Source organism: Elaeis guineensis, chromosome 5 (genome assembly GCF_000442705.2).
Source record: "Elaeis guineensis isolate ETL-2024a chromosome 5, EG11, whole genome shotgun sequence".
Lineage (NCBI taxonomy): Eukaryota > Viridiplantae > Streptophyta > Magnoliopsida > Arecales > Arecaceae > Elaeis > Elaeis guineensis.
The window spans coordinates 121,153,747-121,224,562 of record NC_025997.2 but is presented as its reverse complement, the minus strand read 5'-3'; the positions used below and the strand labels follow the sequence as shown (position 1 = coordinate 121,224,562).

At 38.8% G+C, this 70,816-nt stretch overlaps 5 protein-coding genes across 21 annotated transcripts; 4 read left to right on the top strand and 1 right to left on the bottom strand.

Moving 5' to 3' along the window:
• The first annotated feature begins 16,325 nt into the window (after positions 1–16,325).
• On the top strand, positions 16,326–23,289 carry LOC105046104 (F-box protein SKIP24). Of its 9 annotated transcripts, none has more exons than XR_012141622.1 (7): positions 16,326–16,711; positions 17,024–17,197; positions 17,279–17,450; positions 17,537–17,687; positions 20,329–20,395; positions 20,732–21,239; positions 22,363–23,289. XR_012141622.1 is itself a non-coding variant. In XM_073258352.1 (6 exons), the coding sequence occupies exons 1-5, from the start codon at positions 16,329–16,331 to the stop codon at positions 20,376–20,378; spliced, it is 930 nt and encodes a 309-aa protein (XP_073114453.1). In that variant the 5' UTR covers positions 16,326–16,328; the 3' UTR covers positions 20,379–20,395; positions 20,732–23,289. The 9 variants fall into 9 exon arrangements, 6 of the variants coding, with proteins under 6 accessions (XP_073114453.1, XP_073114452.1, XP_029120550.2 ...); XR_012141621.1 differs by lacking the exon at positions 22,363–23,289 and adding an exon at positions 21,847–21,970; XR_012141620.1 differs by lacking the exons at positions 20,329–20,395; positions 20,732–21,239 and adding an exon at positions 21,847–22,026.
• A 12,802-nt stretch (positions 23,290–36,091) lies between these two features.
• Positions 36,092–40,851, top strand: LOC105046105 (uncharacterized). The gene is made up of 4 exons (XM_010924606.4): positions 36,092–36,790; positions 37,594–38,086; positions 39,968–40,248; positions 40,363–40,851. Exons 2-4 carry the CDS (start codon positions 37,616–37,618, stop codon positions 40,520–40,522), a joined length of 912 nt encoding a protein of 303 aa, XP_010922908.1. The 5' UTR covers positions 36,092–36,790; positions 37,594–37,615; the 3' UTR covers positions 40,523–40,851.
• Positions 40,852–42,268: 1,417 nt separating this feature from the next.
• On the top strand, positions 42,269–44,590 carry LOC105046106 (gibberellin-regulated protein 12). Its single transcript, XM_010924607.4, has 4 exons — positions 42,269–42,425; positions 42,556–42,600; positions 42,727–42,757; positions 44,223–44,590. Exons 1-4 carry the CDS (start codon positions 42,351–42,353, stop codon positions 44,402–44,404), a joined length of 333 nt encoding a protein of 110 aa, XP_010922909.3. The 5' UTR covers positions 42,269–42,350; the 3' UTR covers positions 44,405–44,590.
• A 110-nt stretch (positions 44,591–44,700) lies between these two features.
• LOC105046107 (pentatricopeptide repeat-containing protein At2g02980, chloroplastic) lies at positions 44,701–49,289 on the bottom strand. Of its 2 annotated transcripts, XR_832200.4 has the most exons (3): positions 48,082–49,289; positions 46,257–47,413; positions 44,701–45,204 (listed from the first exon to the last, which is right to left on the bottom strand). XR_832200.4 is itself a non-coding variant. In XM_010924609.4 (2 exons), the coding sequence occupies exons 1-2, from the start codon at positions 49,081–49,083 to the stop codon at positions 46,586–46,588; spliced, it is 1,830 nt and encodes a 609-aa protein (XP_010922911.1). In that variant the 5' UTR covers positions 49,084–49,289; the 3' UTR covers positions 45,260–46,585. The 2 variants fall into 2 exon arrangements, 1 of the variants encoding a protein (XP_010922911.1); XM_010924609.4 differs by lacking the exon at positions 44,701–45,204 and having other exon boundaries at positions 45,260–47,413.
• Positions 49,290–56,903: 7,614 nt separating this feature from the next.
• On the top strand, positions 56,904–69,113 carry LOC105046108 (type I inositol polyphosphate 5-phosphatase 10). Of its 8 annotated transcripts, none has more exons than XM_073258347.1 (14): positions 56,904–57,188; positions 63,584–63,715; positions 63,812–63,924; positions 64,122–64,206; positions 65,241–65,309; positions 65,420–65,507; positions 65,602–65,706; positions 66,023–66,626; positions 66,759–66,952; positions 67,054–67,162; positions 67,371–67,519; positions 67,931–68,121; positions 68,574–68,691; positions 68,796–69,113. In XM_073258347.1, the coding sequence occupies exons 3-13, from the start codon at positions 63,895–63,897 to the stop codon at positions 68,585–68,587; spliced, it is 1,638 nt and encodes a 545-aa protein (XP_073114448.1). In that variant the 5' UTR covers positions 56,904–57,188; positions 63,584–63,715; positions 63,812–63,894; the 3' UTR covers positions 68,588–68,691; positions 68,796–69,113. The 8 variants fall into 8 exon arrangements, with proteins under 8 accessions (XP_073114448.1, XP_073114447.1, XP_073114443.1 ...); XM_073258346.1 differs by having other exon boundaries at positions 56,906–57,188; positions 65,426–65,507; positions 67,931–68,146; XM_073258342.1 differs by having other exon boundaries at positions 56,906–57,188; positions 67,931–68,146.
• Positions 69,114–70,816: the final 1,703 nt, after the last annotated feature.

Here is a 70,816-nt window from a genome sequence, read left to right as displayed (position 1 = left end):
TATTCTTAATAAGAGTCTGTATTTTGGTATAGATATATATTTGAGAATTGTGATTGACCCGAAGAATCAGATTTGCTTACAGGCATTTTAGTAATGTAATCATATGCTCAGAAATGCCAAGTTAGGATAAATTGATAAATATAAGTTTTCGGTTAAGCATATTTAACCTTGGAAGATCTAGACTTTTCAAATTTCAAGGATGAATTTTGTTAGGAAGAAAGAATGTGAGAACTGGTCCGATTGGAATCGGTTCAATGTTCAAAAAGAAAAAAAAAAAAGAAGGACAGAGGGAAAACTAAATTTTTTTCATGAAACCATCATGTTGATCGAATCCCAATCCTAATTAAATTCAGATCAATCTGAGATGTATGGATTTGCCCATGATCCAATCTAATCTTGATCTAGATCAAGTATCTCTCTCCTTTTTAGGTTAGTTGAGTAAGATCAAATAGATTGAATCTTGATTTCTTTTCTTTGTACCTCTACTGATCGAGCCTAATTAGTCTAATTTTTTTTTGATTGATGAAATATATCTAATCGAGGATTTTGATCTTGATTAGAAAAAGCACAGATATGAAGATCAGGCCATGTATCGAAAATCATGATTTTTGGATTCAACTGACTATAAGTTTTATTTTATCTTTGCATTATTTTTATTGCATATTCATATATTTAAAAATTAGTTTTTGTATACAAAAAATTATTAAAATATTTAAAAATAAAAAAATTTGAAAGTATGCACTTATGCATGAAAAATAATTCAAAGTATTGGATTAAGCATGGTATGATCTCTGCATGATTATAAAATTTGAAAAAAGATGATTTTTCTGTTCTAATATTACATGAGCTTTAGATTATGCATGTTTATTCTTCTACATGTTTTGAATAAAATTATTTCTTATTTCTGAAAATGAGATGTGGAAAGCTTAGTTTAATATTATCATGAAAATTGATATGATAATGCATGAGAAATTGGTTACGATAAAATTATGAGAAAAAAAACTCTCTAGTTGATTATGATTTGGATCTAGCCAATAAGATTGATCGTTGGCTATACATTAAAAGCATATTTTTTTCGGACCCAGTCAGTGGGGGTTGATCACTAGCAGAGCTAATTCTTTCGGACCTAGCTAGTCAGAACTGATCGCTGGTACACACTGATGAGTGGCATATATATTTCAAAACTAGTCTCTTATCTTGTCACGGAGTTAATCGTGGCCATATGAAACAGAGCTAGTTCTTTTTGGGTTTAGCCAGTCGAAGCTGAATGCTGACACACAGTGATGCATTACGTATTTGTTATTTAGGGACTAGTCTCTCTCGAGCTTTATCACAAGACTGATCGTGGCTATAGTCACCAAAGACTGAAAGAAAATTTTTGGATATTTCTTTATTTGCATAGCATATTTTAAAAAAAAATTATCTTGTTACATAGTACCATTATATTGTTATATTTTTGAAAATTAGTTATGCTTGATCTTTCAAAGATATTGATAATTTACTGGGCCCATAAAGCTCATCTCCTCTTTTCTATTTTATTTCAGATCTAGAGGATTCTATGGGGTTTGGGATCGAGTAGTGAGGAGTATATAATCTTAGAGAATATTTGCTTAATTTATTTTTGAATAAATATTGATATGAGATATTAATGAATTGAAAAAAAAAATAGGTCTGGTATATTCTTTAGGATTTGCTTTAAGGAGTGTGCAGCTATCACGTGTCCGATCTAGATGCTGGATTCAAGGTGTAACATGAATAAATTTGAGATTAAAAATTGAGACCCATTTAAATTTGGAACAAGTTATTTGAACTCCAATTCTTTGTATAGCCTAACCATTACCTTAACTAATAAGGCACAATTCATCCCTAAGCTGATTGATAATATATTTATATCATTTAAATACTTATATATAAAATAAAAAAATAGATAAATTTAAAAGGCAAGATCTTTTTCCATGTATGTTGGGTATAAAATAATCCCAGCCGAAGTTCGTAAGAGGCCAACCCTCTCAGGACTCTTCCGGCTTCCGACCTTGTGCGGTATCTTTATGAACTCCTCCGACTGTCCGAGCTTCCACAGTACCATCTGGACTCCTCCAGTAGTCGACCTTCCACAGTGTCCTCCAGATTCCTTCAATGGATGAACTCTTATCGTACCCTCCGGACTTTTCCGATAATGAGCTCCTTCAGTCGTTTATCGGACTGCTCCAAATATTCTCTGGACTTCACTATCAGTCGATTTTCTACAGTGATCGACTACTCTCCGAATCTCTTCCAGACTTCCTCCTATCACGATCGACTTTACTCCGAGCTTCTTTCGGACTTTGTTAATGTCTGAGATTCTCCAGCAGTAGGACTTCTATGGTAACCAGACTTCATCCAAGTTCCTACAGTGGTCGACCGCCTTTCGAATTTCATCCGAGCTTCTACAGTAAGTGAATTTCGTCTGAACTTCTATTGCAAGCGAACTTTAGCCGAGCTTCTACAATAAGCGATCTCCATCCGGGCTTCCATGGCAATCGATCTCCATCCGAGCTTCTACAGTAAGCGGCCTCCTTCCAGACTCCTACAAGAATCGGACTCCGTCTGAACTTCTACAACAGAATTAGATTTCAGACGAACTTCTACAACGGACGGGCTCCAGCAGTCGGATTTCTACAGTGACCGACTGTCTCCGATGTCTTCTGTACCTCTCCAGCCATCAACCTTCAACAGCGCCAACCGAACTTCAACAGTGCCAACCAGACCCCTCCAACGGATAAATTTCCTCCGGATCCCTCCAGCGATCAACCTTCCACAGTGTCCTCTAGACTCCTCCAGCGGACGAACTTCCACAATGGCTTCCAGACTCTTCTATTGGTCAACCTTCTATAGCGCCTTCCAAATTTCACTATCGGTCGACCTTCTGCCAGATTCCTCATGCAATCGGACCTCTCTAGCGAATAGTCTTCAGACGAGCTTTTACATCAGACAAATTTCAGACGGACTTCTCTAGCAATCAGACTCCAACCGGATTACTCCAACAAAAAGTTTCCGTCCGGGCTTCTACAGTAGATGACTTCCGCCTGCAGCATTAACGCCTAAGGCACCCAACAACAGTTAACCCGTCAGCAACCTCGAAAACATCCGGGCTTCTCTTAGATTACTGAGACAGAGAGCTATTCCGCTCCACCAGATGTCCCAACCGAGCTTCAGCAGTCTGACTCAAACTCTCCGGCAAGTCGTGACAACGGACACCACTCCACTCTCTATAACAAACTCCACGTGGCCCCATCACTCTCCGACAAGTCGCGACAACGGACACTACTACTCTCCGTAACAAACTCCATGTGACCCCGAACGGCCCACTACCAGACAGTTACGGACGTCGCTGTCAATCGGTTATACTCTCCCATCTATAAAAGAGACCCCCCAGATATGTTCTCCTCTAAGCTCTAAGCACTATCTCTAAACTCTGCTAAAATCTGATTCGTGTGCTCCATTTCTATTGAAGTAGAATACTGACTTGAATGTTGGAGGGTCTTGTCGGAGCACCCCCAACTCTGGTTTAGACTTCCCTTGCAGGTTCCGACGACGGCCGTGATCCCCTCGACTCCAGTTTCATCCGAAAATACTGACTTGAGCGTCGGAGGGTCTTGTCGAAGCACCCCCAACTCCGGTTTAGACTTTCCTTGCAGGTCCCGGTGGCGGTCGTGATCCCCTCGACTCCAGCTTCTCTGGCATTGGCAAAATTCTGCACCAACAGAATTGGCACTAGAAGGAGGGCTTGTGTCTTCGCAGGATCCTTGTTCTTAAATGAGTACTCAACGGGACTGTCTCCGGTCATCTTCTTCGATATTTTTTTCTTCTTCTCCGGCCAGATCCCAACCTGATGCCTCTCCGAAAGACATCCACCAGGCGATTTACGACCTCTATGGCCAGATCTCAGCAAGATCTGCCAGCTTTGGCCTCGTCTCTGATTTTTCAGGCTCCTCCTCCTCCGACAATGGCAGTCGGCATGGAGCAGTTCGACCTGCTGGTTTAACAGGTCAGGGGCCTGATCGAAGTGGTGCAGGTCATGCAGCAGCAATAGCAGCAGTTGCAGGCATCTGTGCGGCTGAAAAGAGCATCGCCGAAGTTTCAGAAGCCAGCGATCGGGCGGCTCACTTGGGCCAGTCATCCTGTATCCCCCGAAAAGGAGAAGCAGAAGGCGGAGAGCCCTCTGTCTGATCATGATTCCACCCCCGAAGGGTCCCTACCTCCGTTCTGCTAGAAGACCCTCGAGATTCGTGATCGAGAAGATCTCCTGGATCAAAAGTTCCAAGAGATGAATCGACGGATCGAAGAGCTCCGCCATGCTCTCCCTACTTACGGTGAGGATATCTATACTGATCCTCTTTTTTCTCAAAGGATTATGCAGGAATCGATCCCGTCGAACTTCAAGCTCCCCCAATTTGAGAGCTACGATGGGATCTCAGATCCGGTTGATCACCTGGAGGTCTTCCGGACAATAATGCTGCTCCATGGTGCGCCAGACGCCATCCTGTGTCGAGCTTTCCCATCTACCTTGAAGGGAGCAACAAGAAATTGGTACTCAGCACTGAAGCTGAGTACTATCTTCTCCTTTGATCAAATGAGCCACCAGTTTGCGGTTCATTTCGTCAGCAGCCGACGTCTTCGGAGAGGTTTGGAATCCCTCATCAACATCAAGCAAAAGGAGGGAGAATCCATCCGAACTTATGTCAGTCATTTTAACGCCGTCGCATTGCAGGTCCGAAACTTAGACCAATCAGTCGTAATGGCCGCCCTGAAGAGCGGTCTTCAAAAGAATGATCTTTTATTTTTTCTGAAAAAAAAGTATCCCAGAGACTTCGCTGATTTGCTGGCTCGGACCGAAAGATATGTCCGGACAAAGGAAGCCTTCAAACTGAAGGACAAGGAGGTCGCGAAGGAGCGACAGGCGGGTGACTCCGACAAGTCCGCAACTGAAAAAGAGCCGAGTGAAGCTCGGCCACGTTCTCGAACTTCTCCTGGATACAAGCATGTCCGAACTCCCCCCCGAGCTCGTAGGCAGAGAAGCCCGGACCGCAGAGTTCGGCAGAGCTCTCCCCCAGGAAGATTTCACAGCTATGCCCCTCTCAATGTTCCAAAAACTCAAATGCTGATGGAGATCAGGGAGCAGTTGCCAAGGCCGAAAAAGATGCGCACACACTTTGGGAAGCACAACCCTAACAAGTTCTGCCTCTATCATCGTGACCACGGCCACAACACGGAGGAGTATATTCAGCTCCGAGATGAGATCGAGGAGCTCATCAGATGAGATCGGCTCAACAGATTCATCCGACACTGACGTGAAGGTGGGGAAGATCGACCGAGGGTCCTACCACAACCAGAGCCACCAAGGAAGGAAGAACAGCCTGAAGATCAGCCTCCAATCGAGATCATCAACACCATCTCTGGAGGACCCCGGCGGGGAGCAGCCAGTGGATCGGTCGGACCGCCCAAGCGGCAGAGAACTGAAGAATCTATAACCTTTACTGAAGAAGATACCCTGAAGATTCAATTCCCTCATAATGATATGGTCGTAGTTTCTTTAAATATTGCTGACTATGATGTATGCCGCATTCTTGTTGATAATGGAAGCTCGATCGATATTTTTTTTTATGATGCATTCTCAAAAATATCCATTTCGGATGATCGATTAGGGCCAACAAGCTCCCCATTGGTAGGGTTCACCAGCGATGCTATGCCAGTGGAAGGGGTAATAATTTTGACCGTAGTTGCAGGTCGGTACCCGAAACAATCTAGAGCGCAAGTAGATTTTTTAGTAATAAGGGCGTCATCTGCCTACAATGCAATACTCGGCCGACCTGGCCTCAACGTCCTCCGAGCTATGGTATCGACCTACCATTTGAAATTGAAATTTTCTACAAGCCAAGGGGTCGGAGAGGTCAGAGGAGATCAAGTCCTAGCAAGACACTGCTATAACATAGCCTTACAAAGAAATGATCAGTCTGATCCCTATCCGGTTGATGGATTAGACACCCACGATGATCTTGCTGAAGAACGGAGTGAGCTAATTTGAAGATCTTGTCTCAATTTCTTTAAACGATGGGAATGAAGAGCACGTGGTGAAGATCGACTCCAACCTGGGAGAAGAGGTACGGACATGGCTCATCAATTTTCTACAAAAGAATACAGATATTTTTGCTTGGGTTCCGACAGACATGTCGGAGATTGATGCGGAAGTCATGAAACACTGTCTGGCTGTTGATCCTAAACATCAGCCGATGAAGGAAAAAATTTGAGGTCATGCACCGAAAAGGCAGAAGGTAATAGCTGAGAAAGTTGATAAACTCTTGAAAATCGGGTTCATCAGAGAAGTCAACTATCCGAACTGGGTCTCCAATGTGGTTCTCGTCAAGAAGGCGAACGACAAGTGGAGGATGTGTATAGACTTCAAAAAGATGAACAAAGTCTGTCCGAAGGACAGTTACCCTCTGTCTAGAATTGATCAATTAGTGGATGCAACCTCGGGCCATGAGCTTTTCACTTTTATGGATGCATTCTCCGGCTACAATCAAATCAAGATGGCACCAGAGAACGAAGAAAAGACTGCTTTTATCACTGACCGTGGTCTTTACTGTTACAGGGTCATGCTTTTTGGCCTCAAAAATATAGGGACAACCTATCAACGGCTGATGAACAAGATCTTCAAAGAGCAGATCGACCGCAACATGGAGGTCTACGTGGACGACATGCTTGTAAAAAGTAAATTCTCAATGAACCACGTCACTGATCTTGACTAGACCTTCAGCGCCCTCCGAAAATACAAGATGAAGCTGAACCCAACCAAGTGTGCTTTTGGAGTAACCTCAGAGAAATTCTTGGGCTTTATGGTATCGAGGCGCGGGATCGAAGCAAATCTGAAAAAGATTCATGCCATTTAGGAAATGACCATCCCGAAGTCAATAAAGAAAGTTCAGCACCTTATTGGGAGAGTAGCGGCTCTGAATTGCTTCATCTCAAGGTCGGCCGAACGGTGCCTACCTTTCTTTCAGACTCTCAAGCAGCCGAAAAATTTCTATTGGACCACTGAATGTCAGAAAGCATTTGAAGAATTAAAGGACTATCTCGGCTCACCTCCGCTATTGGCAAAGCTCGAATCTGAAAAAGAGTTATTTCTGTACCTGGCGGTCTCTCCTGTGGCTCTCGCAGCAGTTCTGGTTAAGGAAGAAGCAAAAATTCAACGACCGATCTACTACATAAGTCGAGTATTGAGAGATGCCGAAATCAGGTACACTAAGTTAGAAAAACTAACTTACGCCCTATTGATTGCAGCCTGAAGGCTCCGACCTTACTTTCAAGGGCACACCATAACACTGCTCACCGACCAACTGATCAAGGTAGTTCTGCATCGAGCGGATGCTTCCGGAAGGATAGCAAAATGGGCGATCGAGCTCACAGAATTCGACATCAACTATCAACCTCGACCGACAATAAAAGCCCAGATATTAACAGACTTCATAGTGGAATGCACTATCCCGGAAGAAGCCGAACTTGATCAAGGTAAAGCTGACAACCCAGGGCTCCAGTCGAACTCCCCTGAGGAAAGAACAGATCTCCCTGATGGTTTTTGGGCCCTCTACGTGGACGGTTTCTCCAACATGTCAGGCACGGATGCGGGCCTGATCTTGGTCAATCCGAAAGGAATTATCGCAGAGTATGCGCTGCGCTTCAAATTCCCTGCGATAAATAACAGAGCAGAATATGAAGCTCTGATTGCAAGACTGAAGATCGCCAAAGAATTAGAAGTAGATCGGCTCCAAGTCTACAATGACTCTCAATTGGTGGTGGGACAAGTCAGCAAAAACTATGAAGCTCGGGATGATAGTATGGTTGAGTATCTCGAAAAGGTAAAAGAGATCATCCCTGCCTTTGGCAGCTTTGACATCAAGCAGATTCCAAGAGCAAAAAATATCTGGGCCGATCTTCTCTCCAAGTTGGCTACACTGGCTCCGACTGAACTATCCAAGGAAGTCCTCTTCGAAGTTATGAAATATCCAAGTACGGAAGAACCACAGCTTGTAATGGAGATTAGCCATGAACCCAGCTGGATTGACCCACTGGTTGCATACCTCAAAGACGGGGTTCTTCCTCATAATGCGAAAGAAGCTCGGAAGCTTAGAAACCAGATCTCCCGATATATCCTTTATGAGGGCAAGCTGTACAAGAGATCGTACTCTTTGCCCCTCCTGAAATGTCTCCGGCCTTCTGAAGCCGACTTTGTCTTGTGAAAGGTACATGAAGGAGTCTACGAGAGTCACCTGAGGGTCAGATCTTTATCTCACAAACTGCTCTGACAAGGTTATTACTGGCCTACAATGTACCACGACTCCATTGAATATGTCAAAAAGTATGATCGGTGTCAGAGATATGCGAATATCCAAAGATAGTCCGCCTCTGAACTTACACCCTTAAGTGCCCCGTGGCCGTTTGCACAATGGAGGATGGATATCCTTGGACCTTTTTCCATGGTGTCCGAGCAATGAAAGTTCCTCCTGATGGCAATTGACTACTTCATCAAGTGGGTCGAAGCCGAACCTTTGGCGAAAATCACAGAAGCTAAAGTGTAAGACTCGTCTAGAAGTCAATCGTTTGTAGGTTTGGCTTATCCATAACTCTCATTACTGATAATGGGTGACAATTTGCTGGAGAAAGATTTGCTGAATTTTGTGAGGACTTAAACATCTCCCATAACTTCAAGTCAGTAGCCCATCCGCAGGCAAACGGCGAAGCCGAGGTGACTAACAGGACTCTATTGTAAGGAATCAAGGCGAGACTTCAAAAAGCAAAGGAAACTTGGACATACGAGCTTTATCATGTGTTATGGGCATACCGAACTATCCAAAGATTGCCTACAGGGGAGACCCCCTTTGCCTTAGCCATCGGAATAGAAGCCATTATCCCAATTGAACTCAAGCTTCCGTCGGCATGAGTCGTGGCATTCAACGAACAGTGCAACTCTCAGGATCTCAAGGCCAATCTCGACTTATTAGAAAAAAAAATGGGAGACAGCTCAAGTTCGGATGGCGGCCTACAAGCAGAAAGCAGCTCACTACTACAACTCCCGGATCAAGAGCAAAGCCTTCAGAGCGGGGGACTTAGTACTTCGGCGAGCCACTGTTTCATAACCTCAGAACCAAGAAAAACTTGCCCCAAATTGGGAAGGCCTATATGAAGTCAGGGAGGTAGTCCGGCCCGAAACATACTATCTAAAAGAGCTTGAAGGAGCAGACCTTCCGCGACCATGGAATTCGAAAAATTTACGAATGTATTATCGATAACTTTACCTTAAATAAAAGTTTCATATTCGCATATCTTTTCTTTTGGCATGAGCTTATAATGACAGAGAATAGCTCCTTCAAACAATCGAAACTAAGCGTGTCAGGAACAAGAAGAGAATCTCGTCTTGATACAAACGAAGGTCCGGTTATTGAGAGACCGGATGGGAGGAGAGGCCCTCGCAACTGTCCTTATGCGCTCCCACAATCATGTTAGGAACAGGAGGAGAACCTCATCCTAACATAAGCAAAGTCGAAGACTCGATTATTTAGAGATCGGATGGAGAGAGAGGCCCTCGCAACGGCCCTTATGCGCCCCCATAGCCATATTAGGAATAGGAGGAGAACCTCATCCTAACATGAGCAAAGTCGAGGATCTGATTATTGAGAGACCGGATGGAGAGAGAGGCCCTCGCAACGGCCCTTATGCGCCCCCATAGCCATGTTAGGAACAGGAGGAGAACCTCATCCTAACATAGCAAAGTCGAAGACCCGGTTATTAAGAGACCGGATGGAGGGAGAGGCCCTCGCAATGGCTCTTATGTACCCTCACAGCCCTGTTAGAAATAGAAGAAAAATCTTGTCCTAACATGAGCTGAAATTGACTGTGTCAGAAACAGGAGGAGAATCTCGTCCTAACACAAACGAAGACCTGATCGTTTAAGATTGGATGAGGAGAAAAGCCTCCTTAACGGCTCCTCTACACCCCTACAACCCTGTTAAGAGTAGAGGAAAATCCTCACCTAAACATAAAAAAAAAGAGGAGAGAAAAAAAGAAAGTGACGAGCTACGCCAGAGATAAGGGAAAAATGAACTACATCTAAGACACAAGGGACCTCGTCTCAACGAGGAGGAAAACTGTTGTCAAAAATCTTCAGTCTCTAAGAGAAAATCCAATACTAGCAGGAGAAAATAGACTTCCTCAAAGTAACGAGAAGTTTGGACCCCAAGCTCGAACACCAAGAGAAATCATCAAATTCGAATGGCCTCGAAAAGATCTTCGGTCATGAACAAAAAGGGCGAATCAACACGGCGATGATCAGGAACCTTCAAACAACATCGACATCGAATAAGACAAAGGATAAGAGAAGCTCGGTAAACGACAACTCAGAGCAAGAATAGATAAGGTAATGAAAAAATTCTTTTTCATTTCATTAGTAAAGAGAGCATTACAAAAGCCTTTGAAGGCAAAAAAAAAAACAACAAGAAAAGAAAAGAATACATGGAACAAAAGATAAAAGAAGCTCTAAGGAAGCTCGGCTTCTTCTGACTTCGAACTCTCGGTTCCAGCCATTATCAGAGATTGCTTTAAGTTCTCAACTTTTTCTTCCAGTTTCTTCTTTCTTAACAGCATCTCCCGATACATTTGGTGGAACCACCGGCTTTCACCCTCCGATTTTCGAAGCCTCTTCCTCAGAACTTCGGACTCCGCTTCTGCATCCTTGACCGCCTGCTGCTCATAGGCCGGCTAAATTTTCAGCTGCTGCAGTTCGACCTTCTCCTTCCTAAGGGCTACGGATAGTTCTTCCATGATCCCCCTCAAAGATCGGAGCTCGTCGGAGCCTTGAACCGAAACGGTCTGGGCTCTTTCGGACAACTGCTTCTGAAGGCGAGCAATCTCGTCGGTCACCGTCTTAAGCCTCCTTCTGTAGTTGTCTATTTGTCCGCACCAGCCGACTCGATGAGTGTTGTAATTTATCTCGACATCCTGTAGCTGCTTCTGGAGGTCGGAGAATTTCTTCGACCAGTCCCAGCCGTGGTCGGCCTGAGTTGTAAGTCAGGACGAGCTCGAGCTCCCTTCTAATTGGCCGATCTTCTCCCATGCGGCCGCCAACTCGACCTCGAGGGAGCTAATCTTGGAGGCCTGAGTCTAAGATCGGTTGCTGGCATGTTTCTGGAGTTCCTCAAGCTCCTTTACGAAGTTGTTCTTCTTTCGGTTGTAGTTCATGAAGTCCTTTTTGTGGAGGTTCCGAAGGCGAGTAACCTCCACGATGGCTTCTGAATGGCTCTTTCTCAGCCTGTGAAGTTCGTCGTCCATCTTCTTTGATTTCTTCATCAGGTGACGAATTTCTCTTCTCAGATCCCGGATCATAGACTTCAAAAAAATTCTCTACGGTAGGGGAAGAGCTTCGGCAGGGCACTGTTATCGAAAAATAAGAGTGTCACAACACAAATCATTGCAAGAAAGAGGAATCCGATTTCATTGATTGAATAATTCTTAAGTACAAGAGGAAAAAAAATTGTAACAAAGGAAAATTACAAAATTAGAGGTCTCGGACCTTTGGAGCAGAAGTGGAGGAGCTCGGCGCCCCCGGAAGGTCGGTCACGGCAGCTGCGGTAGTTAAAGAGGTCCCGGCTAGAGGAAGACCGGCAGCAGCTTCGGAAGGTCCGGCTTCATCATCGGACGCTTCATCCAGGAAGCTGAGGTCGAGTTCGAAAAACTTTTCGACCATCTTCTCCTGACAAAGCTCGAAGCCTTTGATAAAGGCCGCCTGGTCGAACTTGATATTCAGATCCCTTATCTCGGAGGAGGTCTTGAACTCCACTGCTTGAGCCCTTGCCTCCGAGACTAGGGTCGGGATCTGCTCCTTCAGCTTGGAGACCTCGGCCTCTGCCTTCTTTCTTTCCTCCTCCAAAGCAGCCTTCAGATCCGCCGAAGTTTGTTCCTCCTTCTGAAGTGCCTCTTGGAGACTCGCGACTTCGGCGACCTTCTCCTTAAGATGGGCAGCCTCAGCCTCGCGACCTTCGTCCGCCTGGGCTGCTTCCTTCTTTGCATCTTTCATCGTCTTGATGTTGGCGATGAGCTAATGTCCAATCTGCAAGAGCGGCCAGGAAGTCAATATGAAAGCTAAAGAATGAACTAAGTGAAGAAGCGAAAGGAAGAAAAAAGTAAATCGACTTACCTCAAGAAAGGACCTCAGAGAGTCCCAAACCCGCTGTTCAGGATCGGCATGGACGATCCTGTGGATGATCTCGGGCAGAATGCACTTGTCGACCAATCTTTTTATTAAATCCCTGTTGTTGAAGAGATTCTCCCCCGGATCCTCTTCGGAGCCGTTGGACCTTTCGATGGCGGCCCTGCTGCTACTGATCTTGCGGACCACCGTCTTCTTCCTTCTCTTCCTTTCAGCCCCGGCACCTCCTCGGGACGAGACTCGGGAGCGGGAACCTCGATCGGAGGGCTTCTTGAAGAAGCTCGGGGGACTGCAGGCTCGACATCAGAAGGGGCATTAACGATAATGGCCGCCTGGGCAAGCATGGTCGAGCTTGTCTCCTCTACCCTCGCCTTCTTCGCCGACCCAGAAGTTGCGGCGCCTTTCCTCTTGTGGGCCTTGAGACCCTTGGCTAGTATCCGAGCTGCGTCTGCATCCATATCTGTAATGAAAGAAGATCGGCACAGCTTAGAAATAAAATAAGAAAAAGAGGAAGCAGCGAATGACTTGAGAAAAAAAAGTACCGACAGGGTTGAGAGGGCTCAGACCGATATTGAACAAAAGTTGCTCCTTCAGAAGGTCGGAGAGGAGAGGAGCTGGATAAGTCTTAAGTTTATTGGAGGCTTCAAGGTCATCCTTTCCCAGGCTAGAAGCCCGGCGGATGGAGTCCCTCAGGGAGCCCCAGGGGGGCAACCCCAGCATCAGGGTCGGGCATCGGACGTAGAAGTACCTCTCCTTCCAGTTATGGATAGAAGAGGAGGCACCTTTCAGCAACCCCTTTCTATCAAACTGGAGGGAGAAGTACCACCAATCCTTTGCCGAAGGGTGACGCTTAAAGGTATAAAAGTTTCTAAACAAGAGAAGAGTTGTCCGGACTTCAGCTAAATGACAGAGGGAAAGAAATTCTATCAGAAATCTAAAGAAGTTCGACGCTACAGAAACTAGAGAAATGTTTAAAAAGCGAAAAAGAGTAACAACAAAAGATGAAAGTAGAAGACGAAGTCCGGTGTGGAAGGCTTCCTGATATAAGCAAAAGTGGCCAGCGGGAGGGGCGCTAGCCCGGTCAGTTAGCTCGAGAAGCTCAAGCTCATACTCCAGAGGAATTCCGTACTGAATCCTAATCAGCGAGAGTTCATCTGAGGTCAAAGAGTTGAGAATGGTGTCTGGTACAAAGACCGGATGAGGTTCGATCATAAGTACGAGTTCATCTATAGTACTAGGATTTTGAGGTGCTGGAGCTGACGAACTTCTAGAACTGCTAGAGGAGGAAGTGTTGGAGGACATTTTGAATCAAATGAGAATTCCAAAAAATTTCGAAAAAAATAGAAAAAATAGGAAACAAAGTGCTCGCGGAGAAATCGAACGGGCCGAATGTAGAGGAGGAAAAATGGAAGAACAGCAAGAAAAAAAAGAGTTCCGAAACTAACCAAGGCTGGTCCGAGAGGTACAGGAGGGCAGCGAAGGCGATGGAGGTCGACCTGAAGGGCGCCTAAGATCAAGAGGGATGCTGGAGGAAGACGAAGCTCTTGGGGAAGAAAAGTGAATCGAAGAAAAATCTCGAGCAAGGTAAAACCCCTGAAGGAGGGAGACGAGTTTAAATAGACCTCAGGATCTGGCGCAATAATGATTGTAGATCTCCTTTGGCCGACCTACAACCACCGTGTATCCCACTCGTCGTGGCAGACGGCTGACGACTGACAAAATTATTATTATGCCGTACCTGGGGTGACGCTCCAGCGAAAATTTCGAAAAAATCTTTTCGAGTCACCTCGATTTGAAAAGACCCCAGCACTGGCGCGCCAAATGCCAAGATATCTGGAAACAATCGAGTACGAAAATCAAGGGAGACAACTTCGGCTGTGAAAATTTCTCTGTACTTCCTTCATTCGAAACCTGAACTCGGAAGTAGGGGGATTAGTGTTGGGTATAAAATAACCCCAGCTGAAGTTCGTAAGAGGCCAACCCTCCTAGGACTCTTCTGGCTTCCGACCTTGTGCGGCGTCTTTCTGAACTCCCTCGGCCGTCCGAGCTTCCACAGTACCATCCGGACTCCTCCAGCAGTCGACCTTCCACAGTGTCCTCCAGATTCCTTCAACGGACGAACTCCTATCATACCCTCCGGACTTCTTCGATAATGAGCTCCTTCAGTCGTCTATCGGACTGCTCCAAATGCTCTCTGGGCTTCACTATCAGTCGATTTTCTACAGTGATCGACTACTCTCCGAATCTCTTCTAAACTTTCTCTTGTCACGATCGATTTTACTCCGAGCTTCTTTCGGACTTCGTCAATATCTGGACTTCTCCAGCAGCATGACTTCTACAGTAACCAGACTCCATCCAAGTTCCTACAGTGATCGACCGCCTTCCGAATTTCATCCAAGCTTCTACAATAAGCGAATTTCGTCCGAACTTCCATTGCAAGCGAACTTCATCCGAGCTTCTATAATAAGCGATTTCCATCCGGGCTTCCACGGCAACCGGTCTCCATCCAAGCTTCTACAGTAAGCGGCCTCTTTCCGGACTCCTACAGGAACCAGACTCTGTCCGAACTTCTACAACAGAATTGGATTCCAGACGAACTTCTACAACGGACGGGCTCAAGCAGCCGGATTTCTACAGTGACCGACTATCTTCGGTGTCTTCCATACCTCTCCAGCCATCAACCTTCAACAGCGCCAATCGGACTTCAATAGTGCCAACCAGACCCCTCCAACGGACAAATTTCCTCCGGACCCCTCCAGCGGTCAACCTTCCACAGTGTCCTCCAGACTCCTCCAACGGACAAACTTCCACAACGCCTTTCGGACTCTTTTATTGGTCAACCTTCTATAGCGCCTTCCGAATTTTGCTATCGGTCGACCTTCTGCCAGATTCCTCATGCAACCGGACCTCTTCAGCGGATAGTCTTCAGACGAGCTTCTACATCAGACAAATTTCAGATAGACTTCTCTAGCAATCGGACTCCAATCGGATTACTCCAACAAAAAATTTCCGTCCGGGCTTCTACAGCAGATGACTTCCGCCTGCAGCATTAACGCTTAAGGCACCCAACAACAGTTAACCCGTCATTAATCTCGAAAACATTCGGACTTCTCTTAGATTGCTGAGATAGAGAGCTATTCTGCTCCATCAGACATTCCAACCGAGCTTCAGCCGTCCGGCCCGAACTCTCCGACAAGTCGCGACAACAGACACCACTCCACTCTCTGTAACAAACTCCACGTGGTCCCACCACTCTCCGGCAAGTCACGACAACGGACACCACTACTCTCTGTAACAAACTCCATGTGGCTCTGAACGGCCCACTATCAGGCAGTTACGGACGTCGCTGTCAATTGATTACGCTCTCCCGTCTATAAAAGAGACCCCCCATATACGTTCTCCTCTAAGCTCTAAGCACTATCTCTAAACTCTACTAAAATCCCATTCGAGTCTTTCATTTCTGTTGAAGCAGAATACTGATTTGAGCGTCGGATGGTCTTGTCGGAGCATCCCCAACTCCGGTTTAGATTTTTCTTGCAGATCCCAGTGGCGATCGTGATCCCCTCGACTCCAGCTTCATCCGAAAATACTGACTTGAGCGTCGGAGGGTCTTGCCGGAGCACCCCCAACTCCGGTTTAGATTTTCTTTGCAGGTTCCGACGGCGGTCGTGATCTTCTCGACTCTAGCTTCTCCGGCATCGACGGAATTCTGCACCAATAATGTAGATTGATCATTTTTTTTATTATTTTTTTTGGTGACTCATTTTTTTTTATTTATTATTTTTTTTATAAATTTATGAAGAAGAAGAGCACTTGAAGGAGATGAGAGGGATTTCTTAAGTTTCAGTCACAGGATTTTTCTCAAACATATGAGATTTTGTGTAGGTTGCAGTGGTGTGAGTTGGTCCCTTGAGGTTTTGAGAGCTTAATCGCGATAGGAGTATGATATTTTGTAGGATCGGAGATCTTTTATCAAAAATTTTTTTTATAGGATTGGGAATTTTAAATGGCATTGGTCTTGGATTTTTTATTAAAAGTCCGCATAGAAGTTTATAGTGGAATCTCTGTGAAGACAAGCTCACAAAATTTTATGAGGACACAAGCCATGAGGGAAATTCAAAGCTGCGACGTTCTCACCGCATATTCGTCACGATGTGTGGCAACTCGGTTGGAGTATTTTCTGGTTTTTAGGGTTTCTCCGGTTCCTCTTCTTCCTGTCGATCGGCAGTCGACTCCTGGGGCGAGAGTGATGTCGATCCTTCCGGACGAAATTTGGAGTAGAATTCTGGAGTTGGGGACGGAGACATCTCGATTGGGCTACCGGGATCTCTGCTGCCTCGCCATATCCTGCCGCCGCCTCCGCCGCCTGTCCCAAGACCACGCCCTCTGGTCTACCCTTTTAGCTATTGATTTTCCTCAAGAAGATCCTTCCTCTCTTTCACAGACGCCGTCCAAATCCCTCTACAAAACCAGGTACGATCCCTATCTCATGTTCCCCCATCCCGGTTCATTTCTTTTTTACTTTTTAGGTCCGAAGAAGATCCAATTTTGCGATTCAGTTTTGTGGTTTTCCATTCGAAAAAAGCTATGAGAAAGATTCGATCTTGATTTAATTTTGTGGAACTTTTTAAAGATCGAGATAAGATTTAATTTTGATACAATTTTCGTAGCTTTTTTCTAAAAAGATATGAAAAAAATCCAATTTTGATTAAATTTTGCGGGTTTTTATCCCCTTTTAGGAGCTGAAAAGTTTCAATACTGATTCAACTCTGTGACTTGAATTAGATTCGAGAGGGACAAGGCGCGGAGGCATGCTGTCTGGAGGCGGGCGGTGCTCAATGCGGGGAGCCAGGTGTTTGTCTGCAGGAAGAAACTAAAAGATTTGGAGTCTCTCTTGTTGCGAGAGAGCGAGAGGATGAAGGCAGCGGTGGAGGAATTGGCGAATGTGGAGAGAGTTAGGTGCTTAAAAATGGCATCTTTTTCGTTTCATCGTTCTCTGTTTTCTTTTCATTGTTTAAGAAGAGTAAATAATCAATTCAGTTCTTCCAGGAGGGCATCTGTGGCTTTGAATGTATGGCAACCGGAAGTTGTTCGTGGGAGCCAAAGACAGATAGTTGAGCAGTGTACCGTGCCCATTGAGTCTCGTCTTAGTGCTTTGAAGATGGAAGTTAGAGTTTGTAAGCAACAAATTGCGATTTTTGAGAAGGCCTATGTATGACTTTTGATTGCATGTTGGTTGTTTTGTGAGAAAGCTGGGACTGGCTTGACCTTGTTCTGTTGCCTTTTTCTCTGTGGCAGAATGAACAGAAGAAGAAGTTCAGTGAGTATAAGGAAGCACTGGCATCACTAAGGTATAACCCTTTACAAAATAATCAAAGTGGTGGAACCAGTAGCGGTGGTCATGGAAAGCGGAAGAAGTTGAAGAGAAGCAATGATTGCACATCTCATGGTACATCTTGAATACACTTTTCTAATAAAAACATGTCTCCTGATGGATATAGTCTATGATCTGGATGTATTGTTAGTTTCTTCTGATTATGAAGTTAGAAAAAAATTGATTATATATGTATATATTGATGTGACTTCACCAGTCTATGTGATGCATTATATTAGCCCATTTCTGCATATGCATCTCATAGTTACAATTTATATCAATCTTTCTGCTTACATATATGTCATATCATTTTCATTCTTCATATCCTTTTATTTTTTTTAGGTCTTTAGTGACTTTTGCATGCTGGACTACTTTTGAGTAACCAAGCACTTGTTATGCGCATAATGTTATGCCCATTCAGAGAGTTTTTATAGCCTATGATGATATATGATATGGGGATTTCATAAGCACCACCCCTATCTGTTTGAACTTATGGAATTAATTGAAATACCTAATATGACTAACACAACATTGTTGCAAAAATATTTACTGGCAATCTCTAATTTTGGAATGTGTTCTATATTGTGAAACATCTTGAGATGTTAGGGCTTTGATGATGAAATGGTAAAATGGTGATCAAACCAATATGTTGGTTAAATGTTTGTTGCGGGTAGTTTTCTTTGGTGGAGTACTTAGGTTTTGCATGATGGTCTCTATGTTTAGGAGAGTTGTAAAAGAATGTCTTAGGTCTTATGATATAGTTTTTTACACCTCACACACATGAAACAACTTACCAGTTGAACAATGACAGGAAGTGATGGTTGACCTTCTCAAAATTTTGTTTTAGACAAGGATTTGATGCACCTATAGTTTTTGCTTCTTGATGATAGCTGTATTCCACCTAGAATAGAAATTCTTTCTGCGGGAGGTCCTAGCAACAAAATGATAGTTCTCAATCATCTTAAATGAGCAACTTTGTGGCATTTTTAAATGGAGCTCATTTTGAGCAAGTAATTTTGTGGTTTTTATGTTTTTAGGCTTTAAGCCTAATGTTTCTTCCGATGCCATTCAAATGATGGTTTTACATGTTAATAATTGAGATTTAAGCTTTTCATTTCAACAATAGAATCATGATATTATAGGGAAGGGGAAGTGTCTATCAACCATATATCCTTGAAAGTAAGAAAGAATCATAAACCACTCCCATATATTTTTGAAAGAAGTTTTTGCCAATTTGAAAATATCTGGCATCGACAGTCTCATATACAATCTCCAACCATTGTCTTGGTTCCTCTCCTTTGAACTGATGGAAAAGTTGGAGGAGACACCGTTTTTCAAGGATTTTGCTTCAATAAATAATTAAATATGAGACCTTTGGTAAAGGCTGCTCCAGACTAATGAAATCACCGGGAAATGGTGAAGTTGAGGTTAAACATTTGCTACTATGAAGAGGCTATGGAATGGATAATCAGTCATGGTAGTCAAGATGTTGGTTTAGTAAGTTTATAGGATCTATTTCACTATCATTGCCAAAAGGCTGCTCCAAGCTGCATGAAATCCATAGCAAGTGGTGAAGTTGGGTTTGAACATTTACTAATGTCAATGGGTTTGAACGATGATTTGAAGTGATGAAAGTAAGTGGTTGGTTCAGTAAGTTTACAGAATCCATTTCACTAGCGATGCTACCAAGTTTGTTGCCATTGGAACTTGAAGGCTGGAGGAGGAGGTACTGAGGGCATTGGAAGTTAGCTATAAGTAGGGTTAAATGAACTGAGCAGCTTGAGCTCCTCCAGAAAAGCTGGAACTGATCTCAATTTGAAGCTAAACAAACCAAGCTTGAGCCAGCAAACTAGGCTCGAAATTCATTTCAAGCCAAGCTAACAACTGACCCTGCTTGATTAGGCTTAACTTGATAAGGCTTGATTATATTTAAACTATGCATAATGGATCTATTGGATTAAGGTTTTAATTGGTGCATTCTTTTTATTCTTCAGACCAATTAAATGTTAATTTAGGTCTGAAGCAAATCTTACACCAAGCTGGAAATCAAGAATTGAGCTGCCATTCAAGATTGAACTAGGGTTCATTTAATCATTAGTTGATTACTGCTCGATTTAGATGAAGTAGGCCAGTGTTCAGCTTGATTCAACATTAAGCTTCAATCAAGCTAATAATGACAAGATTGTAAGAACCCAGCGTTACTTTTGACAGTGAGAAGAATTAGATGGTGAGATGTTTGGCTGTGAGAAGAATTAGATGCTGAGATGTTTCAGGAAGGGCCATGTTTTTCACTAGATTATATTCTTTGCTCTTAAGAAACTAGAAGGAAACAAATTGGTTACTTCAAATGTCCATCAGATTTGATAGATGATTTTTATTGCTTTATTTTTTTTTGGATACTGAGATGTTTCAGGAAGGGCCATGTTTTTCACTAGATTATTTTCTTTGCTCTTAAGAAACTAGAAGGAAACAAATTGGTTACTTCAAATGTCCATCAGATTTGATTGATGATTTTTATTTCTTTATTTTTTTAGGTTAAAAAAATTCATTTCTTGTTAAATGTCGTGATGAAGTTTCAAACTTTTTGTTTCTTTCTAGATAAAAGGCCTTTTTTCTGGTCATAGGAAAATACTTGTTATGGTTTAGAATTTAGATGCTATATATATGGTTCAGATCTGGTAAAAGATAATATCCATGACTGTTAAGGGATTTATAGATTATAGGTTTGCTGAATCATGTCTGCAAGATCATTGGGAAGGCAAATAGCTGGAGATGGAAACAAGGTATTAAGCATACCACATGAACAAGTCGTCTTCTTTTCAGTAACATTCCAAATTTATTAAAATTGTCATATTTTCCATTCTTGTAAATTTATTTATCATCATGCCTCAATTTTCTGAGATTTTCCTGAAATTGTCAGGTTCGAAATACAGCTGCAATAATCATATTTTCCCTTGATTTTCATTTTCTTGCAAATAAATATCTTCCGCTTTGAACACACCATGTTTTAAATTAAAAAAGCTCCGCACGGTGTCTGCTGCAAAATAACAGCTTATTTTATCTTGTTTTGTGTTTCTCGATTAATTTTGCAAACATTTTCATGTTATCTTCTTTTGCAGTCAATTAGAGTTCCAAATGAGCTGGACAGACATTGACACTTGCATCCAATCTTCCAATGCCCTGTGGCTAGTTGCATCAGCTATTGTGCCTTAAGTTCTTGATTGCCCTAGGTTTCAGCTCTTCATGGTCTGCAGATTTTGGACTTGTAAAGATGTTCAGAACTGAAATTGCCCAAAGAGATGGGCAAGTTGATTAGTCTGGGTTATCTTCTTCTGCCTAACAGTATACTTACCTCAAAAGGCAGGCTGTTTGAAACTATGCTGGTTTAAATCTTCTTGGTTGGGCTTGGGCAATGGCCTGCCTTCAGGAATCCCTCAAAAAGATGTACGTAGTCGAGCATGTTGGCTGTGAGTTCAGCAGTCATACGCAGTCAGCTTTTTCCACTGAAGATACTATCTTTTAGCATATGATTAATTGGAAGAGACTCAGTGGAGTCAGCGAAGTTGTTTGCATTGGGCTATGGGGGTATCTGAAGGCCGTTTGTGTTGGACTTCTACTTTTAAATTGGTGTGTTCATTTTATTCTTCGGATCAATTAAATGTCAACTTAGGTCTGAAGCAAATCTTACACCAAGCTTGAAATCAAGAATTGAGCTGCCATTCAAGATTGAACCAGGGTTCATTTAATCATTAGTTGATTACTGCTCGATTTAGATGAAGTAGGCCAGTATTCAGCTTGATTCAACATTAAGTTTGAATCAAGCTCGAAATAATGACAAGATTGTAAGAACCCAGCGTTACTTTGACTATGAGAAGAATTAGGTGATGAGATGTTTAGCTGTGAGAAGAATCGGATACTGAGATGTTTCAGGAAGGGCAATTCTTTACTCTTAAGAGACTAGAAGGAAACAAATTGGTTACCTCAAATGTCCATCAGATTTGATTGATGATTGTTATTTGTTTATTTTTTTTGGATACTGAGATGTTTCAGGAAGGGCCATGTTTTTCACTAGATTATTTTCTTTTCTCCTAAGCAACTAGAAGGAAACAAATTGGTTACTTCAAATGTCCGTCAGATTTGATTGATGATTTTTATTTCTTTATTTCTTTAGGTTAAAAAATTTATTTCTTGTTAAATGTGCTGATGAAGTTTCAAACTTTTTGTTTCTTTCTAGATCAAAGGCCTTTCTTCTGGTCATGGGAAAATACTTGTTATGTTTTAGAATTTAGATGCTACATATATGGTTCAGACCTGGTAAAAGATAATATCCATGAGTGTAAAGGGATTTATAGATTATAGGTTTGCTGAACCATGTCTGCCAGATCAACGCAAATAGCTGGAGATGGAAAACAAGGTATTAAGCACACCACATGAACAAGTCATCTTCTTTTCAGTAACATTGCAAATCTATTACAATTGTCATATTTTCCATTCATGTAAATTTATTTATCATCATGCCTCAATCTTCTGAGAATTTCCTGAAAATGTTAGGTTCGAAATACAGCTGCAATAGCCATATTTTCCCTTGATTTCCATTTTCTTGCAAATAAATATCTTTCCCTTTGAAAACACCATGTTATAAATTAAAAAAGCTGCGCATGGTGTCTGCTGCAAAATAACCGCTTATTTTATCTTGTTTTGTGTCTCTTGATTAATTTTGCAAGCATTTTCATGTTATCTTCTTTTGCAGTCAATTAGAGTTCCAAATGAGCTGGACAGACATTGACAATTGCATCCAATCTTCCAGTGCCCTGTGGCTAGTTGCATCAGCTATTGTGCCTTAAGTTCTTGATTGCGCTAGGTTTCACCTCTTCATGGTCTGCAGATTTTGGACTTGCAAAGATGTTCAGAACTGAAATTGCCAAAAGAGATGGGCAAGTTGATCAGTCTGGGGCATCTTCTTCTGCCTACCGGTATACTTACATCAAAAGGCTGGCTATTTGAAACTATGCTGGTTTAAATCTTCTTGGTTGGGCTTGGGCAACGTCCTGCCTTCAGGAATCTCTCAAAAAGATGTTCGAAGTCGAGCATGTTGGCTGTGAGTTCAGCGGTCATGCAGCAGTCAGCTTTTTCCACTGAAGATGCTATCTTTTAGCATATGATTAATCGGAAGAGACTCGGTGGAGCCAGCGAAGTTGTTTCCATTGGGCTATGGGGGGATCTGAAGGCCGTTTGTGTTGGACTTCTGCTTTTAGGTGGTATCTGAAGGTCTCATGTCATTGTGCTGACTTTCCAATTCAGTGCCAAATGTGTTATGTGGATATATCTGTGGGTAATGAGATGTTTTACACATTTCCTTTCATCTTGTATTCCGCATGGTGGGAAGGTTTCTGGAGGTATCAAACTAGTATTGAGTTGTTTAGTCTTCAAATGTGGTCTTGTATTAAGATCCTTGCCTCAGTTTGTCATCATGTTCTAGGCTCTCTTTGATTCTCTTTGTTGATAGCCTCGCAAACTCATGATATTCTCAGTTGCCAGTAAATTTGTTGTTCCATCTTCAGAAAGGGAAATACAGACATAGCACCTCACAAGTTCAAGTTGGACCACAATGTGTGGTACAAAACATTGTGATCTCCCTAACTTTGAAGTTATACATTTTTTTTCCTGTTTTCATCCCTGAGAATGCATGCATATTTTTCCCTTTCGAGAATTACTTCATCATGCTATTGTCTTTCTTAAGGATCAGAAATTCCTGTCAGTGTTGGTGTTATAGTTTGTGGCAGCCATATTTGCTGGTGATTATATTAAATGTGATTTTTCATGTTTGTGCTGCATAATGCAAGTCTTCTGCAGAAGAACCTCCCTTCAACCATCGATCTCCATTATTATGCCAAAAAGAAAGCCGTCTCCACATGATAGAGATAAGGCTGAATAAATTGATCATTTGCCTGTGTTTCAGCCGTGCATCTGTTTACCATCTGTAAGTATACCCCTGTTTTAAATTATTATTCACCTCTCGGTTCAATTCTGCATCATTAAGGAACGATGAGAAGAGGAGCGAATGAAGAAGGACCATGGGTTTCTATCAATACAAGTTAGGTTGGAGGGAAAGCTTTGGAAGGACAATTTCTGCCCCCACATCCATGACAAGCATTGACAGAGGTTGTCGCATGGATGATTGTTACAGCATTGATTCTTTTTGCAGCGAAAAGCCTTTCCTAGTCGTGCTTTTGCAAGGGGTCTTTCCATGTGACCCTACGGAAAGATAACTAGATAAGCTATCCTTTGTTGGAGGGCTCAAGGAATTGCAGGTAGTTTTGATGCACCATAACAATTTGTGGACTTTGTTTAAGTTGGACATGATCAACCCCTTCATTAGGGGCATACTTAGTTTGAAAGAGTCGGGCTTTAAAATGGGAATGGGACTGAGAAACTTCCATGCTAACCAAACATGGTTGGAGGCGATTCCAAAAGGAAATAAAAATTATTTTAATCCCCAAAAATTCAATCTGGATTCTCGCCTAATAGTTGAATCCCATTTTGATTTCGATTTCAATCATGAATCAAACATATTGAAGAATATAACTTTGATATCCATTCCAATCTATTTCGATTCTAATCTTGAACCAAATATATCTTAGGTGCTTTTGTTGCGGGAATAAAAAAAGAGAAAAAGGTGTATTAGTATCAAGTTTTAACTTCATTATATCCACAATTTCAACTATCTTCTAAATGAAGAAAGCTGATTGAAAATTCTTTGTTGAATAAATTCTAGATTTCAACCTTTCTTTTTTGACCTTTGGACTCCATTCATGATATCTTAGTTCTGGTAAGCTAAGATTTTCTGGATCTCATCTACTTTTAAGACGGTCTCTAATGTTGCCCGAGATAAACTGAGATATCGAGCACCCATATAATGGCTGAGATTTTGGTAATTAAAAACATCAATTCAACAGTAACAAACACTTATTTTGTGAATAATATATGTTAACTTATTGTTGGATGCTTCAAAAAAATTTATCTATGATAATTTTTTTCTTTAAAATACCTCTTTCAAGATGTTTGCCTTTTCTTTTTTTTTGCTAATTATGTCTTAACTACTCTAGTTTTCCCTCCACTACAATTTGTGAATGTAACCGACTCCTGTAAATAGAATGGTTTTTCACATCTAAAGGTGAAAAAAAAATATCAAGATGGGTTAAAAATGGTGCTATTTAATCAAAGATAATAGATCACTGAAAACTTGACAACTTAATGACTAATGAGCACTCACCATCTTATTGGCACCTTTCATTTTAAATAAATTCTTGTTGCACTTCCTCTATTGAAATAGTTATCACGGTCGTCTCTTATCCTCTCACTCAAGTATACCTCTTTCTTTTTTACCTATCATGGGCTCGTAATTTTAAAAAGCCTTGCAATGATATTTGTTTTATGTTGGTCTAAGCAACTATTATCATCTCATCTTCAAGTCTCTATAGTCACTCAAACTCAATGAAAATATAATACAATAAATACCCGGGGATAATTAATTTAAAAATAAAATTGTATGGTTAAAATTTTGATTATAAAAATGCGCATGGCCAAAATTGGGACATGTGCATATCCAGGTATAATTTGATATGTTTTCAACAGTTCAATTGTTAAAAAGTTTGGCACTTATTCGCATGGTTAAATATAGAGATACATATGTAAGATCACAAGAGCAAATATACACTCACTTACATATGTATGTATGTATATGTATTTACAATTGTAAGTTATAAACTATTGCAAATTCAAGGATCAAATTTCTCATTAAATTCCCATCTTCAAAATCAAACACAGTATTTGCCCTATCATATCATGTATTTGATAATCATAAATGATAATAAAAAAAGCCTAGAAATCAAAAATATATATATTTTAGTAATTTTTGATGGGTGCATCATGAGGACAAAAAAAAAAGGATGATTAAAATAACATGAGACCATGTTTTGCTGTGATGAATAGTAAAACAATTATGCATAAACATTTTTAAAGAGAGGATATGTCATGGCCCGGCCCGGCCCATGTAACAATCAGCCAAAGCCCAAAAAAAAAAAAAAAAAAAGAAGAAAACAGGGGAGAAGACTCCCTTCGGGAGTCTTCTTCCTCCTCTCGTCGGTTCCCAATCGGAGTCGGAGACGAGCTCCCTCCGGCTCTATTTAAGGAGGAGATCTCTCCTCTCTTCCTTCCATCGAGGATTCTAAGCCCAATCGGCGGCAATCGTCGGAAAATTTCCGCGGAAGACCATCCCTGTGCCCGTCCAATTGCTCGCTGGAAAAACTTCGCCGGCGTCGGAGGTAAGCCTCCTCCCCTTCCTCTCTTCTCTCCTTTCCTTTCCGTACCGGTGTGCACGCTCGTCGGGACCGGAGTCGCCAGATTTTGTTGCGGAAGTAACCTTCATTTTTTGCCGTTTCTCTTTGATTCCGACGCCGGTGGTCACCGCCGACCACCGGTTTGGTCCCCCTCTTGCCGTCGGATCGCCCTCCTTTGGCCGTCAACCATTCCCGTGCCGACTGCATAGTTGATCGGCCAACCAATGAGGGGATTAAAGATCCCCTGTTTTGGTCAAAACAAGCCCACGGGAAGAAGAAAAGAAAAAGAAGAAGAAGAAGAAGGAAAAGAAAAAGAAAAGAAAAAGAAGGAAAAGAAAAAAAAAAAAAGAAAAAGGAAAAAAAAAGGGAGGGAAAAGAAGCAGAAAAATAATATAATAATAATATAATAATAATAAATAGGATTTTCTCCTCTCTTCCGTGAAGGAAAAAGAAAAAAAAAGGAGAAAGAAAGAAAAGAAGAAAGAAAAAATAAAATAAATTAATTAATAAATAATGATATAAATAATAAAATATGAGAAAGAGAGTTTCTCTCTCTTTTCTCTCTCTCTTCAACTTGAACTAGTATTTTCTCTCTCTAAAATTGAACTTTCTCTCTCTAAAATCCTCTCTCTAGATTATTTCTCTCTCCTAAGATTTTTTAGAATTTTGAGAAGAATGATGATGAATTTAAATGATCCTAGTGATGGATTTTTGATCTGTGATCGTCGGACGGTACACCGACATCCACTTTGATCAGATCAGGTATTTTTAAGATTTTAATTTCTATAATTTTATTAAATTATCCACATGATAATCTTAGCATGATTTGATCTGATCGATCGAATTTGTTGAATCATATTGTCTGAAGAATTCAAGATGAGTTTTCTCTCTCTAGAATTTTTTTTCTCTAAAATTTTCTCTCTCTAAAATATTCTCTCTCTTGATTGATTCTCTCTTTAAAAAGGTTAGTGAATGAAGAAATTTTTTTTAATAGTCTTGATCTGATTCTAATGAAGAATCCTGATCCATGATTGTCAGACAGCGTACTGGCACCCACCTTAATCAGACCATGAATCCTTAGATTTGATTATCCATGATTTCGATCTAGCTATGACTTGATTTGATCATGTTGATTTTACCAATCGACATATTGGACCAATCATAATGTTGGATTGTGTCATCTGATCAATTCGAATTGTACCTCATTGATTTCTCTCTCCTCTAATTGTCTCTCTCTACTTCTTGATTTTATGAAATCGATGAAGAAACCTCGATCCTATCACTTCTTATCCGATTTGATCTGATAGTCAAACTTTGGATCGTTTAGGTCCTAATTAGATTTTGATTAGATGAAATTAGATGATCGGACCCAATCTAAATCGTTGAAATATGGTATTCGTATTCTTTCTAATTATTGAAATTGATTCTGTATAGGATTGTGGATGTTTGATCATGGGATATTGTGATATGATGTACGAACAGAATTTTTAGAAGAAAATTTATAGAATTATATGGATTTATTGGAAATACGTTTGAGGTAAGTAATGTTTTACTTTTTCTAGATTTATCGATAAATTATAATGTATTTTTCTGACATGATTTGTGAAACGATGCATGAATTGGATGAATGGTATTTTGTTATGAAAATATCTTATTTGAAATGTTATGATGAAGCATGATTGAACATAGTGATTCCATGATGCATTATATTGACTGATTTCGATACTACATGATTATATGTTTTATTATCAAAATTAGAATATGAAATATGATTTATAAAGAATTATGATATAAGAAACATTATGAATTGACAATCTGACTATGTAAAGGACCCCGCCAATGGGGGCATATACGTTGGCAATTGATTGTCCTGAGGGTTTATGTCGCCAGTGAGACCAGCGATATATCGCCAGAGAGACCAGCGACAAACTGCCAGCGAGACCAGCAGTTCCAAAGGACATGGCTGCCAGATGATTCGCAGCCTACCGCAAGCAGATACGCGGTATTATGACCCTACCATAGAGAAAATATGGTCATAGCTCATGGTTGACGAAAAGAATTGAAGAGCGAAAGAAATTGAAATTTGGAAAGAAACTTGAATTTTCGAAAAAGAAATGAATTTGGCATGAATTATGTTGCATAATTGAAATTGATTTCGAATTGATGAACTCTATATGCTTATTTTCTATAAATGATGATTTACTTAAATGCCTAATGAAATCTGTTGAAAAGTGATCATTGCTTACTGGACTGTCTAGCTCATTACCTCCTATTTTTATTATTTTTACAGATGTTGAGGAATTAAGATGATACAAGATATGAATGGAAGAGTGATCAGAAGCAGAATCCCTATACTTTTATTTTAGGTTAAAAATCTTATTGAATTTGATGTAAGGCCTATAAATCATTGTTGAATTTATTGAGACATTAAGAAAAAAAATTTAGGTCGTTATGTTTTGGATTTAAATTATTGACTAATTATTCCGCTGTTGTTTTAAGATAACATGATAAGATGCCTTGCATGCTTATGGGAAGAGTTTTCTATGAGTATGCGGCGGTTGCCATGACCCTCGATTCACAATCTCGGGTCGGGGGCGTGACAATTAATATGGTATCAGAGCATAAGTGGATGAATTATGAAATATAGAATCAGATATAGAATGGGTGTAAGTGGATAGACACCAGGGACATTATAGTGTAGATCTTTGATGATTGTTGTGGGAGAAATATTTATAAATTTTGATTAAACATTGAGATTATGTATAAAAGGATCGCAAGAGATTATGACATATGGAGTTTGAAATATGATGGATGATCTATTGATCATGATATGATTAGTTAGATCTTGATCGAAAGTAATCACAAAAGGATTGATATAAAATTTTATTGTGCATTGTGGTTATTAATTTGATTATTGGTTATTCAAGTGAATCGTAAGTTCAAATTCGATGTGAGAATAATACTATGATATTACTTCTAGTTGAGAAGTTGACTATTATTGGCAAGATTAAGATTTGATAATAAAATATTATTCCAGAATGGGCTAAGAAAGTTTTTTTTTATGGTGCTTGATTGGAATATTTATCGAAAGTGAACTTAGTATGTGGATCATATATAAAGTGACATATTAGGATAAATGCATATTTGAGGATATTACAAAGAAACCTATTTCTTATTGATGAAATCGATTATGAGGTTGTAGAATATTCATCGTACTAGAATCTTTAATCATCATCCTTAGATCTAGATAATGGATCTTATTATGTCTCTTGGAGACTACATGATGTGTATGAAATTTTAATTTAAAAATTTCGTATCTAAGTTGATCAAGAGATTTTCTAATATTATTGTTGAGGTTGTTAATGAAAAATTGATATCTTTAGATTAAGATAAAAGATCTGGTTTATATTTATTTCAGATTAAGGGATCCATGTGAATTTACAATTTAGAATTTTTGGATTTAAAAATTGATATGAAGTTCTTTTACTTTTGTTAACGAGGTCCCTAATTGAATCTACTATTAAATGGAGATTTGATTTTTGAAGCTTGTATGATTTTTATGAAAGGATATTTGATAGATATTGAAGATCCTGATGATAAAAATTTTAGAAAAAAAAATAATGATTTGAAGTTCTTATATATTAAGATTATGTCCAAATTTGGTGGAGCATCGAAGGATTTTTTTTCTTCATTAATTTGACTTATAAGGATTTTTGGTTTGAAAATTATCGAATTGAATTGATATGAGAATTGAGATTTGATTCATATTGATTATAGTAAATTTATATGATGGTTTAAATATGATATTGGACTCAAGGGTTAATCAAGATTATTGTACACCAGTAAAGGTATGAATGAGAATCGAAAGTCAATCTTTAATTTTAATTAAAATTTAAAATTTTAAGATAAAAAAATAATTTGATCAAATTTTTTTTGGTGAACCTAAAAAATTTTGATTGTTAGATCAGAGTGCGCAGCGGAAGCATGGTAATCTGGACTACTTTGAGTAAGTCAGGAATGTTGACCCTTTGAGTTAAAGAATTATGATAGATGATATGGTTTGATATAAAAAATTTATTGATATTAGAAAGAATAATATTTTAAAATTTTAAATTATTTTTGGATATCCTTAATGTGATTTTCAAAAGTAGAGCTTCCACCTACTATGCTATAAACATAATTAGCATCCTAATTTTAGGATGAGTGGACCTTTGATTTTTGATTTTAGATTTAGAATATTTAGAGATAAATTTTTTCGATCCTAGAATTAAATTTTATAATTCTCTAATTACTAGAAAGAATTTGAGATGGTTTATCGAATGATGATTTCGATCTTAGATTATTATACTCAAATATTTATCTCCAGGATATAATAAAATTTGAAGTTTGGACTCTTTTGATTATTATTATTTCTCTGACTAAATGAAAAAGATTGAGGTTATCTATTGATATTGACGATTGTTCTACAAAAGATGGATTGGAGCTATTTATAATTTAATTTGATAATGAATCGATTAATTAAGAGTTGTTAATGTTTAGATAAAAAAATTTGATATACTTACTTAGAATAGAGACATTGATTTTGATTATAAGAAAAATATAGTTTTGATTTAGATCAATTTTTGAGTTATTAATTTTCATTATGGAATGACTTAATGATAAAATTTGCTTCAAGAATTAAAATATTTAAGAGTTTGAGGGTTTGAGTAAGAAAATTTTGATGACTAGAAATAGTGATATTGATTCAATCAACAATGGTGATATTGATCTTTATGAAATGACTTAATGATGAAGTTGTATCGAGAATTAAAATATCAAAAGTTTGAAAATGAGATTGAAATGATAAATCTTCAACTTTTGAAAGTACGAATAAGAGAAAATATTTTTGAATTTTGATTGATTAAGATGTCATAGTATAATTTATGAAAGTATGTTTTTCTATCTTATGATAGATTGAAATTAAGAGTGGTTAATATTTTTAAATAAATAAATAAATAAATGAATGATGATGAATGAAGTTCTTATGCAAGAATAGAGACATTGACCTTTTTCTATTCATAAGAGATAGATTTGATTTTAATTTGAGTCATGAGATATTGAACATTAATTTTTACCGAAAATGAGATCATAATTTCGAAATCTTGAAATATTAAAAATTTTTGAGATGTTGATCTTGATAAATAAGAAAATGGATGGTTCCATTTCAGATCAATATTTGATGTATTTACTTTTTCCTTATGGAATGATTTAAGAATGAATTTATATCAAGAATTAGAATATTGAAATATTTGTGGATGAGATTCAAGTAAGAAACTATGAAGACTCAGGCAAGAAAAATTTCGAGGACGAAATTTCTTTTAGAGGGGAAGAATGTCATGGCCTGGCTCGGCCCATGCAACAATCAGCTAAAGCCCCCCCCCCAAAAAAAAGAGAAGAAAACAGGAGAGAAGACTCTCGAAGGGAGTCTTCTTCCTCCTCTCACCGGCTCCCAATCGAAGTCGGAGACGAGCTCCCTCCGGCTCTATTTAAGGAGGAGATCCCTCCTCTCTTCCTTCCACCGAGGATTCTAAGCCCAATCGGCGGCAATCGTCGAAAAATTTTTGCGGAAGACCGTCCCTGTGCCCGTTCAATTGCTCGCCGGAAAAGCTTCACCGGCGTCGGAGATAAGCCTCCTCCCTTTCCTCTCTTCTCCCCTTTTCTTTTCGTGCCAGTGTGCACGCTCGTCGGCGACCGGAGTCGTCGGATTTTGTTGTGGAAGTAACCTTCATTTTTTGCCGTTTCTCTTTGATTCCGATGCCGGTGGTCACCGCCGACCATCGGTTTGATCTCCCTCTTACCGTCGGATCACCCCCCTTCGACCACCGACCATCCTCGTACCGACTGCATAGTCGATCGGCCAACCAATGAGGGGATTAAAGATCCCCTGTTTCGATCAAAACAAGCCCACAGGAAGAAGAAAAGAAAAAGAAGAAGAAGAGGAAGGAAAAGAAAAAGAAAAAGAAAAGAAAAAGAAGGAAAAGAAAAAGAAAAAGAAAAGAAAAAGGGAAAAAAAAGGGAAAAAAGAAGCAAAAAAATAATATAATAATAATATAATAATAATAAATAGAATTTTCTCCTCTCTCTTTCGTGAAGGAAAAAGAAAAAAAAAGGAGAAAGAAAAAAAAGAAGAAAGAAAAAATAAAATAAATTAATTAATAAATAATGATATAAATAATAAAATATGAAAAAGAGAGTTTCTCTTTCTTTCCTCTCTCTTCAACTTGAACTAGTATTTTCTCTCTCTAGAATTGAACTTTCTCTCTCTAGAATCCTCCCTCTAGATTATTTCTCTCTCCTAAGATTTTTTAGAATTTTGAGAAGAATGATGATGAATTTAAATGATCTTAGTGATGGATTTTTGATCTGTGATCGTCGGACGGTACACCGACATCCACTTTGATCAGATCAGATATTTTTAAGATTTTAATTTTTATAATTTTATTAAATTATCCACATGATAATCTTAGCATGATTTGATCTGATTGATCGGATTTATTGAATCATATTGTCTAAAGAATTCAAGATGAGTTTTTTCTCTCTAGAATTTTCTCTCTCTAGAATTTTCTCTCTCTAAAATATTTCTCTCTTGATTGATTCTCTCTCTAAAAAAGTTAGTGAATGAAGAATTTTTTTTTAATAGTCTTGATCTGATTCTAATGAAGAACCCTGATTCATGATTGTCAGACAGCGTACTGGCACCCACCTTAATCAGACCATGAATCTTTAGATTTGATTATCCATGATTTCGATCTAGCCATGACTTGATTTGATCATGTTGATTTTATCAATCGAGATATTGGACCAATCATAATGTTGGATTATGTCATCTGATCAATTCGAATTGTACCTCATTGATTTCTCTCTCCTCTAATTATCTCTCTCTACTTGATTTTATGAAATCGATGAAGAAACTTCGATCCTATCACTTCTTATCCGATTTGATCTGATAGTCAAATTTTAGATCGTTTAGGTCCTAATTAGATTTTGATTAGATGAAATTAGATGATCGGACCCAATCTAAACCGTTGGAATATGGTATTCGTATTCTTTCTAATTATTGAAATTGATTCTGTATAGGATTGTGGATGTTTGATCATGAAATATTGCGATATGATCTATGAACAGAATTTTTAGAAAAAAATTTATAGAATTATGTGGATTTATTGGAAATGCGTTTGAGGTAAGTAATGTTTCACTTTTTCTAGATTTATCGATAAATTATAATGTATTTTTCTGACATGATTTGTGAAATGATGCATGAATTGGATGAATGGTATTTTGTTATGAAAATATCTTATTTGAAATGTTATGATGAAGCATGATTGAACATATTGATTCCATGATGCATTATATTGACTGATTTCGATACTACATGATTATATATTTTATTATCGAAATTAGAATATGAAATATGATTTATAAAGAATTATGATATAAGAAACATTATGAATTGACAACCTGACTATGTAAAGGACCCCGTCAATGGCGGCATATACGTTGGCAATTGATTGTCCTGAGGGTTTATGTCGCCAGCGAGACCAGCGACATGTCGCTAGAGAGACCAGCGACAAACTGCCAGCGAGACCAGCGGTTTCAAAGGATATGACTGTCAGATAATTCGCAGCCTACTGCAAGCAGATACACGGTATTATGACCCTGCCACAGAAAAAATATGGTCATAGCTCATAGTTGACGAAAAGAATTGAAGAACGAAAGAAATTGAAATTTGGAAAGAAACTTGAATTTTCGAAAAAGAAATGAATTTGGCATGAATTATGTTGCATAATTGAAATTGATTTCGAATTGATGAACTCTATATGCTTATTTTCTATAAATGATGATTTACTTAAATGCCTGATGAAATCTGTTGAAAAGTGATCATTGCTTACTGGACTGTCTAACTCATTACCTCCTATTTTTATTATTTTTACAGATGTTGAGGAATTAAGATGATACAAGATATGAATGGAAGAGTGATCAGAAGCAGAATCCCTATACTTTTATTTTAGGTTGAAAATCTTATTGAATTTGATGTAAGGCCTATAAATCATTGCTGAATTTATTGAAATATTAAGGAAAAAAAATTTAGGTCCTTATGTTTTGGATTTAAATTATTGACTAATTATTCCGCTGTTGTTTTAAGATAACATGATAAGATGCCTTGCATGCTTATGGAAATAGTTTTCTATGAGTATGCGGCGGTTGCCATGACCCTCGATTCACAATTTCGGATCGGGGGCGTGACAGGATAACTTGAGTATATTTGGCCTCAAATGTTTTCATAATGAAAACTAATGACTCATCTCTCAAAATAATAATAGATATAGTAAATTATGATCTATGGCGTATAAAAATATTTAAAAATAATAATCATTTATTTTAACGATCTCCTACCTATATATGCATCAAGCAAATACAAAATGAATGGGAACAACAGCACTAGTGAGCTATAATATGTTATACATTATATAATTTACAAATCTAAATCATTTTTCTTTATCTAAATACTTCAAAATATATATAGATCAAATTTCAATTGATTTGCATGCTTTTAGATTATAAATCAAATAAAGATATAGTGTTATATCATTAAATTGTTATCTTTTATCCATTCATTATATAAGGAAAAAGATCTTGAAACTACATGATTTTTTTTTCTAAGCATTTTTATGCACTATAAATCACATTCAACATTGTCAATTTCTATTTTAGAAATTTCATTATTGTTTTTACTTAAAAAAGCATCTCTCTCTCTCTCTCTCTCTCTCTCTCTATATATATATATATATATATATATATATATAAATATAATGTACAAGGAGCACCTAATACGCATCTGGACAGGATAGGAGGGGCTTAGAATTGCATGCTTGGGTTTCTAAGAAAAATATGGTTATATATGATCTAAAACCATGGTTTGATTGACTCTTTATTCCTTAATCAAGTCAATAATTATGATTCTAAGCGGCAAAAGCCAATCTTATGCCTTATAAGAAATTGTTTCTCATACCATGTATGCACGCCATCAATCATTAGGTATACTATTGTGAGTTCTCTTCGTCGCTTGTCTTGATGATTAGCCGATACAAATGCATCTCTGAGTTGGTAACGTGCAAGGCCATGCATATTTGAGTTGGTGACGTGCAAGGCCATGCTGGTATATGAAGCGTAGATTATAGTTTTTCGAATTTTGATCATATCATTCGCATAAAAAAATAATTAATTTTTTATGATACAGATCAGAAAAAAAATCGGTCCAAATCTACCGTTGGAATGATTTGAAAGATTCAAAATTAAAAATAATGATATTTACTAGTAACAACATAATGAAGATAGTCAATCAATATAGATTGATTCGAAATCTGATTCAAATCTAATATAATATTTATGAATATATAAAAAATATATCGAATCAATTTTTTTTAATGAATAGATGCGATCGCAACTTCGAATATGAAATGCAAAAGAATCGAATAGAAAATAATATTTTGAATTATACAACTATAATAAAATATACGATCAACAAATATTTATCGAATTTGAAAAAAAAATAAAAAAAATAATTTTTTAATAAATTAAAATATCTTAATAATTAGAGAAAAAAATAAAAATATTTTTTATAATAATAAAGAGCGAAATGGGAGCAGTCTAAACCGTGAAAATAGGTTGTGGGAGAGTAATATGAAACGGTGGAATGCTGCGTCATGGATGAAACTTCGGTAGCCGAAAGCATCACTAGCTGGGGTAATAACACTTTGTACGGCTGCCAAAATATAATTGTTATCCCATGATCTACGCTGATAGAGGGAAAGGAGGGGCAGGAGGATGTGATCTCTGCTGATGCAGAAAAGGGCGAGGTGAGATCATGTAAAGCAAGATCGAACACCCATGGTTTTCCCATTCTGACAACCGATAGATTCCCGAGTATTGGATGGATTCCTACATTTAGATAGCCACGACAATAATGAGCTGATATGCGCCCCCTGGCCCGGGCTCCCCGTTTCGGTTGCCAAATCCGTGGATCGGTTTCGCTTTTCCGTGTGCCGCCGCAATTCTTGATCGGGATGGAAAACAAGATCACGCCACGTCGCGTTCCAGGAAACCTCGCGCTTTTGCCGCTCTTTCTTGACCCGATTCCTCCTCCCTCTCTCTATTTATACCACCCTCCCTCGTATTTTTTTGACCCCTCCACGCTGTTCTCTATTCAAGGTCTCGCGATCGAACTCCCTTCTGATCTCTCCCGCTTCCGATGGGCCAACGTTGAAGCCGATCGATTGATTCGAAGATTTCTGGTTCTTGATTTGGTTTTTGCGGTGTTGGGTTCTTCGTCTTGAGCGAAGTTGGATTAGGGTTTGGTTGTTGGATTTGAAGGGCATCGACCATGCCTTCGGTGCTCGGGGAATTCTTCCACAGGCGAGCAGCGGGCGCGGCGGCCACGATCTCCTCCCACACCTCGTTCCATGGTGGTGCTAGTAGTTGTTCCCATCGTCTGAAACAGTTGGAGAAGTGGAATCGTCGTGGTAATCTCTAACATTAGCTCCCCAAGGGTAGATCTTACCCTCGTCCTTTGGGATTTCTCCTTGCTTTCTTCGTCGTCGTGTTCGTCCTTCTTCTTCTTCTTCTTCTCCGTTTCTGGGTTTGGCGGCAATTCGCCTGATTCCTGGATTTGCATCTGAATCGTGTGCTCATCGGGGAACGCCGGCCGGGTTGTTTCCTTGTGTTTGGGCTTTGGATTAGAGCAGTCAGGAGCTTTTGCGTTATTTGTTGTTATTCGCAGAAATTACAGCGTTCTCGGTTGAGGTAATAGCTCAGTTCCTTGCCTTTATTTGGCCCAGCTTAGAATTCCAAATAGACTTTTGGGAAGAAAAATCGTTCCATTTTTCTCCGTTGGAGAATTATTTTGTGTCTCATTGCATTTTGTCATTTGATTTGCAAATGTGCCGTTCTGTATTCTTGTCGCATTTTGATTTCAATAATTGGAGGTCTGTCATGCTAAATATCAAACAATGTTTTAGGAAATGCTCTAATTAAGCCCAGCGCCAGTGGTTTGCTTCAGATCAATGATAACTAGGTCTGAGTTGAATGTATTTCTGATCTGTTATAGGATTTATGAGCTGAAGAGGCTCTTATGCAATCTGAGGTCGGTAATTTGATGTACACACATGCGCACGCAGACAGTCAGACAGACATACAGAGATACATATACGTACGTACATGCGTATATACAGAGATGGATACATGCATACATGCATAGACATCCATACATACATACTTACGGGCATACATATACGTACACTTTTTGATGCTAGCCTTGTTTACAGCGACTTTTCTGACTTTTCTTGTTATTTGCCCAGAAAAAAAAAGGTTTAGGGAATGAGCCATGCTTTGTGATATTCGTAGTTCTGATGTTTACATGCCACCCAATTATTTCCTTAATGTTTAATAAGGCTTCAATGGTCTTCTAATAAGCTTGTTAATTTTTTGTATCACGCTAATTCAACAATTACCATTATGAGAATGAGTTTTAAGCAGGTAATTTTCATTCATGTCTTTTTAGTGGAGTATGAAATAAACTTACTTTCTCTAACATCGAATCCTGTCAGATTTCATCACAGCGGTTCCTGGATGGGAGGATCCACAACTTGTGCAAGTCCGACTTCTGAAGATGCTGGCTGCAAATCATGTTTCTTCAGTGCTAACTATAAGCAAGCATGCATCGAACAAGAGCAGTGTACTTGTGGCATTATGGAAAAGAAAGTGAAGGGAATGTTTTTAGAGGACATTGATATTTCCTCTATAACTGAGAATGATGATTTGACCATTCAAGAACTGGGAGTCACTTTTAACGAAGTCCTGCATATTCGTGATAGCCATGAGTGCTTGGATAACAGTAATCTCAGTTTTAATCAGGATGAAATCTGCGCTGACACCGAAATGCAATCTGTCTCCATCAATACAAATATGTTAAAAGGTTTAGGCAAATGTGAAACATTGCTATTCTCAGAGTCAGAGATGTTGCAATTACACCCTTTAGACATAGATGTAGGAGCTGGATTATCAAGAACAGCAGTGCATATTGAGAGTTCTTCTAAGCCTGTAAGTTGTGCATTTCTGTTTGCATTTGACTTGTGAAAGTAGCAATTATTAAATATTGGCAGATGCTTAGCATAACTATGTTAGGGTATATTGGGCGTCAGTGTAGTTACTGATCACTTAATTTATGTTGAGATTAATATACTGGAAATTATCTGGTAAGATGTGTCTAAATCGATCAGATTGTAACACTAACATTAAATGCAGCATGTGTAATGACCACTCTTTACTGTTGTTCTATTTCTGTTGTCTGAGTTTTGCTGAAATTTTTAAATTGTGAATTTTAATTCCTTTGATTTACTGCCTGCAAATCACCTTTTTTAATAATATTGTCAGTTAGGATGGTGTTTTTGGAGCATACTTAAATGTAATGCATTCCATTTTTTTGCATCTTAAACTGTAACCTTTACTATTATGGATCAAAATTTCTTGTTGACCTGTTGATGTTTAATATAAAAAATAATGTTGGATGATTTAACATGCATAATCTGAATTTTAGGACTTCTATCATTGAGTTTTGATATCATGTGACATGACTAAGCACTTCTCATTTATGTGAGTTGCACCTGTTGCATCTGACCATGCGAATTTGCCAATGCTTTATCATATTGCTTGAGTATTATATTATTACCCATAATATTGCCTGTCAAAATTTGGACTGTTCATTTTGTGAATGTGGTTATGCTTCTTCTGCCAATCTTATGACATGAGGTTTTGCAGGTTGAGCTATCTAGAACTTGCCTTGCAAGCAAGCATCAATTTGAGGGTTTCAGTACAATGATATCTATGCTCATAAAGGATGATAAGCCATAATTTGGTGTCATTTATTTTGAAGGTTTAATTTACTTAGGAAGAATTGTTGTTACATGTTTCTTGATTTCTTGTTCTCATTTTCTTGAAAGGCCTCCTTGATTGTGTCCTTGACCCATATTGAATTTTGTATCATATGTAGATGCTTATTTGTTTATGCTCTGAATGAACTAGAATCACTTCCACAAGCTAGGAAAAAAACATGACTCATTTCAGTTGGTATGATTTTTCCTTCGTTTTTAAGGCATTGGATAACGGCTCCGTCATGGTTGATTCATGAAGTGAACCTTCACTAGTGATCTGTTGATCAACATGGCCTGCCATGTACTTGAGACTGATCCAGGAAATATGCTAGGTTTGGGCTATTTTGATGGTCAGAAATGATTTTAAAAAACAATAGGAGAAATTAGTTGGCAAATTTTGAGCTGTCAGATTGTATGGCTAACCGTACAATTTTACTTTGTTTCTTCCAATATTGTCTGTACTATTGGTCATTTGCCTCCTAACACTCACTCTTTCACATATTATACAATCTCTTTTTGTTTATTATCTGAATGACCAGCAGTATATGACAAAAAGCAACATTTTTTTTTTTCCGGGAAGAGAAAGGAGGCAAAGCCACCCTCTATTCTATTGAGAGCGTAATCAAGTAGGGTTGCACAATCAGGTGAATAGCTCTTCTGTAGAGCTGATCACACGAGAGCCATATTTCACCTATCATCAAAACATATGACAAAGCAACATGGCATTAGATTGTAACACATAGCACTTTGTCCAGTGCCCCTGGGATTTAGTAATGAAAAGGCGGATTTATTATGAGACCTAATTGCCTCTAGGAATATGCATGTTTGGTAAAGGAGTGAAACATTACCTAATATATGTTATAAAAGCATGCAACTGTTTTCATGAATGCTATCATTTTTTTTTCTCCATGTTAATCAAACGCAGCTAAGCCTATGTGAAATATTCATGTATCTCAGCTTGCTAAGGGATAAAAGAGCAACAAAACTTTATGATCGTCTCTGATAATGCATCGTAAGTTAGCAATGATTTGTCTGTCCTGTCTCTTAACAGACTACTGCAAAGTTGGTGTCTTCCATGAAAGGAAGTCGTGAAGAGCAGGGGCTGCTCCCAAAGATGAAGTTGAGTGTGAAGTGGGCGCCAGATGTCTATGACCCACCCCCAACATCTGAGTCACACACAGTGAAGGGTCATCGTCATCATTCTAGGTCCATAAGAAGGGATTATCACAAGCACAAGCATATCAAGAGCAAGTCCTCTCGAGGGAGTGATGGTGACCGTAAACATGCTTACAGGAGAAGTGCCAGCAATTCAATCAATCCTCAAATCTTGAGGTCCTTTTTCTCATGAAGTCTGCTTGTTAGATCTCTTTTTATGCTACCATGGGATCAGAAGCATGCATGGACATTGTTGCTGTCCTCCTATTCATGATTGCCCACTCTTTTCAGGTTCCAAGCGCTTCATGATGGATCCATGATAAACGATTGTGGTCAGTCAAATGGGGAGGTCCTGGACTACGCAGTTAGGAACCAAGAATTGAAGTGTGGAAGCAACTTCTACATGGATTCAGTTTCTGCAGGGCATCTTTCAGTTGCCAAAGCATCCTGAGCGGCAACTTCAAACTGTGAAGCAACGCTTTTTCTTTGCTTATGAATAAATATCAAAACCTGCTAGCGTGCAAAACAGTTTTGTGATCCATCTATCTTGGAACTCCAGAACTTTGTCGGTTGATGATTAATGTTCACCATTGACGGTGGTGCTCTTTTTCTGTTTGTCCCAATTGAACTGAAGATACTGATTCAATTATTGAGAACAGTCTGTTGTTTGAATAGTTCTTGCCAATTGGAGCAAATGTTTTGCTGGGGCATGGTACTGAAACCACTGGCTTTTGCCTCGGCCATCTGTTCGGAAAGCTGGAAATAGTAAATTTTTTGTTCTGATGTGGTGTGACATGTTGGAGACTAGACGTCACGTTGATATATGCTTCACTGGATGGGTGGTGACATCGTTGGTGGTTCAGGGTTCTGAATCTTGGTAACGTGGTCGTTCAGGTTTTGTTAAGGACCATAACGTGACGTGGGCACCTCGAGCAGGGCTCAGGCCCATGGTTACATTGAAAGCTCCTTGGATTGTCCTGTTCAAAATATTTTTAATTGGAATATCAAAAAGATTAAATAGTTTCTCTGCTGATTTTTTTTATAAAAAAAATAAGAAAAAAAATAGTGCCGTGCCAACCTTTTTTGGGTAATGGTGATTGGTGGGACATCGCCCATACGTAATTCTTGAATGCGTCACTGCTGGCCGTTTGATTTTGATAAACGGGAGGATTTCCATTTTTTTAATATAAAACATAGAAATGCGTACAGAGTTTGTACATTGGACTTTGTCGTCTATTTCATGTGTGTGGATTCACACACGTGATCAGTAGTTACAACAACGAGATGAACAGAATGTGGTGTGACCAAGGGTACGTTGTGTTTATTGCCTACTTCACTTTATCCTGGTGTCTAAAGGTGAGTTAATTCTAACCCACTCCTTCCCTTCCTCTCAACTTCCTAAGAGGAAAGGACATTGCTTCCGCACCTTATTCATTTCCTTCCACGCACCGGCAGTGCCACACCATCTTTTGACCATTTTTCTTAATGGTTCCTCTCCGGTCCACATCTCCTCAATTATGTTGCGTATCGGCTGCATTGATATCCGATGGATTGTGTGAACCGGCATGTCATGAAAAAAACTCGATAGCTCGAGTCCTAGGCATTAAAAATGGAGTTATAGACCAATTAAGTTCCATCATCATATTGATGTTGGAGAATGTTTAAATAATAAAGATCTCAAGCATGATTACATAGAGCAGGATGTAATACCATGCCCCGCAAAGATCTTGGACTGCAGCTGTAACGAAAAAAATAAAAATAAAAAAAGATCTTGGATTGCAATGGAGGTCATAAAAAATGATCATGGTCTTTTGAGTAGTACCATCGATTGATCATGATCGGCAACTGCTAATCATGGAGTCGAAATTTGGATAGCATCATTTCTGGATCCCTCAGTGGACCAATTTGAGTAAAAATTTGCTGGTAAATCGATTAGATGATGTGGCAGCAAATGGAACAAGGATGCCAATTGGAGATGAAACCTCTACAGAGTACAAATGTACAACCCACGAGCCCACGTAACCAGTGTGAAACCCTCCTCTGAAGCTTTGAATTCTCCAACGTAAAGTTAAAACATCCAGGCTGAAAGGGGACCCAGCCGGGAACTCATCCAATCCCACCCCCGTATAAAGTAAAAGGTGAAGGGTATTTATGAGGGTGTCGGTGGAAGGTAAATGTGGTGGTGGCTTTTAATTAGCCGTCTCCGACTTACAACTATAAATTGGGGTGACAGCGGCACAGGAACATCGGATTCCTGCAGTCTTTGCCTCATCGGGAAAATGGGGAGATCCATTAATGCTCTTCTCTTCTTGCTCCTTCTCCTTTGCTGTGCTGCAATGGCAGTCTCAACCAAGGTCCTTTTCCTCCCTTTCCCCTCATTTTTCACTTCTCCAAAGGGATATCACTTGAAAGCTCACAAAGCTGTCTATTGTTAGTTTTTTTTTTTCTTTTTGCGCTCCTTTCTGACACATTTTTATATTTCAGGGCATATTTGGTGAAGATCTTGAACCGAGATTGGAAGAAAGAAAGGTTGGGGAATATTAAGAATGGAAACATGTTCTCATCCTTCATTTTCCTAGCAATGCAGAAAGATAGAAAGGTCCAGGCTAACTCTTGTTTTTTGTTTCTTTTTTTTTTTTTGAATTTATTTGGCAGAAACATAAGCATTCTGGGTATTCTGAGGCAGGTATGGTTATAAATCACTTGGCTTCACTGGGCTTCTTTTATCTTTTATATTATTGTTTCAAATAATTGCTTCACTAGAATTATGTGAGTTTTGAATGCGGCAGTTCCATCTTATGAACCGTTGTGCTTTAGTTTAAAATTAGGCAGGGTCAACTACAGGCTCTATCAGTCTAATTATGATTTGAGAGTGGTGGTCCTGGTAGTTTTCATAGCGCACAATGAGTAATTTCCTGTGTTTGTTTTGGATCTGCGTAAATCTTAGGCTAGTAGGGCTCAGTAGACGGAAGGACACGTTGAGAACATCTCGAGAGCTGGGTCAGACCAGCATAATATTCCAGATCTGGAACCAATCCTGTCGGATCTAAACTTAGATCTAGATAGACATTGGATCTACGCTTAGATCTAGCTAGATACCATTTCATTGGTGAGACCAGATACTGTCTTGCTTTGGTTGGTCATGTCTGCTTGCTGATCTAAGCGGCAAGATAGACTACAAGTTTCCTTTATACAGGAACCATCAACTGGAGATAGATTAGATTCTATTTCACCCCGTTTTTTCTCAAATTCTCATACCATTTAAATCAACACCTAAACTGCAGTTACAATCTGGTCGTGACAAACGAGGCAGATCTTCCCATCTCTCTTCGGTGATACATACTACATTATTTTGTACAAATATATTCCATACCGTGCCATCATCGTTCTTAAAGAGCCTTCGAAACCCTTGTACCTTACTAGGTCTATAATTTTTCTGAAAATGTCATGCTGTTGAAATAAATTCAGATAGTTAACTTCTAAAAACCTCCAGTAGACTTGAAGATTCCACCATCAGTTCAAGTATTAGATATTTCAAAAGGCTGCTGTAAGCATGTTGCAACCTTTTGTATATCATGCATACAGCTACCCTATCATAAGATTCCAGTACCAAAACACTCTTAACAATATTCGATACATGGAGGATGGATCCACTCCTTAGTACTCAGTTAAATGATAATAGATAAACCCTACATAGCAAGAATTACAAATGAAACATCATTTTAAGTTGGTACAAGTGATCTCTTAAGCAGTGAGATTAACCTCCTTGCCCAACTATTTCCCAGTTTTTGGACTCCTTAAATTCTTGTAATTTGATAATACTTGACAAAGACGACTCTAAAACTTTAACATGAAAATTTTGAAGAAGAAAAAGCAAAACTTGTTCTCTTGCAAATCTTTCTACATATCAGTCCTTCATTAGTCGAATGACAACTAAGCAACCCAGATGCTGTCAAAAAAGTGTAGTCCACTCATTCAAAAGTGGCCATTAACATTTGCCGTCTAGTGTCTGTCTGTATACATATATTTGTGTGAGTTTCTGTCCGTTTGTGACTGTGCGTGTCCACCTATGCATGTCTGTGAATGGACATATGTTTATATGATGCCGATGATCCGTAAACATTTATAATTTCTTGGATGGGATTTTGCAGAGTGCCCTGGCGCCTGCCAATTTAGGTGCTCCAAGACTGCATATAAGAAGCCATGCATGTTCTTCTGCCAGAAGTGTTGTTTCAAGTGCAGGTGTGTTCCCCCAGGGACCTATGCCCACAAGGAGGTTTGCCCATGTTACAACAACTGGAAGACAAAGAGAGGAGGCCCCAAATGCCCTTGACTCTTTCTGCTTCTCTATAAGTTTCTGATTATCTTGGATATGCAGAGGACCAGCACCTCCACCCTTTTATATCACTCAAGAAATATTAGTTATCTATGTACTGCGTCTCTGTTGTTCTGATGCTCTAATGCCATTTATGATCTGATCTTTCAGACAGCTGATGCCATGCTGCTGTCTAAATTATAACTGAAAGGTTGCATCTGCTTTCATTTGGCACAGAAAATGTTTCTGATGGGCTCATCCTGCGAATACTATTTTCCAATAATTCCCTCATGGCGTAGCTCTAATAACCATTTCTAAAAGGATCCTAAGAGTTATATTTTCCAAGATCAAAATGCAGCAATTTGAGACCTGAAAATAAAAAAAGTCTCTCTCTCTCTCTCTCTCTCCCCCCCCTCCCTCTCTCTCTCTCTTACTCTCTCTCTCTCTCTCACACACACACAGAAGCAAAGATTGTCCAAGTATTCAACCATGCACAAGCACAGGAGATAGAAGCCAATGAAAACCCCAACAAAAGGCAAAATTAACTAAATAAGGGAGAATAATCTATGTTATATCTGAAAAAGCCGCCAGCAGATACCATACATAAAATGAAATTGAAAATAATCAGGGAAGGAGAGAGGATTTAAACTTTTAATGAGGGACGAAATGCGCTTTACATGAGTAATCTGACCATATCATGGATAGAAGGGGGAAGATAGACTGAATCAAATTTCTCCCAAAGCTGATGCTCTTGAAATAAAACCTCCTCATATAAATAAAGAAGCTGACCACTTAAATGGTTCTTCCACCAAGGGCACCTAGAAAAACAAGAGGGTAAAAACAAGGCATTACAGTCGGTCCTCTCATATTATACAAGATCTCGCCAAAAAAAAGGGAAAAAAAAGAGATAATGTATGCTATTGGCTGGAATCTACAATATATTTCCACAATTAAAAATTGAAAAAATTCCATGTCCCATGAAGACATGTTTATAGGAACAAATCAGCAGATCTGTTTTTGCTGTTCGTGTCCCTTTCACATTCTATTAAAGGGTCGACTAAGGTTTTAAATAGGCCACAAGCTAAGGAATCAGATTCTTTCCTTATTTCTATAAGGAAATAACAAAGGAAACAATTTCTACCATATGGTACTCTATGGTATGTTCCATGCAGGTAAAGAATTGGCATGATGCCGAGATCAATAGATTATGATACAGACAGATACTTAGCACCTAACATAGCACCATAAGGTCATCCATGTAAGATCAAAAATTCTATCGGCCAAACTAATTAATACACTATCCCACTATTTTGAGTGGTTTAGCGCTTCCTCATGCCTTCTTATGCTTTATTTAGTACTCCTAGACGAGCAGAGCAAATGCTCATATGTCTTAGGATGCTACAAGCTTAGATGGGTCAAAAAATACGTCGTGTTCAAGTTACAGTTTTTGTTTTTCCGAGCCACAAAGCAATTAACAACTGGCTAAACGTTAAAAGGTAGGTTTGCATGACATTTATCATACCATATGTGCATGCTTTCTACAGAATCTTGAATCTTTCCTTGTGTGAAAAATGTTCATTCAGTATGGTACAATATGCCTACCACGCCAAGAACTAACTAGCACAAGCATTATATACAATAGTTTGATACTTGATGAGTTGATTCTAGCAACAGCATTCAATGGCTGCATAAAGAATATACTTGCGTAATTTGTTTTTCAATATTCTCATATGTACAATTGTAAATACAGCTAAAAGCCTTGGATTAGGATATCTTAAAAATGTCAGCTTGTCATAGAAAAACTATAATATTTGCAGGAAAGGATGCTTCCTTCATCCAGTAAAATTATTGATGGATGCATGATTCTTACCTTCAGGTGTCCCATCCAGGTTAGACCTCTAGCAGAAATGCAGCTCTTGTAAACCAATCGACATCTACGCCAAAGGTCCATTATAACTCTCGTTTCATTTCTAATTCAAGATTCAGTGTGTCTTATATCAGTTGATCAGGACAACTGAGCTTCTTTCTCCAGTTTTTCCTCAATATGCTTCATTCAATGAACAAGCATGAGCCCTTTTCCCCATATAAAAAAAGGGAGGTGAGCTGATCATCCACCAATGGTTGGTCAACTTTCTAGAGTTTACAATAAGCATGATCTTTCATTTGCAGTTAGAATGCAGAGATCTATCAAACAAGCAATCACCAAAAGTCATTGCAAGAACAAGCTCCATTGACAAACCGATGAAACCGAACACGGTCCCTTACAACAATCTCTCTGTCATATGCCTTGCTTATGATCTTTGTCACCTCATGGCAATCACTACAAACCCTCAAGTTCTTTACCACCCGAATGGGAAGAGGTGCCTTAGTTTTCAACAATCCAAAAGCAATGGCTAACCTCTCACTGTGCTCGCACAGAGCAACTTCTTTCTCCTCTTCACCAACATCATGCAAGACCGCTGAAGTCCATGGCTCATGGCCAACAAGTCGAACCCTCTCAGTTATCTCTCTCAGTACCTTCCTTATCTCCTTGATCTCTGGATGCGACTCATCACCCACCACAAACTCACGTAAGAAACCATCAACTTCAATAGAACTGCAGCCAGGGACGACCTTGACACCATTGTCCTTCATCTTTTTCCTCATGTAGCTCACCTTTTCCCACTGAGAGCTGGATGCATAAAGGTTAGATAGTAGGACATAATTCTCTGCATTAAGTGGCTCTAACTCAAGAAGTTGCTTTGCAACAACCTCTGCTTTATCAAGATATCCATTACTCTTGCATCCTACCAGAAGGGTCCTCCAGATTATGGAATTTGGCATGATAGGCATGGTATTTACAAATGAATAAGCTTCTTCAAAAAGGCCAGATCTACACAGTAGATCAACCATGCATCCATAATGCTCCATCATTGGCTCCATGCCTAACTCATGCATGATAGACCAGAATCGCCGACCATCACTTACCAAGCCACTATGAGCACATGCCGACAAAACACCAATAAAGGTCACATGGTTAGGCCTCACCTGAAAATTGATGGAAGAATTGTCATAAGAAAGTTCCACCAAGAAAAATGTACACTTCATAAGTGAAACTTTTAATTCATGCATATCAATAGACCACATATTGGCAAGCTTGCAGAAACATGCATGCATATAAAACATAATATATTGAAAAATGTTTCATATGCCAATTCTGTGTCACAATTAATTCACATTTCACAGATGGAAACTACTATCGGTAATATCCATCATGTATATCAGATAGATAGGATGCTCATTTCAAGCATGCAGTTGGTTCTAACTGAAAGCAAAATTTTTCCAGTATACATTCAAATACCAAATCCATGATTGCAGTAATGTATCTATGATTGCTGAACAGAAGTAGCAATATACTGATTATATTATTTAAACTACTGCAAAGTACATGAAACAGTGGAAGTTAGGGAGCTGCATTACATGGTATTGAGAATACTGTAACATTAGGAACAGTAATAAAGGGATATAACGTCATTCTATATTGGATGACACTCATAAACGTGGGTACATCCATTTTTTGACATAGCTATGGACTTTAGTCTATTTCCAGGCACCACTCATTCATCTCCATGGCTGGAAAGAATGTGTTTCTGTGCCATTTAACGCTAAAGTCATATCACATAACTATACATTGTGCATAGACCGTATCTCAGTACCTTGGACTCTAACATTCTTGAGAAAAGCTCCAAAGCATCTTTTACAAGTCCATGTATCGCCAGGCCAACAATCATTGAGCTCCAAGCCTTTGTATCCCTCACGTCCATCCCATGAAACACCTTCCTTGCCCTGTCTATCTCCCCACACTTGGCATACATATCAATTAACGCAGTTTTCAGCTCAAGATCAGCTTTGATTCCATTCCTGTCGATAAAAGCGTGCACCCACTTCCCTAAATCCAACGCCCCTGCTTTCGCACAAGCTTGAATCACACTGACCATTGTCACCTCATCTGGACTGATCCCCACCCCCTGCATCTCCCGGAACAGCTCCAACGCCTCATTCACCAACCCCACCCTCGCGTACCCACTAATCATCGCGCTCCAAGCGATCAAATTCTTATCAGGAATTTCATCAAAAACCAATCTTGCAGCGACAAGCTCTTCGCATTTCGCATAAAAATTCAACAATCCAGTCTGAACAAACGGGCTCGAATAAAGCCCGTGTTTAAACGCATGGCAATGGATTTGTCTGCCTTCGAAGAAGGCCAAGATAAGCGAGCAAGCTTTAAGAACGAAGGCGAGGGTGAAGCTATTGGGGAGAGCAAAGCCTTTCTGGACCATTTGTTTGTAGAGAAAGATGGGTTCTTTGGTGGCGTTGGGGAGCTGGGAGGAGCCCCTGATCATGGAGTTCCAGGAGAAGACATTTGGGTGGGGAATTTGGGCGAACAGGCGGCGGGCGTAAGCGAGGTCGCCGAAGGGGGAGAGAGCGCAGAAGGCGAGGATCTTGGAGAGGGCGTAGAAGGAGGAGGAATTGGCGGGGAATTTGAGGAAGTGAGCGTGGATTTGGCGGAGGGTTCTCATATCTGGGCATTTTTGGATCAAAGAGGCAATACGTTCTTCTTCTAGGAGTTTATTAGGATGGGATAAAGACAGGGGAGTCCTCTGGGTGACCGTGGAGTGGAAAAACCTACAATGGTTGCTCCCGTGAAGATATGGCATGGAACGAAATATTAGAAATAAAGAGTCGGAGATGGTTTAGCAATGTGGGAAGTAGCATGGACGGAGAGATTGGGCCTTTATGTTCTCTCAAAGATTATTGGTGTAAAAAGGGTGCAAGTGACTCCAGTTTGTACCCTTCATCCAGCGCACAATATCAGCACCATAAGAACAAACCAGGACGAAGTACATGTACACCAATCCAAGACTAATCCATGATGAATGAAGCTCGTAGAAATCAAGATGCAAGTAGTATAGTGCAATGCAGTATGATGCACATGGTGTAGAGTATAATTTTTCATGGTAACAAAGATATTGTTACAGATTTCCATTTGTACCACGTTATCTAGATGTTGCATTTTTTTGCAATTTTGCACGGCTTCTAAACATGGATTGGAGATTGACCTGCCCAAAGATTTGGATTTGGCCACTAGTCCGATCATCTGGTTAATTGATCCGACCAATTTATATTAAAATATATTTAAAATTTATACCAAAAGATTTTGCTACGGTGCTCCAAAAGGATAGTTTAATCTTTTCATAATTAATGTATATCTAACTGTCGGATTAAAAATGGATAGTTTGGATTTCTCTATCAACAATCAGTTGGGGCATCAGACGTACATGGCTGGTGTAGTACATACCCCAAAGATCAGGGCTAAATTGAATATGAGTTTTTTTTTTCTCCAAAAGCCTTCTCAATACCCCTCCTCTCTTAAATTACGATTTTCCGATGGGGGTGGGTGGTAGAGTTGGGGAAGGCTCGAGGAGGAGTCGGGGGGGTGTCCACCAAGGGCAGAGAAGGAGGGGTGGGACGGAGTGGGTTGGCGGTGTCATCACCAAGGGCGAAGGAAGAGGAGAGGGAGGAAGAGGAGGAGGTGGTGGGGCTATGCATCGAGGGCGGAGGAGAAGGAGTAGGGCATTGGGGTCATCACTGAAGGAAAGAAGAGAGGAAGGGGGTGCAGCGGAGGAGAAGAAAGAAGAGAGGGGAGGGGGTGCAGCGGAGGAGAAGAAAGGAGAGAGGGTGGAGGGGGGTTGCGTAGCACGAGCAGGAGGCAGCATGGTCCTGGGAGGAGGGTACAGCACGTGCACGAAGGGGTGGAGGAGAGGGGCACGGCAGGGAGGTGGTGCGATTGCCGGTGAGGGGGAGTGGCAACCTACGGCAAAGAAGAAGAAAAGGCAGGCAGGTGGCGTGGTGCGAGAGGGGGGAGGGCGACCTATGGTGGAGAAGAAGAAAGAAAAGGGAGGCAGCATGATCGCGGGAGGGGGGGCCTGCGGCAGAAAAGAAGAAAGGATAGGGAGATGGCATGGTCACGGGAGGGGGGGAGGCAACACAAGCACTGAGAAGGGGTTGGGGGCACAAGCATTGATGGGGGGGTGTCGGAGAGAGGGGAAGGAAGATTGCAGGGTGGGGCGGCATGAGCACTGGGGAGAGAGGGAAGACCGTCAGGGAGGCGGGCGGCGAGTGGGAGGAGTGAAGAAGAAGATGGAGGGGTGGGTGATGTAATGTCTTAAATATCTTTCATAATAAAAAAATATTAAAAGAATACTATAGCAAAATTCTGAAATGGATTGGTCTAGGTCTAAAAATCATGTTCGTAAATATAAGTTGGTTTGGTTCGCACGTGTCTCAATCTTGACTTGACAAACTTAATTGTCTCATAATAATTGAAACTTGATGTTAGTTAAATTCTGCTGATATTTTTTTTCTTCTCGATGAAAGGAGAGAGCTATACATTCACTATTACATAAACTGGTTTGATTCAAGCATGTTTCGGTCTTGACTTAAGCGATCTAGTTGTGAAGCTTGATGTCAGTTAAATTCTACATATTTTTTTCTCCCTAAAGAAGAAGACTATACAGCTGCTGCGGCTGAAATCCATCTTGGATCGAAGATGCTGGAGCGAGGCGACGTCCGATGGGTCGACAGTGGCTGGATCTGCAAGAAAAGCTCCGTTGGAATTGGCTCCAGCGAAGATCCTCCGACGCTCAAGTCAAAATTTTCACAATAAGAGGGAAAGAGCGAGCATCTCTAAAAGGAAGAGGAGGCATACCTTTTCTAGGCATAGATTGGCAACCAGGGCCTAGAGAATGGCATGGCTTTGTTTATGGCTATTCTCATATTTAAATAGGATGATGTGGCCGGATTATAGAAAGATCTCGAGGAGTCATCATGGTAAGCCGCTGCCTTTAATAATCCAACTTGACTGTTGCTTGAAGATTTCGGATATACGCTATCAAGCATGACGACCGAATCAAGGATCGAAGAGAATAGGCTTCGGGAGCCAATTACATCCTAGCGGATGGCATGATTTGGCATAAACTCAGTCGGTGCACAGTTAGCTATTTGGAGGGACATGGTTCACCGTATGATCTGATGGGACCACGCGGGGGTTAGCTTTTTCGATGGTATTTTGACATAGTCGCTGGAGTGACATATGATTAAGAGTATGGATCGACTCAGAATCCTCGAAGAAGATACCAAAGTTGAGCTTCTCTTGGCTCGATGCCCAATGTCCGGGTATCACCTTGAGGTCGGTTGGCCGACATATAGATCGATAAAGAGTCGGAGTCGGTGGCTGGGGTGGGGATCAGTTCTGCACTGACATCGATGAGAATATGCTTCGGTCTAGGTATGATGCCCTTCTCCAACAACAGCCATTGTTACAACCACTGTAATGGCAGCAGATTGATCAAAATACAAAATATAACTTAGACCCGGTGTATCAAAAAGGGTGAGGGAGTTACTTTCAATGACAAGGTTGAGAATCTCTACTCCATAGCTTTTTGCAGATCCTCCTTCAATCCCAAGCCTCTGCATGGATTGGATTCACCTTTGAGTTAGCACTATAGCTTGCGAAAATAAGATTACCTGAATTAGATCTTAGGATAAAACCAACCCCTTCTACTCAGGCTGAAAAGAGCCATCAATTTAAAGCTTTATCCATCCAAGCTTACCTGCACATATAGTCATAGAAGAATCGAAGGAACCTACTAGTTTTTCCTAATGAAAACAGCAAAAAATGTTATTTTATATATAGCTCATCTTGAGTTAGGCTTGGGCTAAAATTGGGTCAAGCCGCCTAAGGACTTGTTTGGATATTCTAACATGGTTGGTATGAAAATCTTGTTGAAAACAAGTTTGTTGGTCCATCTATCTTGCAGATACTATTCAAACCCAGCCCAGATCCGGACTGTTGAGCTTCAGAAAGAAAAAAAAGGCCCATAAAGGTCCTTTTCTCTTTCTATAGGATTTATATCATCTGAGTTTAGTTGATATAGGATTATGCTTAAATGGACGGTTCAAGCCATGAACCCTATGGAATTTTCAATTGAATCCTATAGAAATATCCAAACAGGCTCTAATGATTTAATGTTAATTGGGCTTCAGCTAAATTATATGCGCATCCCCGGCTGAGCTTTCTTCAACCTTTCTACACCATGGCCCGCACCAAAACTGGAGCTGGGTTAACCAAATGGCCTCACAAAACTATAAAGTAGGTCATATGCTCCGACATACCGTTTTCAGTTGGGCTGGATTTTGGTTACCAGATATCAAGCTCTATGTGGCTGAGTGAGGTGTGAGTCCAAGGTTAATTCTAGCCTTTGTCATCCCAAATATAAAATATTTCTAGACATAAGCCTGATCACTTGTCAGTTTACTTCAAAAGTAAAATCCCGATATGATTTTGAGTAATCATTGTAGGATTTGTAGATAAGATTTTGATCAAAGAATAAATTCACACTATCCATAAAGATTTCATGGGATCACGCTTTATTCTGATAAGTTCTCTTATCTTATCCTCCTTGATGCAACCCAACCTAATTTCAATTGCGTTCAGGTTAAGGTGTCAAAATGTCAGGTCGGCCGGATTCAGATTGGCTAATTAGGTTTTTAAGTCAGGATTCTATTAAATTAGAGCTCTGTTTTAAGGCGAGGCCACAATTGAATTGACCTAGCCAGCCAAATGTGCACCACATCGTATTAGCGCCAGTATGCACACAATGATTGGTTGTTTAGATATGAAGATAATCCTGATTGGTTACTTAGAGATGAAGATTATCCTATCATTTGTGGACCAAGACACCAAAGTTGTCCCCGTTCACAAATTTAAAGCCCACACCGATCAATGCTTCGAAATCTCTCCTCGCATAAACACAAGTCTCCATCACAAAATTTTCTCAGAAAAAAGTCTCCATCACAAAATCTTTCCTCTATCAGCGAAAAGTCAAAGCGACAACGGTCGTCACTACCGGATGTGTCCCTCCCACTCCACCGCGCACCACCACACATACTTTCTCCGTTCACGTGAAAACCGAGCTTCCACACGTGTCACGTAAGAGGCTTTGGTCGTTGGCCTTCCGATGGACCACCGGAACAACGATGTATACATTACCCACGTATGCGTTACCCACCTTCCACGAATGTCCGGAACGTGGCCGGATGTCCAGCCGACGGTGATCGGGCCTCGGGACCACCGGGTTCCTTACGGTGGACTCAACTGGGTGGACCACCCGAAGAACGGAGCCTGGAGTTGTGGCAGCACGGGCCCACCGTTGCCGGCAAGAGTGGAAGAGCGATCCAACGGATCTAATTGTCCCGACAAAGGTTTGATTTGTTATGATAAATATTGACGTTGGACATCGCGGACGTCGGCAAGTCTAGGTCAGACAATCCAAGAATTTAGTTTGTCGTAGATGACAGATTCATGTAAACTGTGGACCGCCGGCCCTGATGGGTCCAATAGCTAAATTATTAGCTTGACGTGGGATCACTAAAGGATCTAATCATAGGGTCAGCAGGCATCAAAAATATATATACATATATATTTTTGAAAAAAAAAAAAAAAGAATGATACTAGAGGTCTCTATTTCAAGCACATAAAATGTTCTTACATGATGTAGCGCAATTTGGAGTGGTGCAATTGGTAAAAAGTAGTTATATATCAAATGCCAAGTCAGCATTAATAAATCTAATAATCTTCTCGGATGCATTTAATATATATATAATTTTTTTTATAAAAGATGCATCAATGAATTGACTTATTTCCGTTCTATTCTTCCGTTCAACATGGTGCTTGCCTATTGACATATACTATATCTGTTACCGTCAGTCTTAGGACATAGAGATAGATCATCTCACTGGGCCTATATATGAGATAATAAATAAAGATGAGAGTTTGTCGGATTGGCTCCAGTTGGATTTTTCAATACTCAAGTATGAAATTTTTTTTTAATAAAAATGAAGAAAGAAAAATAAACAACAGGAAAACAAAATCTCTCCTACTCTAGACAATTACCTTTTTCTTTTTCTTTCTTTTTTCTGTAGAGGATCTTCGGATGTATTTATGGTCAGAGTCTCATATATCAACAAACGAGGAGTCATGCTGTAACAAATTACTAATGTAGATAACAATCTTAGAGACATGTTGTGGTAACCTAGCATGCAATGCAATCGTGTACTGCTTTAAGGTAGAAAAACTAAGTTGCTTCTTTCGCAGAGAAGAGCCTATTTGATTTTGATTAGTAGCCAGGGTCATTGAGGTGAACTAAGAAATGGCAGCCTCGAAGGCTGGTCATTTTTAGTTTGCTCGGGCCAACCTCAGAATTTTCTTGAGGAGACCCAACCAGAATGTGTTGGAGAATTTCCAAATAGGTTGGATTTACCGTACAAGTTATGAGATGGACGAATCCTCACTTTTATATGATACAAGCCATTTAGTGCCACAAGGCATGATGGGTGAGTGGATGGTACATTGTGCTGAATATTTCATGTATGATCAGCTTTCCCTAAACTCCAGCTCCACCACAACTTTTGCCTTCAGATATTCGCGAGAAGGTGTCAACTTCGGTTTTGTTGCACACTCACGTGCAGGCTGTATGCACTGATGATATCTTATCCTCTCTGTGGTTGGAGCATGAGAGGTAGAAGGAAGTGGTCGGTAAGTAAGCCATCAAATCCATAACTACAGGAGAACTCATTGTCACAGCTATACTTTTCTGCACCTTTCATATCTTTAATTTGCTTTATCATTAACTGGCTTTTGTCCAGTATAATGATTATTTCCTTGAATTGGATGCATAAGCAAATTATGCGATGTAGAATGTGATGTCATGGTTTTATTTTTTTCCATCTGACGTGGAAAGCAAGCATACCATGATTTTCCAATGGATGATTGCAAGCCCAAACAAAAGAGCCAATTACAAGTGACGTAAATACCTTTTAGAGCTTTGCACTATGTGGACTTAGCTCTAGTGTAAGACCCCAATTTGGCATTGCATTTGGGGGGTTAAAAAGTTTTTCATTTGGATTGCTAAAGTTTTTTTTTGGATAATTTTGAGATATTTAGTAAAAATTTTGGAATAAATTTCTACTTCTTCTAAAAGAAAAAAAAATAGATGAATAATATGTGTGTTTAAAATTCATCGAGCAAGCTAATATCACATGTAATATACATAGATTCGATATATTTGTGGCACTTCTTGCTAATTAATTGGCACGATGTATCGAAAATTTTCAATAAACCATTTATATGCACAACTTTTCAAAAATTAACACAACACACTAAAAATGTTCCAATAAATGGTAGTGGCATGCTTTTTCCATATCATGCAAGAAAAGTACTCTCTATTACATACCCATGGATTAGTCAAAAAAATTGATTCCATGCATAATGGAGATGTTATTCAGGGTTGCTAAACCAGTTTCAGCTGGTTGAGAATGACAGTAGATCAGATATGATAAAGTTGGTCAATATCTATATTCATTTTAAAATTAAAAATCTCATATCCATATATACTTCGTATCTATTTTGGATCGAATCAGATAAGAAACTGATCATCAAATATTATAAAATAATTATAATTTTAAAAAAAGATTTAGATTAAATTTATTTTGGATCAGATTCAAAATGAGGTATATATCATTATCCATATTTGATCTAAATTTATTTTAAATATTTTATTTAAAATTTATATCTATTTTTTGATTTAATCTGTCTCATCCTGGTTGGACCAGGTTTGCAGTAATACGTTACAATAGCCATCTGTATGGTGGGTTTAGGTTTTTTTTTTTTTTTTTTTAATAGTAAAATCATGTTTTGATTTTTATTTAGTAAAAAGGACATTAATGTCAAATGATAAAACCGCGGTAGCTAATATTAATATAAAAAAAAACCTAAAACATCAAAAATACACCAAAGGGATACCTTTTTGATGATAACACCAAAGGGATGTCATTTTCCAGGGGTGCCACATTCAGTTCCTTGGACAGCGTTCCTCCTTCCCTGGAGCGAGCAGAGCTCCTCTCTTCGATGTCGGGATCCTACTGCCACACCCCAGACTCAGATGACTCCTATAAAGCTATCTATACGGATATCTTATCTGTCGCTCAAATCAGAAATGTACATCCAAATCAACGGCCGAAATTTCTCACTCATAGACATCTTTATGCGTACATCTCGACCTGAGCTCCAAAAATGATCCAGCACGTGCGGGGTCCAGCTGTACTCATAATCGCACGGCACAAGATATGGTAACGGCGTGCCACGTCGTCATATCTTAAGTACGTTATAAAAATACCCTTCTCCGCACCGTAGGCCGAATAAACCGAGGGCCGCGCTTCCGGCTTTAAGGCCCAAAGGTCAAATAACCTAATCCCAAAAGTATCCTTCATCACTTCCATCCACAACATTCATTAAACCTGTAAATATCTACAAGTTATGAGGGTTTTCTGGTCAATAAGACGAAGCCGTTTCGCCCGTACACCGATCACCCGTTACATATCCCCCGCGCCTGCTCTAAAAGCCACGTCTCTCTCCTTCCTCCTCTTCTCTCATCTACCGGTAAAATATCCCTGCAGGCACGAAGCTCTCTCTCTTCTCTTCTCTTCACCCACCGCCTCCAGCCCCCAAGAAGGACACCGTCTCGCCAAGACTGATCGCCGGCGCCCCGCCGCTGGGGCGCATCTGATAGCCGGGAAGCCTCCGTCGGCAAAGACTTGGAACGAGAGGCGAGAGGGATCTTGGTTCGAAGGCCGTGGAGTGGTCTCGAGGGATTAAGAATACTGAATCGACGGCGGAGCTTTGCAATCTCGTCGACATTACACGGTTGGAGGAGTTCTATCCCCATCTCACCGTTTGTTTTTTTTTTCAAATTATTCTTTTTATTTAAAGAAATTCTCTTCTTGAATTCATGGGGTTGGGGTTTGGTAACCGGCCTCCGTTTCGAGAGCGTTACGTTTCCATTAACGGCCACGACAAGCAAAAGCTCTAAAATTTTCTTTCTTAAACTCAATAATATTATTTTTAATGGGATATAATAATGTAAAATGGTATAAGAAACGGCCGTTTTGTTCCCGGTTTTTTTTTTTTTTCGTTTCGTATTTTTGAAACGAGATAGAAGGATTTATTTCTGCGTTCCGGTGTGACCCCGGAGCTGTTTTATTAACCGGGGTTCTAGAATGGAGATAAAATAGATCCTTCCTGATCGCTGTGGGTCCCAGAAAACGGTGGGGATGGCGGGGGGTCTTGGGTCCCAAAAACAACGGTGGTGATGGTGGGGGCCTTGGATGGTTCGATCTTGACCCCAGGAGACGTGAACTAGGGGTGTTTGCTTTCGAATTTTAGTCAAAGAACCGGTAATCCACCACCTTACAAGAAGGAAATAAAATAAAATAAAATAAAATAGTAAAATAAAAACACTTAAAAATTATTTTTTTTTCAAAACTTATTTATACATTTACCCTTTTCTTCGGAAGTTAGGCTACCGGTGCCCTCTCTTTTTTTTAAAAAAAAATTATGTAGTTGTGTTTTGACCTCCACGCCGGACCATCATTTGTGGCCTCACAACAGCTCATATCCAAACGAAACGGTGCTATAATCTACATCGTTCTCCAGCTGCCATCTTTTCTTACGCTCATCTTGTCTCTTAGAGGGGTTGAGATGTAGCAAGTTCGAAACCTTATGAGAAGCTTCATTGGAACAAAGAATTTCTCATCAATATAGTAACGAGTAGTCACTTTCATAAAAGAGTATATAATGCTGTCCACAGAGCCATAATCATGTAAAGGTCAGGAGTGAGTGCTTGATGGGTGCACAGTTTGTCTCCTCCATGACTTTCAAAAGTCACCTGAGCATTCAAAACTTTAGTTCGGAAATCACAATGGGTTAGAGACTTAGAGAGTTGATAAGATTTGAGGAGTACTATATATGGGCTGGTATACTCCTTTCTGGAGAACCATTTGTTTTGTTTTAGGTGCAAATTAAATGGTATTTTAGGAGTCAGAATTTGCATGAAAATGCAGTCTGACTAATTTGTCCGGCATCCAAACATTAAGCGAGAGATGCCAATAAAAGAGGGGACAGAATGTAAGAGATATCAAGGCTTTTGCAGCATGTAATTTGTCATGCGGTTTGAATGATATATTATTCCCCCATTTTGTTGTTTCAAAAGAGGCTTTGCGGTTGGGTGCTATAAATAATGGAATGTGTTTACTTACACAATCAAGATGTCATTTCTGAAACATTCTTCAAAGCGGCACCATAAGCCGAGCCATTGCTTAATTATAGGTGTTCAATTGAAACGTATATTTGAAATTTGGTGGACTAATTAAATATCGATTTATCTCAAAAAAAAATTGTCGAGAATTTAGTCGATCCTTGGAATACATAAAATCTTGAAATTTTGGAGGGTTTGAACTAGCGTATATAGTTGATAATCATTGTCATGAGCTGAGATCAGTGACATCAGTTCAAGTCTTGTCCTCACCTGGATTTCAGCCGAACATCCTCCCATCCTAGCTGTCAAGAAAAGAAGTATTTGTTATTTTATGTTTTTTTGACCATAGGATTGATATGACTGGACCCAAAACATTTGACTCACTCTTAGTCATTTGATAATTACAAATTAGACTCTTAATCATTTGATAGTATTTGTTATTTTATTTTATTTTTTAGGTATCAAAGTTTGTTTATTTATAACCTTTTCTTCTGTAGTCCTCTATAGATTCGGATTCACTTGAGATTATTTATTGGTCATTAGTTTTGTTGATTTTTTATTCAATATTTTCTCTATTGGATAGATATTATGCAATCTAAATTAATCTAACGGTTATCTCTGTGTATGTATGCGGGACGCATGGACACATGTATTGTTTTCATCAATCATAATGTTACGCTTGGGGCCTTATTAATATACTTGTGGAATTTGTTATTGAGTTTGTGATAACTTGAAGTAGATTATTCTGTGTTCATATTTTGAAGTGTGCTCTGACAATCTTGGCACAAGAGTTAATGTGATCATCCTTCCTAGACTACATAGGAATTGTTTTATGACCTTTTAGAAACTGAAATCTAAACCTTTCTAGCCAAGATGCTCTAGAAGGGAAGGGACCCATTCTCAATTCATGTCAGGAAGCATTAATTAATATTAGTCCATACCAAGTAACAGATATATTGATTTTAATGACTTTTGCTGGAGTAGTGGATTCCATTTTTGTTCTTTCTTTTTCATGCGATCCTTTTCTCTTTTCCAAAGAAGTTTAGCTTACTTTATCTTCATATTAATTTCATGGCCATTTGCCTTCATACTATCTTCTTCTCTTCTCTTTCTTTTCTTTTCTTTTCTTCTTTCTTTTTTTCTTTTTTCTTTTTTGATATCTTTCTTTCTTTTTTTTTTTTCCTTTCTTTCTTTTGTGGTTGTGTTATGTGTAGGATAAAAGGGGAGGAAGGGATATTAAACCTTTCTGCCATATCACTCCAAAAACTACCCTAGCACACGCAAATAAGAGGTCATTTATAAACATTGGAGGATATGCATATAGTAATTAACTTTTGATACTCCTCACACGCTTATGGCCAGCTAATTAATGGCCTTTTTTATACAATGGATCCTAGTTGAGCCATTCACCCATTTTTTTTGGCTTTCATCTTGTTATTCCAATAGTTAGTTAAGAAAATTAGTGTTCCTTGCATTTCTCCATCCATATCAACTTCATCCATAGGGTAAGTGCACCAAGACATAAATATCGTGATGCCATGATGTACAACAGCAGAAAGAATATATATATTTTCTAGAACTAGCATGCCAAGAATATATTGTGCGCAAATATTTCATATTGCCTTATTTATTGCTATTGTTTTATGAGTTGGGATTCTCTCCGGTTCATACATGAACTTGAGAGACAATTCTTTGATCATGGCTGATGATAGGCAAGATGGTCATGATTCGATGGCCTCCACTTATCATCTCTTGATTCATTATTTCATGTATCGTGTGAGGTCTATCTAGTCATTACATTGCACGACTTATAGATGATTTGAACTTTCTTTGATTCAGATGTAAGTTGTAGAGAACTTGAACTCATTAATATATTGAATAAAATTTATAGTAGATTTATCTTAGAACTTGAGTTGATATACCTAATCGAGCTTTCAAAGAGACAAGGTCAGAATAGTTATTTCAACTACCCTCAAAACGGTACATCTTTTTATCAAAAGGAAGTGTATCTTATCCAAAAAGACAAAAAAAAAAAAAAGGAAAACCGGCAAACCATTATTGGGACCTCCAATAACGCGGGGACCGTGTCCTGCAGGACAGCCGCCCGACACGTGCCCCGATTTAGTGCGGTCCTTGGTCTTGACGGAAAAGCGACGTGGCATATTTCTATTCGCAGAATTCTGCTGTCCCCTTATTTAAGGTTTGTCATGACTAATTTGAATTGACTACTTCACCCCTACATTCCTTCGTCACGAAGCCGAAGACCACAGGGGTAAATGCGGGAAATAGAATTCCTCGGGTACAAGGTCATCGGGAATTTAGAAAGTTCGCATCAAAAGGGAACAAAACCTCGTAACGAAATTTCTAGCCGTAAATTATCTTCTGCTGGGCTCCGTTGTCGAGACAACTCGTGGGGGCTCACCACTGCTCGGCTCCAGCACCCTTGCTCTTTTACTGCGGCACAACTTTCCTAAGCCCACCTCACATGTTTTCATCACACGCCCCCCTCCTATCCCCAAACTAAAATGGCAGTTTGGGAATAAGTTTTAGGTGTGCCAAAGGGCCTCTAGACCAGGATAAGCTGACATAATTGGGGAAATATTTTATTTTAGTATTTATTCTATTCATTTCCACAAAATACTAGTTTTTTTATCCAAGTATATGAAAAGCATGTCCAAGGATAATTTGAGATTTTGAAAACAATCCTAGTTTGTTGTATTTATGATTGAACAAATCTTTCCCTGCTGCTTTTGCTAGTGCTGCCTTATCTCTTGTCATTGTTTGGGTATTACTATGTAAGGAGAAAGATCTCCTCAGATTTGCTAGAGTATGATGATTGACCCTAGTGGTTTGAGTTTGTATTCACTTGTAGCTTAGAATCCACTTATGCTTCTCTAAGCATTCCTTCATTCTCTTCTCTTCTTGCTTTGTAGTTGGATAAGGTACATCTCCTTTAAATTTTTTTAAAAAAGTTTTTACTTATTTATTTCATCAAAATAGAATAGAAAGAAAACGATAGAATATTTTTCCTTCTCATTGTTGATCCATTTTTTGATCCAATTTTTTTACCCTACTTTAATTTTATTTTGAAATAAATCTAAGAAGTAGATATAAGAAATGGTTATTAGGATTAGAAATGCCAATACTAATTAATACAAATCTCTTAAATAAAAAGTTGTCATAATTCATTTCTAGCATTAGTTGTCATATATTCATCTCATTATTTGTATGGATAAAAATATATTAAGCTTGATTAATTGTTTTTTTTATGAGAAAATTTAAGCTTGAAGTTGAGTTGCATAAATATTCTTATTGTATCTTTTCTTGTTTCCCATAAATAAAAAGCGAACTTAACAGATCAGTTCTCTTTCTAATCGCCATTTAACACATGGTTCTTTGACTATGAGCATTTGATTTTGAGTCTTACATACTTATGGGTTTGGCATACAATTAAATTTATATAATACACACACTTATACTAGTTTGTACATCTGTTTGTATTGTTCTTTTACATAGTTATATTATTTCTACATATGTTTATATCTGTCCAGACGTAGTTATTTGGGATTGCATACTGAGTGCTGATAAGTATGTGTGCTGGATTAGGGACTAAAAAATGAACAATTTAGGAATTATAGGGAACTCTCGCGTAGCAGGAATTAAACATCAAATGGTGGTATTAAGAGACAGAAAAATTATGACGTGCACTGCTTGCATGGCCACGTTGGTGCATGCCATCAATCACCAAGCACATGGTGAATGGAACCCACGCTAAGGCATCTCGGTGATTGGTGGCATGCACTGATATGATAATGCATTCGATAATTTTTCTCAAAGATTGGTTGCCAGTTATCTCCAAATAAAATAAGATGAAGTGCAACTATTAAAATACCGGTTTCATTTATCAACTACCAGACCATGGCAGGCTCGCCCATCGATATCCATATTCGGGATTATAGAATATAGGAAGCCATTGGAGTTTGGGGAGGGGAAGGGGAACAGGAACAAACGGGAGACGACAGCACGTACGGCGTTTCCCACGCTATATTCCTCGAAGACCCATGGTTTGACTACGTCTTTCGGCAAACCACAGCCAGCCACGTGTCCTTTCCCGCGTCGCCAGAGAGTCGGCGGCCGTCCCTAGGCGGAGGTCGCCATCTTTAATGCCCCGGGGCGAGACCATTCGGGACCTCTGCTCTGTTGTTTGGATCATTCTGTAGTCGTTTCCGGAGTCCAAGCGACCCTTTTTTGTTGTTCTACTGTTCAACCCTGAGTGGCTGGAGGCCGAAGCAAGTGATCTGAGACGGTTTGGATTGGTGGGGTTTTGGTTTGGCGCAATTGGAGTGGGATTTAAAGAGGATTTGGTGGTCGTTTCTGGGGTAAGTTAATCTATTCTAAAGTTGAGTTTTTTAAACGAGATCTGGATTGCAACATGAGCGGATGGGCATTTCGGTTGATGGATTTTGTTCTGTTATATAATGGAAATTTGTTTTGGTTGGTCTCTGGGCTAAAATTGAAGGCAAGGAATGTTATACTCTCTAAAAATGAAATCTTGGTTCAATTTATGAGATCTACAGGAGTAGTGTGGGCTTGGGTGCATGGATTTTTTCGTTTTATTGTGCAATGGAAATTCGTTTTGACTTTACTGTGAAGGCAACGAGTGTTCTACTCTTCTAAACATGAAATCTTGGTCTTGTAATCTGTTTCCCTTGAATAAAATACTTCAGACACTCTGTGCCTATTGATTCCTGACAAAAATGAAATCTTGGTTCAACTTTCTGGAGCTAACAGGGGTGGTGGGTGCTTGGGCTGATGGATCTTTTGTTTTGTTATAGCATGGAAATTTGTTGCAACTTGCTTCCAGACTAGTGGTATATTTTGAAATGCAATTTCATGCTCTGTTTTTGTGATTGCCACTTGGTCGCATGATGGCATTGAATTTGCTTTCGAAGTATATTATCTAGCACTTTATCATTTTATTCAGACAGTTTGAATGTGCTTTCAGGATCACTGCCACCTTTTATCCGTGTTTGAATCTGCTTCCAGCGGTGTCATTGTAGCTTACATTTGATTCCTTGGTGAGGTTATCTAAGTCGGTCATTTTGGGATTAGCAGGAAGAGAAATAGCTTTCTTCAGGTTTCTGTCAGCAACTATCTATTGCTATACTTCATCTCAATTCTAAGCAGTTTGATTGGTTTGTTTAAATAACATTTTGCGGTTTGTTCTTTACAGTTACTGGTTTGGGTGAATCGATTGAGAGGGAGATTATAGATTCTGAATCAGTATCAGCAAGAAGAAGCACAGTTGTTGCACAAATGAGCTTTAGAAATGACAAAGGGAAAAAGGTATGTATTTACTGGCTTATTGTTGCCTGAGCTCTTCCTGTTTCATGTAGTCAAATTTTCAAACTTATGATATATTTCAAGGAATTGATTTGGAATCAACATATAGGTTAATCTTTTGATTGTAGCATTAAAGGTTAATCCAGTATTATTTCTCCTTTAATGCACGAGAGATCAATTTATGAAATTTTAATTGGTAGGTGTTTCCATCTTTTTTCCCAAAAATTTGTGGGATGAGAGAGATGAAAGCATCAAAGAGAAATGAGCTCTCACTCGACTCCTCTGGTATGTTTTTATGGACTTAAAGTTTGATACTTTTCAATGTTTTATCTATTAATAAGTTTGACTTGATTAGAATTAAGGAGACAAAAAAATCTCTCTGTTATTTTAGGTGTGGCAATTTTCTTCTTCAGAAGGAGCCATGTTGGGCATTCAAGTATCTTTGATAATTTTTGGCAAAACCCAAAGTAGCACTGTTGTTCTAGAAAAGAAAAAAGGTTGAAGTTTTAAAAATTTAAAACTATGGTTAGTGATGAATAGAATTGAAAATTGAAAGATAATTGTCACTTTCTCTCTTGTTCCTTTACAACAAGAGAGAAGTAACTTCCATAGGGATCCCTCATTATATCAGAGAGTAGATAATAAGATACAAAAGGCTGGCCATTCAAGGACTAGACTGAAAGATCATAAAACCCAGAGAGACATTGAGAATCTTTATCTTAACCATGGAGGGAATTCATGGGCCATGTAGAATACTTATCTTAGTGATTTAGATTTTCGATAAATTTTTATTTACAAGATAAACTTCCTTTTGTTCTTGTAAACCTTCAACTCAAATGTGCTATTTATCTTTTATTCAGATTGACAGTTCTTATGTCCATAAAATGAAAACATAGATATCTCTTTGGGGAATCCTAGTGAGAATGTTATCACATTTACTTAAATCTGAATTATTTTTTTGTGGAATAATATGTTTAATAGGTAAATGATTCCAAAATTTAGATATTTTGGCCCATATGACTATGGAAAACTGCAGAGGAAAGTTAAGAAGAAAATACAATTTGAAAAAGAAGGAACTATAAAGCAGAGGATAATAGGAGAAACTGAGAAATATAAAGCACATAGAATCTTTAGCTCATCCTTAGTATTTGTTATGGTTACTCTTTTGGTCCTTAAATTTCAGACTCAGGCATACTGGTCTAGCAAATCTCATATTGAAAATTATTCTTGGTAAATTGCTAAAAGATATTACCATTATTTTTCACATTCTTACTTAACTGTTTCTTCTATAGTTATAGCTAACTTTGCTTTACAAATAGCAGTTGATTTTGGAGCATGCCGATCTTTCTCCAAAAGTGCGTCTCCTGCTCTCAGGAAAAGCTTTTCTGGTATGTCCTTTAGTTTCTTAGTTCTCTATTTTCTAGTTTTTATTCACATACCACATCTCATAAGCTTTTCATGGTCTTTTAACTTCATTTCTCTTCGTTCCAATTTGAAGAAACAGATACTAATTCAAGGCTAGCAAGCTTAAGTTTCAACGAATTCTCTTCCTCCTTACAAGACATTGTAAATACCCAGGCCTTCAGGTACACTGTTTGCTTCTCTATTTTATCAGTTTTTGCTGGTTTTATGTTTTCTCTCTCATATTCTGTTCTTCGACCTTCCTCCTGCTCTCTGTAGGGTATTTGTTGCCACATGGAATGTTGGAGGAAAACCACCTCATAGTGGGCTAAACCTTAATGATTTTATTCCTGCTGATGATCATTCAGATATGTATGTACTTGGGTACGTATCCTAGTGCAAACTTGTTGAATATCTGATAACTAATTTCTTGATGTACATATTTCGATGCATGTCTCCTATCTTCAGCTATAATTTTAACCACTTCCCTACCAATATTCTTGTTTACATAAATAACTTTATATTTTCTGTTTTATTATCTATTTTTTTCATTACTAAATGTTTATGAATATTTCTTCATGATCTGCATATTATAGATTTCCTCGTTTACTGTTTTTCATGTTTATAGATTGTAGCCTGGCCTCTGTTGTATTTTATTGAAACCTTCTGTCTCACTTCTTTTCTTCCATGATGCTGTTAGTTTCCAGGAAATAGTCCCTCTGAATGCTGGAAATGTGCTTGTTATAGAAGATAATGAACCAGCAGGGAAATGGTTAGCTCTAATCAGCCAAGCACTGAACAGACCAACAGAGGCTGATGCTGATACTTGCACACAAACCCCATCTCCATACACCAACCCTTCTTCTCAAGATTCTAGTTTGAATTCTTCTGTTTCTAGAGATCTAAGCAATACCGGTGGTTCATTATCCTTCCAAAAGCAATCGATAAAATCTGTCCGCAAAACTTTCACGACACAGCAGGGAAGACAGCAAAAGACCTGCAAATGTGCATCGGAGGTGACAGGAAAGTACTACCGAGATTCTTGTTTCAGATGCCCCACAGCTTATATTAGTGATGATGACTCCTCAGATGAGGAAGAGGAGGTATCACGCACTTTTGCAGTCGCAGACATAGCTGCTGCAGTCTCTACTACAGATAAGCAACTACAGTATATCCTCATAGCTAGCAAGCAGATGGTAGGGATCTTTGTCACTGTTTGGGTGAGAAGAGAACTAGTCCAACATATAGGCCATCTGAGACTCTCTTGTGTTGGGCGTGGAATCATGGGCTATCTTGGTAACAAGGTGAGATCTGAGTTAGCCATTCCTTGTTAGATGCCTCTCTCATTCCCTTCTTCTTCTTCCTCTTCCTTCTTTCGTATCTTTTCCTTTTCTTTTACAAATTTCTTATCAAGAGATATACTGTTTTGGTTGCAGGGATGTATATCAGTGAGCATGTCTTTGCATCGGACAAGCTTTTGTTTTGTTTGCAGTCACTTGACTTCAGGGGAGAAAGAAGGGGATGAGCTCAGGAGAAACTCCGATGTTATAGAAATATTAAAGAACACACATTTCCGAAAGATATGCAGAAGTAGTAGTCGAAGAATTCCTCAGAGAATTCTTGAACATGAGTAATCTTTCCCTCCATAATTGTACTAGCCATATGTAAAAAAAGCCAGATTGGAAACTGAAATTGATTTCCTCTCTCCCTCTTCTCATTCCTATGACTCAGCCGGGTCATATGGTTAGGGGATTTGAATTACAGAATTGCCTTGAGCTACTCTGAGACCAGGAAGCTTCTTGAAGATAACAATTGGGATGCTCTTCTTGAGAAGGATCAGGTAAACACTCTTCAAATGGGTTGTAATCAATGTCTGATTTAAATGGATGCTTATCTCAATGAAGTCTTGTTCATTGTTGAGTTCTTTCTGAGATGATTTTCTTTCTTCTGTGAATTAAAAGACATCTTGTAGAGTTTTGATACTTCTCTCCAACATCTATAGAACACCAAATATTATAATTTCTTGCATCTGCTTTGTTGTTTGATAGCTGAAAATTGAAAGAGAAGCCGGACGAGTGTTCAAGGGGTGGAATGAAGGGAAAATCTATTTTGCTCCAACATACAAATACTCCAATAATTCAGATGCTTATGCTGGGGAGACTGTAACATCAAAGAAGAAAAGAAGAACACCGGCATGGTATGCAAGACTTTCCGTTCTAATGCTTGTTTTTTTTTTTCTGAGAAGCAAATGGGGTCACTCTATTGGTAACAATGCTCAGCAAAGGCTAAAGCCTTTGGCCCCATATAAAAAATTTACTTTTTTAACCAATGAAATACCTGTTTTAATTCTTATCTCCAGGCTAGCTTTAAATATCATAATCCTGCTAAAAATCGTTGATAAATAGTGCAAGCATTCGATAATCTCATTAAAACATAGCCTTAGTAGTTGATCACTGCTTTTGCGGAATACATTATATGATTTGATATCAGTTAACGTTTACATAATATTTTTAAGTATGGAAGCAATTCAATTACTACTCAGCTTTCTTAAGTAAACAGGGAAATGTATCGAGTACCACTTAACAATTATCAAACTGGATAAATTCAGGTGTGATCGCATACTATGGCATGGTGATGGGATTGTGCAGTTGTCTTACATCCGTGGCGAGTCGAGATTTTCTGATCATCGCCCAGTGTGTGCAGTTTTCAGAGTGGAGGTGGGCATGCTTGATAGCAGTTTGAAAAAGGGTCTGTCTGTCCCCAACTTGAAAGTTGGTGTGGAAGAGCTTTTACCTCCAAGTAATAGCTACTTTTCCTGATGGAAGTGAGTGCGCACTCTTTTTTTTAAAAAAATTATCTCAGATCTGAAAATATATGCTTCATAATTAAAACATTTCCACATCGATGTACATGTATGACAAACATATATATAATTGCAGCAGTACAATGTTGTGCTATATGATCTTTACCACACCATATATGGCTTCTTAGTATAAATTTGGCACTATGTCATGTTGTTAAATCTTGTTTGTCCTGCATCATGGATAAAAGGCAATAATATGCCAAAGTCTTCTTTTGAGAAAATAAGAATTATCAGTTAGGTAAGTTTTCCTAATAGGTAATTGGCCTTTTAGGTTTTAAGTTAGACCCCTCAAGCCCAATGTTGCATAAGCAATTAACTTAACATTAATTTGTGGTATGTTGACTTTTCTTTCTAGATGATGCTGATCTAGTTGTCCACCATTACTCAGGTGCTGACATTTGAGAAGAAAGAATGACTGTTGTAGGAAATGTATGTGTGAATCTGAAGAAACTATCAAAGAGGCAGATACAGGTCAATCTGTACAGAATTCACTAACATCGTACTTGGTAAGTATGCTATTATTATGAATTTTCTCTTCATTTATAAAATGACCGATGATATCTTTATGCTTTTCCTTCTGAAAGATTGTTTCCTTTTGCATTGACTCCAGCTAGAAGCAACGGAAGTCTAAGATCATACTCGGAAGAGACCTCTTTTTTTTCTCTTTCTTTTTTTTTTTTTTTCTTTTTTTCTCCCACTGGGAAGAGACTTCCTTCTTCATCATCATCCCATTTTTTTTTTATAACTTTACTGAGAGGAAATATGAATTCCACCTCTAAGCATATACTGAATTTTCTTTGGGGGGAGGAGTGCGTGTCTAATTGAGGCATTCGGATTGTACAAAACTATGCATTAATGTTCTATCAAGTAAGAAAAACAACATCCTTACTTCAATGATGATGAAGCATCGAGGGAATTGCATTATTGAGTTTTCTCTCTCTGAATAACTGTGATAACCTGCTGATTTGATGGGATTCCTGCTTAGAAACTAATCTTTGATGGTTAGGAAATTAACTAAAGCTGTTTTGGCTATCATCTTATATAAAACCTTGATATATAGATACACACGCACGCACACGCATGCGCACGCGTGTGCACACACACACACAGAGAGAGAGAGAGAGAGAGAGAGAGAGAGAGAGAGAGGATATATGGTTGAATTTGACTAATTATTCTTGATAAAGTCTAATCAGATGGTGCTGCACTTTTGTAGCTATTGTATTTGGTCAAGTGCTGCAAGAACAAGAGATGTTGAGGTTTGGGATCCGATCCTGAACTACCAGCCAAATTGATTTTAGAAGAAGACTGAAGCATCTTTGTCATGTCTCAAATCTGAGATGTAATACAGCCATGATATCGAGGTTTACTATTTTGATAAAATAAATTCTATTAATCATAATTAGTTAAAATCTAATCTAAATAAAATATAATAAAAAATTCAATTCTATCATCCATCAAGTAACGAAATCAAGATTAGTTCAGAGCATCTAAATCTAATATTAAATACTAAAATTCATACCTCACAATTTATAAATAATTAGCCACAAATTTATGACCATCCAATAAATTAAGTTTCAACTACAAAATTTTCAAGCTTGCTCCATTATTTTTAATCTTATTCTTCAATAAAAAAAATAAAGAGATATGAGCTATGCCAACTCAGTAAGTAAAATCTATATTTTTTTATGGAATCAAACATAAATTTTTTTATGATAATATAATATTTAAAAAATAATAGATATAAAAAATAAAATATTTCATAGAGCATATAAAAAAATGGGTCATAAAAATAATTATGCAAGTATAAATCATGAACTTTTTATAAATATGATTCATAATCATTATTGTCATGTATTTATGTTGTGTTTCAAAGTATTGCTCTCAGATATTCGTGCTACGATTACTTTATATCGATGATAGGGCTAGTATTTTTAATCGACATAGTTCTTATTTCGTGTACCATCTTTATACTCGTTGCCGGGGCCTGTGTTTATATGGATGCTAGCTTCATATGTCGATTTTTCTAATTCTAAGAATTCATTCATAGCTATCTAAGAATCTATGAAATCTTTATATTTTTTTATTTAAAATATACATATATATATATAGATGAAAAAATAATAAAATTTTTGCTTCATAAATATATTATTTTCATAAAATATATTCATAGAATTATTTATCATAATAAAATATTTTTTTATATCTCATATACTGCTTCTTATTTTATAAAAAATATGATTTCATCAATAATAGATATGAAAAATATGGTAATTTGAAAATAAATAAGAAGTATAAGATCCACTTATTTCGTTTGTCGTAGATCTTTAAATTGAGAATCAGCAACTCCTATTTAAAATATTGAAAACATAATCAACTACTATTCGATGAATTCAATAGGATTAAATCATATGAAAAAAAGACTATTAATCGAATGGTCGGTCCAATAGATTGTCCGGATATCGGGACAATTTGGGGCCTCTTAATCAAGGGTCGGATCCAAGCGACTCGAAAGGACTCATAAAGGATGATTAGATCAATGCCAAGATTGATCAGTAGGATTCATCAATAGTGGATTTCAAAGATAGCTGGTATGATTGGGGTGGAATTGATATACTGCATGGATATCAAAGT

Coding starts and splice junctions, on each gene's coding strand:
- LOC105046105 (XM_010924606.4), top strand. CDS start 37,616: ATGGGAGGATCCACAACTTGTGCAAGTCCGACTTCTGAAGATGCTGGC. Junction 38,087..39,967: donor TTGAGAGTTCTTCTAAGCCT/GTAAGTTGTGCA, acceptor GTCTCTTAACAG/ACTACTGCAAAGTTGGTGTC. Junction 40,249..40,362: donor ATCAATCCTCAAATCTTGAG/GTCCTTTTTCTC, acceptor CACTCTTTTCAG/GTTCCAAGCGCTTCATGATG.
- LOC105046106 (XM_010924607.4), top strand. CDS start 42,351: ATGGGGAGATCCATTAATGCTCTTCTCTTCTTGCTCCTTCTCCTTTGC. Junction 42,426..42,555: donor CAATGGCAGTCTCAACCAAG/GTCCTTTTCCTC, acceptor TTTATATTTCAG/GGCATATTTGGTGAAGATCT. Junction 42,601..42,726: donor CGAGATTGGAAGAAAGAAAG/GTTGGGGAATAT, acceptor TTTATTTGGCAG/AAACATAAGCATTCTGGGTA.
- LOC105046108 (XM_073258342.1), top strand. CDS start 63,895: ATGAGCTTTAGAAATGACAAAGGGAAAAAG. Junction 66,953..67,053: donor CAGAGAATTCTTGAACATGA/GTAATCTTTCCC, acceptor CCTATGACTCAG/CCGGGTCATATGGTTAGGGG. Junction 67,520..67,930: donor AAAAGAAGAACACCGGCATG/GTATGCAAGACT, acceptor GGATAAATTCAG/GTGTGATCGCATACTATGGC.
- LOC105046107 (XM_010924609.4), bottom strand. CDS start 49,083: ATGCCATATCTTCACGGGAGCAACCATTGTAGGTTTTTCCACTCCACG. Junction 47,414..48,081: donor CAAGAATGTTAGAGTCCAAG/GTACTGAGATAC, acceptor ATCAATTTTCAG/GTGAGGCCTAACCATGTGAC.
- LOC105046104 (XM_073258350.1), top strand. CDS start 16,329: ATGAGGACACAAGCCATGAGGGAAATTCAAAGCTGCGACGTTCTCACC. Junction 16,712..17,023: donor AAATCCCTCTACAAAACCAG/GTACGATCCCTA, acceptor GACTTGAATTAG/ATTCGAGAGGGACAAGGCGC. Junction 17,451..17,536: donor CGATTTTTGAGAAGGCCTAT/GTATGACTTTTG, acceptor TCTCTGTGGCAG/AATGAACAGAAGAAGAAGTT.